At 36.2% G+C, this 72089-nt stretch overlaps 1 protein-coding gene, 1 non-coding gene and 1 pseudogene across 2 annotated transcripts; 1 reads left to right on the top strand and 2 right to left on the bottom strand.

The window, feature by feature from the left end:
• Positions 1–33101: 33101 nt before the first annotated feature.
• Positions 33102–54513, top strand: LOC113751850 (annotated as a pseudogene).
• Positions 36075–36181, bottom strand: LOC113754586. The gene has a single exon (XR_003465268.1). It is a non-coding gene; the product is annotated as a small nucleolar RNA R71 (small nucleolar RNA).
• Positions 54514–58666: 4153 nt separating the features above from the next.
• On the bottom strand, positions 58667–60118 carry LOC113751849 (receptor-like protein EIX2). Its single transcript, XM_027295996.1, has one exon. It carries the CDS (start codon positions 60116–60118, stop codon positions 58667–58669), a length of 1452 nt encoding a protein of 483 aa, XP_027151797.1.
• Between the last annotated feature and the right edge of the window lie 11971 nt (positions 60119–72089).

Below are 72089 nucleotides of genomic sequence, written 5' to 3'. Positions count from 1 at the left end.
AACTCTTTATAGAATGCAAAAATCAACCTACCCTCATGGTCCTGCAGCAAGCCTCCTCCTGACACCTTCCTTTTTGTCACACTGACATCCGTATTTAGCTTGACCACACCCTCCGGTGGCGGCAACCACGAGGTCACCAAGTGCCTTGTCACCTGCGGCCTCCATGTAGCTAAACGATCCCATGGGTCCTCCGAGTCACCCTTGAAATGCACTATGGAAAAGATGTTCGACCTCCCTAATCGCTCCACCATACTGCCCACTACCCAAATTATCCCCTGCGGATCTATCCGAGCCCCCTCAAACCGTGCCTTTATTTCTGGCTTGCCATATATACCATAGGACTAAACATGGCGTAATCGTCCGTATATGATTTGCCGAGCCCACTGATGTTGAAGAAAACCAAGATAAACAGTCCGCCGAGACCGACTGCGAGTTAGTTCGAAGGATACCGAACCGTCCGCGGAAGAAGTCCCAAACCTGCTCCACCACTGGCCCACCCAGAAAAAGATGCTTCGAGGATTCCTCATTCAAAGAGCAATAGTTACACCTAGATGCCATCATGATGCCCCGCCTTTGCAGATTCCCCTCCACCGGGACCAAATTACACAGCACTTTCCAAACTAGGAAGAGGATTTTGAGCGGAAGGATCCTATTCCATACGAACCTATCAACCAGAGATAGGTTCCTTCTTCGGTGCAGAGCCTCCCACCCATACCATCTCATCTTCCTGATCTGGATACAAGGTAATCTCTTGGACCTGGCACACCAAACCCATTGGTAGCCACGCCTGTAGCAATCCAGTGTTCCATCCCCCCTCTCCAAAGAATTCCGCCACTAGCATGTGTGGCGGGTCAATCTTGCCTAGCTCCTCAGCCAAGGGCATCTCTAGCAACCACCTGTTATGCCAAAAGTCAACAAACCTTTTACCCAAGCACCATCGAATCCTCGTCTCCATAAAATCCCAGACCTGCGCTAACCGACGCCAAATCCCCATGGGCCTACTCACTTGCACCATAGACGGGTGCCCGCCTTTAATGTACTTCACATGCATGAACTCCGCCCACCTCGACCTATTCCGACGTAACTGCCACCACAGTTTGCAAGCAAAGGCCGCACTCAAGTCCCCAAATGACCTTACCCCCAAACCCCTTTCTGGCGTTGGGAAGCAAACCCTGTCCCAAGATGTCCAATGAATGCCCTTCGAGCCATCCGCTTTACCCCACAAAAAGGCATTGCATATTCTACCCAACCTCTGGAAAATCGCTTTCGGCGGATGAAGAACCTGCAGCAAGTACATTGGAATGGATGAAAGTACATGCCATAGGAGGACCAACTTGCCCCTTGCCGAGAGCAGCCGAGAGCTCCAATGTGACAGCCGATTCTGCATTTTTGTGATACTGGATCGAAGAGTGTGCACGCCTCCTTGCCCCTGGAGATTGGAGCTCCCAAATATACGAATGGGAGCGTTTGCTATTGAAACCGTAACTTCTCTCGTACCAGAGCAACACTATCCTCCGAGGCCCTGTTAGACAGAATAAACGAGCTCTTACCCCCGTTTATCCACTGCCCAGAATAAGCCTGGTAGCGAGCGAAAAACGCCCCCAGTGAGTCCAGACAATCCTTGGAACAGCGAGTGTTTGTAGTTTCATCATCATTGAAACCAGAATATGTCAAAAAAAGTTGTAGTCTTAAAAATGAATTTGTAATAGATGCACTTGGTTGATATTGATGATGTCGTTGTCATCTAGATGCTCCAATAGAGCAGTGTGTTCTTCGCTACACAGTTGAACTCCGGATAGATTAGTGTATGTATGTATGTATGTATCTCTTTGCAATCATATTTTATGTTGTTATTATAGTATTTGGCTTGATTATATGTTAGAAGTTACTAATCCTAAAATTTAGACAATTTTTATTTTTTTCCTGTAATTAATTATCTCCTTATTTATATCCTACTTTTCCATTCTCCTTTTTCAACAATTAATTATCTTCCTTTTTGACTTTCTTAGTTATAGCAACTTTTAATGAATTATATATGAGCCATTCTATGTATGTAAATTGTGTTCATGAATCATCAATATCCGTCAATATTTCTACAAATTTATTGCACAAAATGTTTACTACAATTTTTTAGATCTTCAAACTAAATTCTTTTGCATCTTCAAAAACAAAATGTTTACTTTAATTTTATTGTTACCAAAAGTAATTTTCAAATTTATAGAATCTTTCAACAAATTATTTGTACTCCGGTTGAAGTAACGGTTAAGAACTAGTACGATTATGTTATTGAAGATCAGACTCTTGTTGGCTTACGTTTAAAGGCCAAGTTTTAATTGATCGAATTAAATTCCCATTGAACATGTTAGTTTCACTAGAACTTCTTGTTTAATTTTCACCACACCTCCACATATAAATTTGAGATGCAGATTGGATGACAAGATAACATCAGCTGAAGTCAATTTTTGAAGCTATGCATGCATCCATCAAAACGGTGTCCATTTACTCGGAAACTTTTGAAAGTCTTATAATTAATTTTGTTGAATTAAATGAATTGTATGCATGATGCAATTGCATAGAATCTCTATTCGATTGGAATTTTGAATTTAACGTCATCGCCCAATAGGGTGGCTTTATCTGTTTTCCTTCTAAAATAACTCATATAAATCAGAGGCATGAACAGTTCATTGCTTGGAAGAGATCCCTTCAACAATTGAAAGTATTGGAACCCTAAACCTATTATCCTAACCCTTTTGAAATGCTACACATGGACTTCCTGATCTTGAAGGCAACATGCTTTGTTTGGATTGCATTTTTGTAGATTTTTTGTAGAAAAATTATTGCAACGATTTGATATATGTGAGATAAAAAGGTGATTGGAAAATATGTTCACGGAAAATGCAGTAATTTTTCTTTGAAAAATTGTTGTCCAAACAAGTTTCTTCGTTTTTCTTGATTTGATATCTTCATTCCAGGTTGCTGATCTATTCTTTTTTCTTGAAGGCAACACTTTATGATGTCACATTAATGTCAAAGAATGCCTTCATTGCAGAGAGAAATTTGGATTAGCTCAAAAAAGTCAAAAAGGAAAAAGGAGTTTCATACGTACATGTCCTTTGAGAGAAACTAATAGAGGTCATCCAATTAACGTGTTTGTCACACTAAATGCAACTCACTTTATGTATAAAATGTTTTTTGAATGCTCAAATATCTTATTCAACGATGTAAACTTTTAAATGATCAAATTTTGACAAGGAACAAGAACAAAAAAAAAAATAAAAAGAAAAATCAAAGTCTGTACAAAGTTTTTTTTTCACAAAGTGTGTACCATTTTTGGTAGCCATCCAACACGCATTGCGGACTATTTTTTTTTTAGGTATTAATTTTGTCCCTCATGCTTTAGAATTTGTTATTCTCATGGAAACCTAATTTACTTGCTTGCTTCTTTAACGTTGACCTATCAACTTTAAGGTATGTGACAAATTTCCAATCTGTTTAATGATTTTATGCCAAACAATTTTAAATTAATTTAGATTACAAAAGAGGGGATCGTAAATCAAAAAATCAATTTCACAACTAATTATTTAGTGATTTTAACAAACAATTTTAAATTAATTTAGATTACAAAAGAGAGGATCGTAAATTGAAAAATCAATTTCACAACTAACTGATAGAGAATCAAAATTTCCATGAATTCAGCACAAATTTTCCACTGTAGGTCATGACTTCCATTGATGGATGGACTTAGACCCAACACGTCGGCGAAATTTCTACCCAACTTGGAGCATTTTATGTGGCAGTTAAGATTTTGAAGGCTCTTTATTTTGGCTTTCTTTGCTTCTCCTAATTTTAAATGCACATTTGAAATTCTTGAGCTGTTTATTCCTCTTTTGGCCTCAATCTTTTTATAGTTTAAAGACCACCCAAACTTTTATGCTTATTAAAAATTTATCAAGTCAAAATAAAAAGAGTTTATCGAGTCTCATTGAATGCGTTAAACAAGGTTTTCACGACATAAAGAAGTATAGATATACACAACTATACATTAATGTTGTATATATTATTACTATAAAGATTTTTTATACTAACAGATCTAAATATATGACATATGAGGAAAAATTGAATTCAAAATTTAAATAGTGATAATATGACATTTATCTTAACCTACTTGTATAAAAAAAATCTCTACGCTTCATACAAACAATGTAAAGAGTTTTCAAGAAACAAAGTTTAAATTTCTTTTTAATGTGTGTACCAGCCCACTTTATTGAAGAACAACCGCAGGCTCATCTACTTAGCAAAGTGTGTGGATCCTATTTTGTAAGTTATCAATTTTTGGTTGGTTTATTCTTGGACATGGACTAATCCAACCACAAGCGTGTGGATCCTATCTTCTAAGTTATCAAGTTTTTGATTGGTTTATTCTTGGACATGGACTAATCCAACCAGCCAGTAACTAAGTGGTCCATGCCGATAAATCTAATGCAAATCCTTTTTTTTAAGCAAATTATCTGGATGGCCACTAAACTTTTGCAATCGTCGAGTTTTTGCCACTCAACTATTAAAAGTCTGGTTTTGGCCACTAAAATATATAAAGTTAAAACTTAAGGCCATTCTGTTAGATTTAGTCGTTAAGTTTGCTGATTTGTCTGCCCATGCGATTTTCAAGACAAAAGAAAGGGTCAATTTAGGGAGTTCAACATGCATCTTCTTCTTCTTATTGTATAAACCTAAAGAAGGCTCTGCTTCTACTGCAACAAGAGAGAAGGAAATGGAAAACCCAGTTTGAATTAGAGGAAGTAGGACCAAGCTCAACGTCACCAAGAGCCGTGCCAGCAAGATCCATGCCACCTACATCGATGCCTCATCTGCCTACTTGTGTTTGTGGGATTAAGATAGTAATGATAACTTCATGTACTGCACAAAATTCGGGAAGAAGAAGATTTGCCAAACGCGCATTGGGGGAGGTTTGTAACATCTTTCTAGATACTTAATTTATTATTGTGTAAGAAACATAATGAATTTGTTTATTTTTGAAGAATGGATGTGGCTATTTGTGATGACCCCACCTCCCCCTAGGGCGTACCCCAGAGTTTATCGGACCGTCTGTCTAACTCTCGTCATTACTCACTCACTCGTAACTCGAGAACCTAAATTACATCCAGAGAAACTAAATAACACAATAAATTCAAATTTGATATATACATTGATGCTCAAACCCAGATACAAAACTTCTACACACCAAGACACTTTCAAGTGTTTACAATTCAAGTACAATCAACCCTAGTCGGGTGCTAGCGCGAGTACAATTACAAAATTTTTAAAAACTAGACTACACTAGCCTGTACCAGTCTCACGTCTCGCTCGTACCCCTTGTAAGGAAAATAAATGGCGTGGAATGAGCTAAAAGCCCAGTAAGGTTCCAAATAACAAGTTGACAATTATTGAAAAGTTCACGTATCAAAGTGGCAAAGTAGCGAGCATAACCAGTCCATAAAAGTGAGCAATAACACTTCAGGTAACAAATCTCAAAATGAGCGAGTGTAAAATTCTTTTCTAAAAGAAACAATAACACTACAAATAACAATCAAAGTATAAGGATACAGATGGCTCTTAGGAGCCAATTTTCCGTTGCTTCACCAGATTTTGATCAAGTATTAGTTGACACTCCGTCAACCTTCAAATAAAGTAACCAATCCAGTAGTGCTTCGCTTAACACCAATTCGTCCACCATTCAACCCCCTTATCGGGCCCGAACACCAACTAAACACTGGTGGTAATACTTGAGCATACCGATTAGTCGAGAAGATAACACTCCACTCGACAACACTAGATATCCATGGTTCGTTATCTAATCGACCAAACCCTTGCCGACTCGACTCGAATAACTAGCCAGTGGGGTTTGGGTCCCAAAAAGTCGATGAGATAACACTCCAATCGACTGAATCAAGATAAAAGTACGGAGACGGGAAGGAGAGTCACCTCCCACTCGGATTCAGTGTGGTACATGCAGCCGCTGAGCACTTACAAGCACAAGTACAAATACAAGTATATCAAATCAATTGCAACAATAAACGAGTACATATCACATTAGGGCAAGTGTGACAAAGTACACCCTTACCCGACCATACCAATCACATATTATTCGATCACATTGGTCAAATATTGGAAACAAGTGTCAAATTCAATCAGGTATTTGGAAGCACTCACCAAAGATGTAGTGCCTTTACGGATCACGTTCAGGTATTACTCTTTGTTGGGAGTCCAAATCTATGATAAAACATCGTTTAAGAGCTTTGAAATCACAAAGGTTCGAGATTTAAACGTTTCGTTTAACGAGAATCAAGTGATTGAAACTGATTTGGAGAATATTCGTAAAACTCATGCTCGCTCTTAAAACTTTAAAACTTTGAAGCGATTAAACTTTGAAATCACCATTTGAGTCGAAGAGACGAGGAAAACGTATTTCTATTAGTCGTCACTTTCATTTTTTCAAGGGTACAAGTTTCGGCTGAATTCTAGTTTAAATACCTCCATGAAAGAGAACTTGAATAACCTAGACAATTCAAGCTCAATTCAACCCCAACTCTTCGTTCAAACTACAAGTGCACACGTCTAGTCCTCGAATGAAAATTTAGGCAACACGCCATTTGTATTTACTTAATTTTCAACCATTTATGGCTTCATTATTTTTCTCAGATCAGCCCCAAAGTCTCACACAAGCAATGTTACCATTATAGCCCTTCAATTAGGCTCCGAAATCATCCAATTACAACACTTGTCTAATAATACAACCGGAAATCAGTTTTGAAGACAAAAGGCTAAACAGCAGATTTGACATCTTATAGCATTTTGGTCACAACTGGAGCTACATTTATCGGATTAGGGTACACTTTATACCGTTTCGAAACTAAGACAAAGGGTTACAACTTTTATGAAGACAAGTCAACCCAGTTCACATATGATCTAGGTCAAATTTGCAGATTACAAAACCAGAATTTAAATGTCAGTCTGGTTATCAGCACTGGATTTGAATGACAATAACTCAAACTACAAATTTCGGATTGAGGCGTTTTCAGATGCGTTGGAAAGCTGAAACATAGGGTTAAAATTTTCATGTTTTGACCAAATGCTGATTTGATACGGATAAAAGTGAAATGAAGCCAAAAATATGAAATCTCAAAACTGCCCGCGGAAAAAAAAACATTTGGCAGTCAGGGGTATTTTGGTCATTTCACATGTTACAGTGCTTCGATTGAGTTAACATTTTACAGACATCTATATAACACCATTTCCTACAACTTTCATGTTTTGACCTAAGCCTAATTCGGCCTTTAACATGGACGAATGAAGTTGGTCAGAAGCAGGGCAGAATTCTCTACTAAAGCTGGAAAATGAAACCCTAGGCTGAAATTCCATCAATCTTCACCAATCTAGGTTATCATCCATAAAACTTCTAAGTTTCAAGTCATTTATCCAATAAAATGCAAGATAAGAGAGAGAAGAAGAGTTTCTTAACCTAATACCTTCAAACCTCAAGGAAAAACACAAAACCAAGGCTGCCTATGCAAAATCATTCCACCTCAAACTTCCTTGTCACCTTGTTGCATCTTTGTTCGGATTAGATTTGTGGTTCTTGTTGATTTCTCTCCAAGTCAATCAAAACCCAAGATGAAATGTGAAGTTTCTCTGCTCTTTTATCTCTCTCTAGTTCGGCCAAGGGACGAAGAAAATGAATAGGCTTTGAGGAGAGTTTACAAGATAAAGACTAGAATGGTCTTTGGTCAAAGTTGACTTGATGACCACCACTTGTTGCTCTATCATTTTTCCTCTTATTTTTGTTCTTTTTCCTCTCTTTTTTTGGTCAAAAATTTTGGCCATCTTAAGATAAAATTAGGGAAAGGAAAAATAAAATAAAAATAAGGAGATTATGGTAAGAAAGTATTGGTCAAGTGCGGTACTCCACCGGTAACAAATGGCTCACGTCGGTTCAAGCCTATTTTCCTTAACTCTGTTGCACTTGTGTTTTAACTTATGATTCACTAATTTATTATTATCACTTCTAATCACACACTTTCTCTTATTTAATACTTCTTCTTATCCACCAAATTTAGTACACATACCTCACCAATTAATCACACTATCAAAAGATGTAAAAATCCTAGTTTACCTTAACGATGAAAGTAAAGGAAAAACCCTTGGTTCTATGATTAATTGTAACTATTGAGGAAGTGAATGAGTAGTAAAACTATTGTAAAATAATGGATTCCAAATAAAAGGAAATTTTTAAGAAAATATAAGGGATTTTACAAGTTCTCACAATCACACTACCAAAATGCACACAAAAACACACACCAAAACCCTAGTATGCACAAAAACCCTAACTTATTCCCTTCCTTTAGAAAACTCATAACTTGAGTTATAAATATCAAAAATTTATACAACTTGGCTTGTTAAAAACTAGACTTCAAATACTAAAAATCTTTAGAAGACACCTCAAAGAGATTTAGTTCATAAGTTGGTCAAAATGAGCCATAAACTACTACAACATTCCTATGTTTACTTTGTGATACCCCGACTTTTAGGATATTACGGTTTCTATATTTTTTTTTTGTTTTAAGATATTGTTTTGTTTTAAAGATTAGATACCCTAAATTCTAATCAAAAGGAAAAAAAAACCCTAGTTTACTTGTGACTACCCGATTTTCCTAAATCCCTTATATTTTAATCGAAACCATAATTGTAACCAATAGAATTGTAAAATCCCTCATATTTTTCTTAAAATTCCTTTTATTTAGCATTTATTCCTTTTTAATAGCTTTACTACTTATGCACACCCTCAGTAATTACAATCCAACATAGAATCAAGGGTTTTCCCTTTAGGTTATTCGTTCGGGTAAATTAAGGCTTTTTGCGTATTTTGACTGTGCGCTCACTTGGTGAGATGTGTGCACTAAATTTGGTGATTAAGAGTGAGTTTTAGATGATATTAAGTGTTTGATTAGAAGTAATAACCATAAGATAGGGAATTATAAATGAAAACCCTAGTACGTGCGAAATAAGGAAAATCGGGTTGAACCGAAGTGTACCGTTCGTTACCGACTGAGTGCACCACTTGACCCATACTTTATTACCTTAATCTCCTTGTTATTAATTGAACAAAATCATACCTAAATATCTCCTTAAGCCAACCGAAATTGTGGACCAAAATAAGAGAGAGAAAAGAAAATTTTAAAAGCTAATCTCATCGCGACAAGTGGCAACCATTCCATGGTTGCTTGACCAACTTAATTCCTACCTTCTTATCTTTCTTCTTAGATGATTTTTCTTCATTTCTTGCTGGTCTTGGTCGTGGCTTTGGAGGGAAAAACAAGAGAAAGAGAGCTTCAATCCATCTTGGGTTTTGCTTGATTGAGTGCAAACAAGAAAAACTAAACCGATTAATCACTAGTTTGGAAGCTTGGGAAGCTTAAGGAACCAAAAATTTCAAGGAGAGGTGGAGGATCATTCTTGCAAGCTCTTGTCTTGTGGTATAATGGCTGATCAACCTTTCTTTCTCCATTAATCATGATTAAGTTGGGTATTAATGGTAGTATTGTGCTTGTGATGCTTGTTTCAAGTGATTTTGATGATTAGATGAAAGACTTTTGAGTTAGGATTTCTTGTGGGTTAGGTGTTATATGATGTGTATATATGGTATATAATCTTGTAAAGGAGAAAGTAGTAGTAGTTTAAGGTAAAAATATGAATTATAGCTTGCATATAACAAAATTCCAGAATTGAGATTTCTTATGGTTCAGTTCTGCTTGTTTCTATTTGAGTATGTTAGAGGCTGAATTAGGCTTAGAATAAAACATGAAAGTTGTATAGAATGATGTTTTATAGTTTCCTACAAAATTTCAGGCCAATCGGAGCAACGTAACCTATGAAAAGACCAAAATACCCTCACTGCCCTAGGATGCATCCAGTGATCAGTTTTAGACAGTTCATTCAATTGACCGTGTCTATTCGCTATGATCTGTGCTGATTTAGCCATTTGTCAAAACATGAAAGTTTTAGTACTTTGTCTTAGCTTTTCAACGCCTTCAAGAACGCCTTAAACGGACTTTGGTAGCTTGAGATATGGCCATTTGGAGGTAGTACGGTTAACTGGCCGGTTAGTTGGAATTTGGTTCTGTGAATTGGGAATTTGACTGGATTACACTGGCAATTAGACTAGGTGGTCTTCACCAAAGTTGTAGCCCTTTGTCTTAGCTTCGAAACGGTATAAGTTTCACCTCAATCTGATAAGTGTAGCCTCAGATGTGTCCAATCCGTAAAAACCCGTCAAATCTGTCTTTTGTTAAACTTCATTTCCGCACATGTCATTAGCTTGATTTTTGTACTTGTATTACCTTGAGCTTATTGAACGGCTATTGAAATGAATTTGTACTGTGTGTAACTTTGGGTTTGATTGAGGAAAAGAATGAAGCCATAAATGGCTGGAAAATAGGTAAATACTAAGGGTGTGCTGCCCAAATTTACGCTCGAGAACTAGGTAGATATGCTTGCAACTTGAGTAAGGTTTGAGAGTGAATACCACTTGAACCATCTAGGATATTTGCACCTTCTTTTATCAAGGTATATAAGTTAGAACTTGGCCGACCTTGTACCCTTGAAAAAAAATGAAATTTATGACTAATAGATATACTTTTCTCCATTTCGTCGACCCAAATGGTATTTCAAAGTATAATTGTTTCCAAGTTTCAAAGTCTTAAGAGCGAGCATGAATTTCTTAGAATTTGATAAGTATCTTGAATACTACTTAAACGAGTTGCATTTACTTGATTTTCTTGAAGCGAAACTCCTATATTTCGAACTCTAGAAAGTTTTACATTCGTAAATGATATTTTATCGCAGATTTGGACTCCAACCAAGGAGTTGGACCTGAACGTGGGTTTTGAGAGGCACTAGACTTTTGGTGAGTGCTTCCAAATATCTGGTTGAATTGGACACTTGTTTTAATACTTGATCCATGAAAATACATGATACGAGATTTGTTGATCGGGCAAGGGTGTACTTTATCGCACTTGCCCTAATATGATATTTACTTGTTTATTGTTGCAATTGATTTGATATACTTGTACTTGAGTTGTAAGTGCGGAGCGGCAGTATGTACCACACTCAATCCGAGTGGGAGGTGCCTCTCATTCCCGTTTTCGTACTTTTATTTTAATTCAGTCTATTGGAGTGTTACCTCATCGACTTTTGGGAACCCCAAACCCCACTGGTTAGTTAATCGAGTCGAGTCGGCAAGGGTTTGGTCGATTAGATAACGAACCATGGGTAGTTAGTAATGTCGAGTGGAGTGATATCTCCTCGACTAATCGGTATACTCGAGTATTACTACCAATATTTATTGAGGATTTTGGGCCCAGTAGGGGGTGTGAATGGTGGACGGAGAGTAGTGTAAGTGGTACTCTACTAGATTGGTTACTTACTTGAAGGTTGACGGAGTGTCAACTATTACTTGATCAAGCTCTGGTGATACAATGGGAATTTGGCTCCTGAGAACCATCCGTATCCTTATACTTTGGAGTGATTATTGTTTATTGGATTATTGTTTCTTTTGAAAAACTTTTACACTCGCTCACTTTGAGATTTGCTACTTGAAGTATTATTGCTCACTTTTATGAACTTTTCATGCTCATTACTTTGCTACATGATACTTGCACTTTTAAATAAGGGTTAACTTGCTATTTGGAACCTCACTGGGCTTTTAACTCATTCCACATCATTTGTTTTCCTTACAGGGGGTACGAGCGAGGCGTGAGACGTACAGGCTAGCGTAGTCTAGTTATTTTGACTTTTGCAATTGTACTCACGCTAGTACCCGACTAGGGTTGATTGTACTCGTATTGTAACCACTTTGAAGTATTTTGGTGTATTGAAACTTTGTATCTGGATTTGAGCATCAAAGTATGTATATATTAAGTTGAAATGGGTATGTTATTTATTTTCTAAGGATGTGCGTTATTTTTTTCCTTGAGCTATGAGTGAGTGAGTCCTGGCGAGAGTTGGGCAGGCGGTCCGCCGAACCCTTTGGTTTGCCTTAGGGTGAGGTGGGGCTGTCACATACTTGTGCAAGGCAGAATTGTCAGTCAAACTTTGCCAATTTCCTAGAATTTATAGAGATTGAATCAAACTTAAATTTTACACCGTAGAAAGCTCTATGAGTCTAGTTTCAAACGCAATAACCGGAACTCAATTCTGACTTTCCTATACGAAGTTATAGCCAATTTTCCAAAACTGTGCAGAGCCTCCTGCGAAAATTTCTAGATTTTCTAACAACTTGAGATTATGAAACTTTTCTTAGTAAAATTCACTCCCTTGGCTCATATTCAACCAGGAATCTAAGGCAAGTAATTTCAAATAAGAGCTATAAAGACAAGTAAAATTTCCGAGTCTTACACTATTGGGGTTGGATAGATGATGAAATGTGCGCTCGATCTATAATGATTATACCGGATCTACTCAGAAAGATCAATATAATAGAGGCAAAAATGGCTGAATTTGAGAAAACTGCAAGAAAGTGGGAAGCAAAAACTATGAAATTGGAGGCCAAAATGAAGCCACTTGAAGCTGAAATTACCAAGTACAAATCAACCAATAAGAGACTCATTCGATGTGCATTGTTGCCTTGGCTAATAGTTGTTTTAGGAATGTTTGTTAGAAGAATAGATAAATCTGGTGGCATGCTACAAATTTGTGGAGTCGTTAAAAATCACTGAAGAATAGGTACTCAGTTGGATGTAATGGTAGCATATTGAAAGGGCAAATGGCTTTATAAAGCCCCTTTTATACCCTCAGTTATAAACAATGATGTATAAAAGTTGACTTGTTCATGTGAAATTAAGTATAATTTGGTGTCAAAAAGGTTTCAAACAACACATTTCAATTCTACTAATTTCATCAATGACAGAGATATAAGAACTAAACAGACAAGTGCTGCATTAACATAGACCAATTTACATCAAAACGGATAAAACAAATTGTTTGTACATGTGGACCATGTTCCTAATAGGTCAGCATATCAAAAGAAAGATTACTTATATTGTTATTTAAACCCAAAACAAACAAGATATTACTCTCTTGTTCACGCAGTTAAGATACCCTCTAGTTCATAATTCCATACCAAAACTCAGGCACCTGGGGGTACGGTTGTATATCAAGGTATCCGCTGGGAAACCAAAGAGACAGGGAGGTATACTCTTAACACTGATGGATGTGCTAAGGGTAATCCAGGAATAGGTGGAGGTGGGGGCATACTCCGGGATTCCACTGGATTACCAATGATTGGTTTCTCGGCATATCTGGGAGAAACTACATGTCTCCGTGCAGAGGCTTGTGCCCTTCTTATTGGTCTTCAGATCTGTATACATAACGGTTTTGGAAACATATGTGTACAATCAGATTCATTGGTTTTAATTGGGATCATTCAACGTCGTACTCAGTGTCCGTGGAAAATTCGAAGATACGTCAACCAGATTTGGCAGTTATTAGATGATCCACCTAGATTCACGCACTGCTATCGGGAGGCTAACACAGTTGTTGATGCTTTATCCAATGTGGGTATATCTCATCCAGATAAACAAATTGAGGTTTACGATACTTTCAGTAAATTCCCAAGGTTGGCTCGTGGGGCAATCCGTTTGGACAGAATAGGGATACCTTCAATTAGAAAAATTGAGGATTATGTAAGAGGAATATTTGGTTATATTTTCCATGAATAAATAAAAAGAATTTCTAAAAAAAAAAAAAAAAAAAAAAAAAAAAAAAAAAAAAGGCTCTTACCTAAAATCCACCGTCCTACACAAGAACCTACATTCTTAACACAATCCTCAAGAAGGATTATATATGAATCATTTATGCTTGCCTCTTGAGGTTCAAACTTCATTCCAAACTCATTATCATATGAGATGAATATTTCTTCATTAAAACACACATTAGATGCATCACTTTGATCAAAATATAATCCATTGTCACATACAGCATTCCTACCATTCATAATTGGGTCATTTTGCATATTATTGACGGGTATTTTACATACGTGCAAGCTAAAAAATACCGAATTACACCCGTTCACTGCAAGTATACAGATCAACTAGTAGTTTAGGGTATATATCGGGTCGATCCCACAGGGAAGAGTGAACAATTACCGGTATTACTAAAGCTTCTCTATTATTTAGACTATCAATGAATAATAAGAAATTTAACCTACTGCACTTATACAAGAAATTAACAAATAAAAGCTCCTTAGGTTGTGGTATCCCTAACTACTCATGCAAGTGTTATATTTGGATCATTGAGTACTACATCTAGGCTAATTATGGTGTAATTTCCTAATGCATTTGAATCCTACTTTCGTAGTGAATCAATTATACTTATAACTAATCCATACCTATTCTCATGGTTATGAAATTAGCTACAAGTTCATTTCTTCAGTGAAATTACATGAAATGAATCACTAAAAACCACATAGGTGCACTTCTACTCTCGTGAGTGTACTCCCTATGTTTAGCACTTCTTGAACTAATGTTAAATCTCAATTTTCATTGCAGAAATAACACCTTAGATAATCACAATTAATGGTACCAGATTAATCATGATTTAAAGAGCTAAAGTGCTAAATAACTTGCTCAAATCATAGCAGTTAAATAGCCAAATGATAAACACTAACAATCATAGAAAGTTCAACCAAACCCAAGGCATAAACTTTAGAGACACATAATAGACATAAATTCCAGAACTTGCATATTAACTATATTTAAGAATCCAATACAAAAGATAAAGAGTTGGAGAAGAGATAACCCATGTCACTTGAGCTTCAACTTCTCTTTCTTCATCTCCATTTTCATCCTAATCTAGTCATTATACAAGAATGGATGAACTACACTTACTACACTATCCTACACTAAGGAAATGGAAGAACTACATTTCTGCACTCTTCAAGCTTCTCCCGTATATTTCCCCCTTCTCAGACCACCCAAAATGTCTCTGCATATAAACTGCTTAAGAGCTCCATTTTTCCAAGTCAAATTCCACATTTTGATTCCCAAATCTCAACTTTGTTAGGATAGTCAATAACAAATGTTTTTGACTTGAAAATAAGCCACCTTGTCTGCCCTTTTGTCTTCTGAAGCATGTGCACCGAATTCTCTTGCAACTTATAGCTGGAAAGTGGTATGAACACAAGAGAATTGACTGAGCAAATTGCAGAATTTCGGCCAGAAAACGCGCCTTTACAAAACGCGTCTACAACTCGCGTTTTGTGAACTCGCGTTTTCACTTTGTCCTTACTTCAACTGCCATTTTCTCCATGATTCAGGCCGAACTGGCTTTTGTGCAAAACACCAAAGTTGTAGATCTTTGAGTTAGCTTTCCAATGCTTCAAGAATCATCCAAATCGGAGCTTTGTAGACTGAGATATGATCAAAATACTAAACACTGGTCGGAACTCTGTTTTCCACTTTGGACAGCTGAGTTGAATTTCGGTATTTCAACTTTTGGACTATGAAAACGGATGAATTGGACTTTGATGTCTTCATACCAAATGTAGATATATCTCTTAGCTTCAAAATGGTACCAAGATCACCTTGATCCGATCATTGTAGCTCCTGATATAGTCAAAATACGAAAATATGTCTGAGTTGTCAAAGCTGACTTTTCTTGATTTTTGTCCTCAAATTGCATTTCTTCCTTTTACACTTCATATTTTATTTTCCTCACTTTAATCCATCTTCAATCATCCAAATATCTTCTCAATGCACTTCATTTGATGATTGAATCATTAAACCTACAAAATATGAAGTTTTTCCCATAAAAATCCATAAAATGCAATATTTAGCCACTTTAACATAAAATGTAGTTTTTTACCAAAACCTTAGTTATTTTAGTTATAAAACTAAATAATCAAACCAAAATTAACTAATAAAACACACTAAAAATACGTAAAATAAACCCTTGTCAATTATTAGAAGAAATAATTTCACACAATACATGTAATTGTTCTTGTATTCTACAAAAGTGATAGGTTAATTCATCTAATCTTTTCTCAACCCTATCAAAACGATCGGAACTCGTATTAGCTAGTTTTTCTATGGCTAAATCAAATTAATTAGAAGAATTTTCTACAGCTAGCACTTTCTAATTCCCAAGGTAGAGGTACATTAGCTAACTTCTCTATTGCCAATTCTAAAGATGGTTTTGATTCACAGTGGACACATTCGGATTGGTAATCATATAAACAAAGAAAAGCACTATTAGCATATTGATTATCCCAACCATAAGCACAAGAATTGCTCCAATTAAGACCATAAAGATTGCAATGCCCAAATTCATCATAATAATCCACATTTTGTGTTTGTCTACATGTATGAGCAGCATGATAACCTCCACACAGATCACAAATCATATGATTAGAATTAAAAGTATTAACATTCCTCTTTTACTCAATCTTATGCATAATAGTGTCCATTTGAACTTTTAACATTATACCATCAAGTTTAGCCTTTAAGCTTTTTAAACCATCTTCAAATGACATACCTTCGATAATTTCTTGGTTACCTCTATTCAAGGAGTTTTGCACGTAGTAACCATCCATTGCCAATCTTTCACTTCTCATGCATTGTCCTCCAAATTGACCTACCCTCCTCATCACTTAAAATTACTTTTAAATAATCTCAAAAGCAAGATTAGTCAAGAAGGATAACTACTAAAACACATACACACATAAAACACAAAAATAAAATAAAATTCAAGACTAACACAACAAACTAGACTCAATTAATACATAAGAAAAACTACTAAAATGCCTAAACTAATAAAGTTGTTCTTTACACCGATATTGTCACAAATCTTCCCTGGCAATGGCGCCAAAAACTTGACGGGTTTTTTTTATATAAGTACAAGTTTAAATCCAATTTATACCCATTTTGACTGCAAGTATACATGTCAACTAATAGTTTAGCGCATATATCGGGTCGATCCCACAAGAAAGATTGAACAATTACCGGCACTACTAAAGTTTCTCTATTATTTAGAAGATCAATGAATTAAAAGAGATAAAACTATGCTAAACTTATGCAAGAAAATAGTAAATAAAGCTCCTTAAGTTATGGTATTCCTAACTACTCATGCAATTGCTACCTTTGGATCATTGAGTACTACTATCTTGGCTAGTTATGGCGTAATTTCCTTATGTATGTAAAACCTACTTTCGTAGTGAATCAACTATACTTATAACTAATCCATATCTACTCTCATGGTTATGAAATTAGTTACAAGTTCATTTCTTCAATGAAATTACATGAAATGAATCACTAAAACCACATAGGTGCACCTATACTCTCGTGACTGTACTCCCTAGGTTTACCACTTCTTGAACTAGTATTAAATCTCAATTTTCATTGAAGAAACAACACCTTTAGATTATCACAATTAATAGTACCAAATTAATCATGATTTAAAGAACTAAAATGCTAAATAACTTGCTCAAAATAATAGCATCAAATAGCCAAATAATAAACACTAACAATCATAGAAAGTTCAACCAAAACCAAGGCATAAACTTTAGAATGTCATAACAAACATAAAATCCAAACTTGTATATTAACCAAACAATAGAATCAAGTACAAAAGATAAAGAGTTTAGGAAGGAATGTAACCCTTGTCACATGAGTTCATCTCCTTGCATTCTTCATTCACCAACCTCTTCTTTATCTAGCTAATAAACAAGAAAGATGAACTAACTAGCTAAACTATCCTATACTATACTAACCTAACACTAAGAAAATGTAAGAACTATATTTTTGGTAGTATTCTTGCACTCCCCAAGCTCTCCTTGATCTTGAAAGTCCATGGCTATATATAGAGGACTCTAGTCAAGAAATGAGGCTTCAAACATCACTTTTACAGTTGCAAAGTTGTTGTCACACGTCCATCAATAACTGTCAATTATTGGAGAAGGAAACAAGCTGTGCAAGTGGAGAGCAACCATTTCTGACCGGAATCCAGCCATAAATCCGGCCGGATTGCTCCCCTGCCATTCTTAGCAATTTCTGTCCAGTGTTCAATGTTGCTCCAATTCTGCTTCAATTTCAACTAAACGTTTCTTGATGATAAAAGCTGAATTAACTCCTGACCAAAACATAGAACTTGTAGCCTTTTGAGTTAGCTTTCCAATGCATCAAGAATCACCTCATTTGGATTTGTGTATGCTGAAAAATGACTGAAATACCCTTAACTACTCATTGCCTTATCTCAGCTTCGACCATAGAAAATTAGCTACTGTCATTTGGCTTTTTGACTAGGAAAACCTTCAAACTGGATTTCGATGTCTTCATAAGATTTGTATATCTATCTCTTATCTTCAAAATGGTTCAAGAATCATCTCAATCCAATCATTGTAACTCAAGTTATAGCCAAAATACGAAGATGTGTCTAAGCTGTCAACTTGCTTTTCATCCAAATGAAGTATATTTCCAACTCCTGTACAAATTATGGACAAAATGCGAGTAAAAAGTGACAAAAATCTCATTTAATCACTTAATAGTATTTTACATCAATTATAGCCAAAATGATCCATTTTCTTCCTATAATATTGTCCAAGTGACTAAAAATAGCATAAAATATCATTCAAATGTAGCTCAAATTAATCACTTATCAATTACCCCACACTTGAATCATTACTTGTTCTCAAACAATTCAAACGTAATCAACTACAATGATTCACGAGGTGAAACAATATATGCATTTTTTTAAAATTTAATTCCTCATAATTTGGCAAACACTAATTATACAATTGTTCAAATTACACTAAATACTTATAATATCAAGTAAAGGAAAGATAATTATATCCTAATTTTAACAAGTTAAACTTAATCTCTTTCCCTAATCTAATTTTACAAGCAAGCAAATCACATAGTCAATTTATAACTTTCCTCCTCTCAAAATCATCTCTTTCTCTAATTTTTTAATTAAGAGAGATTTATTCATACTTGATTTTTACTCAAATAGTGAAAATGCCTTTTGACACGAAAATCGACACTTTTAGATGAAAATCCCCGGTTACTCAATATTTCACGTATTCAAGTTGCTATTTATACTCTTAATTCAAGTACCTTTTTACACGAATGTCGACATTTATAGATGCCAACCCCTGGTTACTCGGTACATGAATCATTGGAGTAGAACAAAAAACTCTTATTCTTCTTTTGTTTTCTTTTATTCTTTTTATTGCTTCTTTTTCAAGAGTAAAAGACAATAAATAAATATTCCCTCTTAACAAATACACAAGAATAATCAAAAGAAGAGTATGGCCTTTATTGACTATATCAATCACTTACTTGCAAAATTAAATAAAGAGGAGAAATCTCATTAAACATGCAAAATTATAGGCACAATTTTCCTCACTTTACCGGATATACTTTCTAAAATGCAAAAATCCTAATTGCATAATAACCATTTCTAAATCAAATGAGGACTACATCTTCCAAAATACATATAAAGTTTCAACAAGTGGAAGAGTTAGACACTTAAAGTTGGAACAATTTGGTCATTTTTAAATAAAAGTGCAAAAATTTGAAGAATTTTGAGGTCATAGTGAAAATATTTGAAAAGATTTTGAAAAATTTTTGACAGAGTTTCCCCTTATAAATGGACGAAACTCCCTGCCAATAAACCCAATTTCAAGAAAATTATCCACATGGCAAGTAATTCAAACACAATTCCAACATTTCTAGAGTATTTAAATCCATAAAATGTCATCACATGGCATTAGAATGCAAGTTCAAATATTTTCCTCCCCCACACTTAAACGTCACATTGTCCTCAATGTGAGAAAAGAAAATAAATAAAGAGTAAAAGAAAATACTGGCCATATGAACTTGCGCTATCCAAATCCATGGGCCAAATGATGAATTTCCAACCTTAAGAAGTCTGAAAGCACTAAAACCACAACATAAATGAAGATCACTTGGATGAGTTTATACAAAAGAAATAAGAAAAACCACTAAAAATAAACATGAAAAGCACTAGGAAAAACAAAAGAAAAATAGTAGCAATGTCAAGTGGAGATGAGCACTCCCTCAATTAGCCGCTTGATCAGGTGAAGAGGGTAGAGTCGGAGGAGTTTCGATGCCAAGTTTGGCCTCAATGCGACGAAGACGCTCGGAATTCCGTTTGTTCTCTTGTCTACTCTTCTTCACCTCGGTCTCGACACAAAGCAATTTATCCATGATCTTCTTGAGAAATGACCGAGTGTCTTGAGGTGAAGATGTGCAACGTGAGAAGGACGGATCAGCTGAGACCGGGGGGGTAATTGTCTCGACCCCTTGAGTTTCTTCAATACGTGCAATTTCAGTTTCTTCCTCTTGCCGAATGTCACTTTGAGCATCTCCTTGAGTTGAAAGACCACTATGTCTTTGCTCCTCAAAAGAAACCTGCAAAAATCCAATGTGAAGATGTCCTTCTTCTTGAGGTCTGTAGGGATAGCATTAGAGAAATCAACTCCAGCTCTTTGAAACACCAAGGTCAAGAAGCGAGCATATGAAAAAGCATGTTTGACATCGTTATTTCGAACCACAGCCCACATGTGGTTGGTGATAATGCTTCCCAGTGGAATGCCTTGGATGTTGCCTAGACTATGCTCCATTTTATCCAAGAAATAGATGTCGCTTGTGCGCGCCTCATTGGTACTGCTTGCTCTTAGAATTATATTGGAGGCAAACAAATAGATGAGAAGACGATGCGACTCCGGAAATGAGGAAGTCAACACGGAATATCGCTTAGTCTTACGAGTAGACTTGTACTCAACTCCCAAGCGTACAAGTGCCTCTAGCATGTTCCAAGAGTCCAAATCACGCGGTTTGAATGCTTTTTTCAAATCAACCTTATACCCAACGTCAGAAACTTGAAGATAGCTTTCCAAATGAGCTCTATGGATTCGAACTCTGGTTCCTCGCGCTGTACTTGTAATCACTTCGGACTGTACTTGTAATCACTTCCGTGTCGAAGTGAAAAGCCTGTTTGCCCTCCACATTGGCATAAAATTCTCGGACAAGCTCGTCATAATAAATGTTCGGAATGTTGAAGAAATTCTCCCATCCCAATTTGGCAAAGTAGGCCTTGAGATGGTAGACCTCCTCAACATCCGGAGTGACATCCTTCTCAACCAACACCTTAGCTCCCCTCCTAAAATTATACCATACTTCATTTTTGGCGGAGGTGAAGTGCGACCTATCATAAGCAGCTTGTTCCTCTTGTTCCTCTTCTTGCTCCACTTGCGGTTGAGTTTCCTCTTCGGATGATGGTTCGTCTTCAAGTACAAGTCGTCTACTTGCTTTTCTTTTCATCTGCGGTGGTCTAGAAGTAGACGTAGAGGCTTCTCCTTTTCTCTTGGGAGGAGGAGATTCACCCCGACTTTCTTGGTGCGAGCCATTGTACCTAAATAAAATTATTAAACATTAATTTCATTTAATAGGTACATTGTCAAATAAGGATAACAAAACTCGTTCACGTTTACCTTTTATCTTTAAAGAGACAAACTCATAGCAATTAACACCACAAGTAAGTATCAAAATCGATTATCAACAACAAGTGCTCTTATAATTTCTCCAAATAAAACATTTAAGCATATAATGTCCAAATAATTAGAGGAAGCAATTAAGCAAACACACACTGACTCCCATCTTAATGATCCAAACAATTATAATTAAATGCTAAATAGCACATTAACCATAAGTTTTACGCTTTAAAAAGTCATTAATTCACCTTTCACCAAAAATTCTAGAATAAACATGCCAAAAATCAAGAGATAAGCAAATTAAGCCTAAAATTAGCATGTAAATATTCTAGAGCAATCCATCTATCTCATACAATTTTCTTCAATTCAATTAACTCAAGAAATTAGCTAATAATTATTAAGTCACATTAATCTTCAAAATTAGCTAAAAATTTGCTAAATTCACCAATAATCACAAACCCATGAGTTAAACATCACCAATAATCATTAATTACCTCAATAAGCACAATGAAAAGCACCAAACTTCATAAAATGAAGAAATTAGAAATTGCCCAAAAATTAGAAAAAAAGTGAAAAATGGCAAAATTGAAATGACAACATTTGGTGAAGATTTGTTACCTCAAACTTGTTGTTTGATGATTATAGATGCAAATGGTGAAGAAACCCCTGAAAATCTCACTCCAATTCGGCTTCAAATGGAGAGGCTTGTTTTTGAAGAAGTTTAAGCTATGAAATAATCTCTAGAAGTTAAGGGGAGTATTTTGGTGAAGTTAGTTTGAAGATTGGATAGTGAAAAGAGTGATCTTAGTGAGTAGTGTGTGTTTTAGGTGTGAGTGTGTGTAGGTTGAAGGAGGGAAAGAAGCTTTAATCCGGCCACTAATCCGGCCACTTTATAGTCGGATATACGGCCAGATTGTTGGCCGGGTTCTAGCCAGAAGCTGGAAATTTTTTTTTTCAAAGTCCCTTGTTAATCCGGCCTAAAATTGGCCAGATTTGTGACCGAATTTACTGCAGAAATTTCTGATATCTGCAGTTTTTCCTCCAGTTTTCTGCTTGATCAAGTTTACGCACTCACTCGATTTTCAACTGTTTTCATGTTCTTCAAGAAAAATTCACTTTAAACCATAAAAATGTGCTTTTCTCAACCAAATACACTTAAAAATACATGATCATGCATTAATATAACACAAATATAAAGCACTTTAAATGCATGAAATGCATCAAATGAACATGAAAACTCCCTTTTTGTTTCAATATAGACACTTTTGCAATTGAGATCATTTGCATGAATCATTGCCTTTGCCACCTACAAAACACACAAAAATACTAATCAAACAACTAAAACATACTAAAAACAAGAAATCGTTGGGTTGCCTCCCAACAAGCGCTTCTTTATAGTCATTAGTTTGACTATAGCACCTCATTATCAAGGAGATTTAGTTAATGAATAATTCACTATTAAAGGATGTGATGGATCATTAAAAGGTGGCTTAACAACTAGAGCCACGTGTTCTAATGATATGAGAGGTGGAAATGGCTTACCCATCTCAAGCAATTCATAGATATTACCTTGTACACGTGTCACTTGAGTACTCACCAAAGGAACGTCCATATGACTTTCTTGAGCTATAATGACTTTTGAACCTACATTCTTAACACAATCCTCAAGAAGGATTATATATGAATCATTCATGCTTGTCTCTTGAGGTTCAAACTTCATTCCAAACTCATTATCATATGAAATGGATATTTCTTCATTAAAACACACATTAGATGCATCACTTTGATCAAAATATAATCCATTGTCACATACAACATTCTTACCATTCATAATAGGGTCATTTTTCATATTATTAAAAGAAATAACTTCACACAATACATGGAATTGTTCTTGTATTCTATAAAAGTGAGAGGTTAATTCATCTAATCTTTCTTCAACCCTATCAAAACGATCAGAAGTCACATTAGCTAGTTCTTCCATGGCTAAATCAAATTGATTAGAAGAATTTTCTACAGCTGGCTCCCAAGATGTATTTGAATCAATAACTAATGGTTCACTTTCTAATTCCCAAGGGAGAGGTGCATTAGCTAACTTCTCTATTGCCAGTTCCAAAGATGGTTTTGATTCATAGTAGACACATTCGGATTGGTAATCATATAAACAAGGAGAAGCACTATTAGCACATTGATTATCCCAACCATAAGCACAAGAATTGCCCCAATTATGACCATAAGGATTGCAATGCCCAAATTCATCATAATAATTCACATTTTGTGCTTGTCTACATGTATGAGTAGCATGATAACTTCCACACAAATCACAAATCATATGATTACAATTAAAAGCATTAACATTCCTCTTTTGCTCAATCTCATGCATAAAGGTGTCCATTTGAACTTTTAACATTATAATATCAAGTTTAGCCTTTAAGCATTTCAAACCATCTTTAAATAACATAATTTCGGTAATTTCTTGGTTACCTCTATTCAAGGAGTTTTGCATGTAGTAACCATCCATTATCAATCTTCCACTTCTCATGCATTGTCCTCCAAATTGACCTACCCTCCTCATCACCTAAAATTACATAAAACACAAATAAAATAAAATTCAAGACTAACACGACAAACTAGACTCAATTAAAACACAAGAAAAACTACTAAAATGTCTAAACTAATAAAGTTGCTCTTCACGCCGATATTGTCACAAATCTTCCTCGACAACGGTGCCAAAAACTTGACAGATTTTTTATATAAGTACAAGTTTAAATCTAATTTATACCCGTTTTAATTGCAAGTATACAGGTCAACTAGTAGTTTAGCACATATATAGGGTCGATCCCACAAGGAAGATTGGATAATTACTAACACTACTAAAGCTTCTCTATTATTTAGACGATCAATGAATTAAAAGAGATAAAACTATGCTAAACTTATGCAAGAAAATAGTAAATAAAAGCGCCTTAGGCTATGGTATTCCTAACTACTCATGCAAGTGCTACCTTTGGATCATTGAGTGCTACTATCTTGGCTAGTTATGGCGTAATTTCCTTACGCATGTGAAACCTACTTTCGTAGTGAATCAACTATATTTATAACTAATCCATACCTACTCTCGTGATTATGAAATTAGTTACAAGTTCATTTCTTTAATGAAATTACATGAAATGAATCACTAAAACCACATAGGTGCACCTCTACTCTCGTGACTGTACTCCCTAGGTTTACCACTTCTTGAACTAGTATTAAATCTCAATTTTCATTGAAGAAACAACACCTTTAGATTATCACAATTAATAGTACCAAATTAATCATGATTTAAAGAACTACAGTGCTAAATAACTTATTCAAAATAATAGCATCAAATAGCCAAATAATAAATACTAACAATCATAGAAAGTTTAACCAAAGCCATGGTATAAACTTTAGAAAGTCATAACAAACATAAAATCCAAACTTGTATATTAACCAAACAATAGAATCAAGTACAAAAGATAAAGAATTTGGGAAGGAATGTAACCCTTATCACATGTGTTCATCTCCTTGCCATCTTCATCCTCCAACCTCTTCTTTATCTAGCTAATAAATAAGAAGGATGAACTAACTAGCTAAACTATCCTATACTATACCAACCTAACACTAAGAAAATGTAAGAACTACATTTTTTGGTAGTATTCTTGCACTCCCTAAGCTCTCCTTGATCTTGAAAGTCCATGGCTATATATGGAGGACTCTAGTCAAAAAATGAGGCTTCAAACATCACTTTTACAGCTGCAAAGTTGTTGTCACATGTCCATCAATAGCTGTGAATTATTGGAGGAGGAAACAAGCTGTGCAAGTGGAGAGCAATCATTTCTGACCAGAATTCGGCCACAAATCCGGCCGGATTGCTCCCCTGCCATTCTTAGCAATTTCTGTCCAGTGTTCAATGTTGCTTCAATTCTGCCTCAATTTCAACTGAACTTTTCTTGATGATAGAAGCTGAATTAACTCCTGATCAAAACATAGAACTTGTAGCCCTTTGAGTTACTTTCCAATGCATCAAGAATCATCTCATTTGGATTTGTGTAGGCTAAGAAATGACTGAAATACCCTTGACTGCTCACTGGCTTGTCTCAGCTTCGACCATAGAAAATTAACTACTGTAATTCGGCTTTTTGACCTAGAAAACGTTCAAACTGGATTTCAATGTCTACAAAAGATTTGTATATCTATCTTTTATCTTCAAAATGGTTTAAGAATCATCTTAATCCGATCATTGTAACTCAAGTTATAGGCTAAATACCAAGATGTATTTAAGCTGTCAACTTGCTTTTCATCCAAATGAAGTATATTTCCAACTCCTATACAAATTATGGAGAAAATACGAGTAAAAAGTGACAAAAATCTCATTTAATCACTTAATAACATTTTATATCAATTATAGACAAAATGATCCATTTTCTTCCTATAATATTATCCAAATGACTAAAAATAGCATAAAATATCATTCATATATAGCTCAAATTAATCACTTATCATTAGGTTTTGTTGAATTATTGCTTGAATTTTGACTATGAAATAGTAGTGAATGCAGAAACGTGGTGCTTGTAAATTTTTTTTTTGTGGTATGATCCACCCATACCCCAAAAAATGAAGAATACGCTGGCTACAATTTTAAGGGAACTGAGAAGTGCCGAAAGGGAGAATGTAGCACTGAACATTGAAATCAGTAAATTGAAGGCAAAAGTGAAAATATTGCTCTTGGCTTGTACTTGTTGCTGCATTTTAGTTATTGCTATACTCGGGGGCACTCAAAGGCAAAAAGGTAGCTTGTTAAAATTGAAGATGTTGCAGTAGTTCTGGACATCATATGAAAGTTTATTATTCATATATTTTGGACCATGTAATGCTGCCCTCTTCGAATGAAGTAATTCCCGAGGTTTCATGTAATAGTTTTGGATATCGATTATTATGGATTTGTAATAGTTTTGAGTTCCCAGTTGTATGTTTACAAATTCAATGTTGAATATCAAAGACAGCAGCTTCATTAAGTGAGTTTTTGGTGATGTATATATGTTATTTGGTCATTGTTGGTTAGAGTGGAAGAATTGCTCATCAGATATTAGAGGGGCAAGAAGAAGGCAGTCAACCCAACATGTGTTGATACCACAGCGCAAGGGAAATGGTGCAAGTAAAAGATTGACAGCTAGAATTTCATCCAAAATTACAAATACACTGTATCATGTAGCCACTACGTAATAATCCTCACTTTCTATGCCTTTGACCTGTACCCTAAACCCAAATCTCTTTTACTCAGAAGGAGTTTTGATTACATCCAACATTTCTATGTAACTTTTCCCCAATGGAAAGGCTCCCTACAAAAATCATGTCATGCAGTATTTTGAAAGTACACCTCTATAGAGTAAAAACAAATCCTTGGTAAAATCCCCTTACTTCTTTTTAAGCCATCTTTACCATGTCCAATCGAGTCCTTGACTCTAGCCCAAGTTAAATACGCAAACACAAAGCAGGAATGTTCAATTTAGAGCTCTCAACTAAAAGTTTCTGGTCAGCTGATACCTTTGGGATGGCTTTCAGTAAACGAACTTCGTTGTGTTGTAAAGCCACAAGAATCTGTGCAGCATCGAAAAATCTGAGGTCAATTTCCCCTAGCAACTATATGATGCCATCTCCAAGCAGCATCCATAACCTAGGAAATCTAACAGATCCAGAACTCAGTCACAACACATAGAAAAAATTTCAGAATCCAAAATTCATTAGATTCGAAGTCTTAGTAGCAAAAAACAATAAGTTCCAGGATTCATTACAAAAACAAGTGAATCTCATGATATAAAGTTCCACATACATCAACTTGCAGTTGTTACTACCAAAAAAGACAAAAGACAAAAAATAACAAACTTGATCAACTACAACTATTTCAGCCACTCGACAGTTTTAGCAGCCCAAAAACAGTCAAAACAACTTCATCAGCAACTTCATCATCCAGTTGCATTCATTTTCACTAATCATCCGGCTCGTCGAGTATCTTATGAGACTGCAAATTCATATGTAGTGAGAACCTCCAAGCGTAAATAACAATTAATAATTTATATACAATTTCGTGGCTGCAAAAAAGTTACCCTTTGTTTTCTCCTTTTCACAGTAGCCATCCTGTTTCTCCACACTTGTGCTTGGCAACAAGTGCAAGTTCTTTTTGTCTGGCCCGAGGCATGACAAAAAAAACAACACATGGTCCTACACAGCCTCTGAGAGCTTTCAGTTGGAGCAGTAGGTTGAACATCAATTTCTTCAAGCACTTGATCAACTTGCATTATAAAAACATGACAAATTTCAGATGTATTCATCAAAATGACCAAACAAACAAAAAATAAGGAGCTGTAACACAGGTGGAAAAATAAAGAGCTGCAACACCTTCCAATAATAAGGAGTCGCAACAACAGCCAACAACAATAACAATAGTACTAAAAAAACTTAAAAGCAAAGAATACATGTTGCCGATTCTTGCAATATAGCAGAGTATTGAAATGTCTCATTGTCACGTGGTAAGCTAGTATTCCCAATCACAAAAGGAGCTACAACAACATTCGAGATTAGTAGCTGCTAACTAAAACAGTGCAATATGAAAGAAGATAGGAGTTCAACCATACCAGTTTCACCGTGAGTTCCGTCTTTTCCCTTGGCATCCAATGGATAAGTTCTTGCATTATGTCCAAGTTTCTTGTATTTTCCACACCTATTACTATTCACATGTGGTATTCTTTCATTGCTATCCACTCCTTCCATGCTGAGGTGCCATCTTCTTTTAGTGTGGCCCTTTTGATGACAAAAAGAGCAAGTCATATGTGTAATACCGTTTCTAAACAGTCTTGTGCACCCTTTGGAATCACTTCATGGCGCATCCGACTCTCTCCTCCTTGCCTTCTTAAGCCTACCGGGAAGTTTTAGTCTCTTAGATTCATACATAGGGACCTTCTTAGATCTTTTCCAGTTATTAGATCCATTAATTGGACCAATAGCTAGCTCGTAAGCCTTTAGATATGCATCCCTTGAGTAATATGGATGCACTAGACTTTCAAGTTCAGCTCCGATCAAAGCAATGCAGCCTATAGCATGAGAGCACGGTAAACCAGTGAGTTCCCATTTTCTACATGTACATGTCTTCACCTTTAAGTCAACAACAAACTTGGTTCTGTACATGTGTCACCTCAAACCTGTCATTATTAGACCACCTGGCTATATTTGATCTAGCATCATCCTTTGCCTTGTCAAGTTTTTTTTTGAACTTTTGGACAAATAATATCATTTATTTTTCTCATCCACTCCTTTTTTGTCCTAAGTCTTTCCATTAGGTATATCCTAATGTTTTCAAGCATACCAAGGATGGGCTTTTCTCTTGCATCTAATATGACAGAATTAAAGCTCTCACACAGATTATTAAGAAGAATATCACACTTCGCTGTGGTTATAAAATGTGATCTGGACCAATGGTATGGTGATGTGTTGTCCATTAGCCAATTGTGTGCTTTCTCATCATACTGCCTTAACACATCAATTTCAGCTTCAAATTTATTGACATACGAGAATCTTGCACAAGCCCAAAACATACACTTAAGTGTTTCCCCGGGATGGACCTTTTTGAAATTGTTGTGTAAATGCCTAACACAGTGTCTATGCTCCACTCCAGGAAGAATATCTTGGATGGCAGAACCCAAACCCTATTAGATAAAAATATGAAAATATTCACTAATTAGTCATTATAAAGTAGTTTTTGAACAAAAAAATTTTGAATTAATTACTATACCTTTTGCCTATCAGTGATAAATGTCCATTGTTTTTTATCCTGGATCGTGAGATCAAACTTTAAGAACTCAATGAGCCATGTCAAAGATCTCTTGTTCTCGGTCTCAACCACTGCATATGCAACAGGATAGTTGCAATCATTAGCATCTATCCCAACAGTTGTCAAAAGTACTCCCGGATATGGTCTTCTTAGGTGGCACCCATCCACACCAAGTACAGGCCAACAACCTTCTTTAAAACCTTTTTTCAAGGCTGCAAAACAAATGTATAGTCTTTTGAATCTCTCTTTTCCGCTAAATTCATCAGCTTCCGTCTCCATATGCACTGTGGAACCAGGATTTGAGCTCAACAATTCCTCACAATAGTCCCAAATTCTTGTGTATTGCTGCTTATATTTTCCTTAGATCAGAATTTTGGCATTCCCAAAGGTCTTATAAGCCTGATCTTCTGTGATGTTCACGTTCAGTTCTTCATGCACCTTGTCCTTAAATGCACCAACCGTAACCTTCCTATTTGTCCGCAGGAACTCCATGTAATGCCTAGCCAAAAAACCTGAATTTGCATGTTTGTGATAGAAAGTTCTACCACATTGATGTTCTGGTCCCATCGTTCTTATCACAAATGCATCGCAATCTGGTTCTTTTGCAGCATAAACAAACCAGTTGCATTTCTCTTTCTTGCATTTTGCTCTGATCCTATTCTTATCATTATTTTGCCAACCATGCTTCTTGCCCCACTGCACAGAATAAAATTCAACAGCTCTTTTAAACACCTTCTTAGTGTCAAACAGTAAACCAACAAATAATTTGGGGCCCTTTATATCAATTTCTAGCTTGAACCTTACATATTTCAGCTTCTTTCTTGAGGTATTTTCATCCAAGCTACTAGAGCAACTATTAAAATCCTCTGTGTTGATGGAATCAAATTCCTCTTGGATAGGAATCTGGTCACCATCATAAATATCACAGTCATGGTCAGTAGCAAGAGTTCCTTTTGCTTTTACTTTTGCTTTTTGTGGTTGCTCTGATCCTTTCTTCTCTTCACCAGCTAGTATGGCATTTTCCCCTCCATAACTAGCATCATCTACACTCCTCTGACCATCAATTACCATATCAACAGTAGTTGCACAATTCTTGTATATTATGTCATCTTCGTCTTCCCTAAAATCATAGTCACTATCATGAAAGTTTTTACCACTATCCGTTGACTCTAATTCTGGTTCATTTTCATCATCTACACCATCATCTTTTTCATTCATAGTAGCACCTCTCCGTTTACCTTTTTTTATTTCCCCCCAATCTACTTTAGTTACATCAACTGCAAGTTCTTCATTCCCAAGGAATTCATCAAATGTGATGTCCACATACAGTAGATCTTTTTTTTCATTCTCACCGTCTCTCTCAAAAACTTACATGATCTTGCTAGGTTCCATGGATCTAATATGAAACTCATGGACAATGTAAAGTTCAACTTTCCCAATTTGTTTACCTATAGCAGCTATGTCCATGACATCCTGTTCACTGTCTATTTGTCTAAGTCTCAGTCTCCCATCTATGGTAGGGATTCTATATTTGTAACTGGCGTTTTCATCACATCCAAGTAAATGACCAAAGCTTAACACAGAAGTTATGTTAATCTTGGAGGCTAAAACCCCATCAAAATTCTCCATGGTACCCCCCACGTATTTTGGTTCTGGTTCTTCAATGTATGCCCCACCATAGTAGATATACAGAGTGAATATATCCGAGTCATCACCTATTTTATTTTCCAAACAAATAAAAAAAATTACTACCATAATTTGTAATTTACAGTCATTGTCTGCCTTTTAAGAAACATGAAAACAACATGACAAATTAGTTTTATAGTCATGGACCACATGAACCCCTTTTCAGAAAAAAAAAGGAAAAACAGAAAACAAAGCCCTTTTTCCCACGACATTTCAATCAATCTTGCTATTAAAGCTCTTATGAGTGAAGTGTTTGAATTACCGGAGCACTCTTGATAGATTTCACCTATATGAGTGTTATGGGTGGGGCCGCCCTAAAGAGAATTAGACTTATTCTCTAATACACTCATGAAATTGGGATTGAGCACAGGGCCGAAAAGTGCCAGTTTTGAGAGCTCATGAGAACACCTAGACTATTATATGTGTAAGGTAATATCTAATATCCCATAAGCAGCCATAGTTCAAGACTGTAGTTCACTACTGGCTATGGTATTAGAAATTACTGCAACACTAAATATAGGTTCAGGGCATTACTACCTATATTAAGTATGATAGTCTTTTCTTGCCATTTAAATTTTATACTATTTTATTAAAATAAGTGGGGGATTGTTGTAGTATTTTAATAAAATAATAAATTTTCAATTAAATGTGCATGTTACAAGGGAAATAAATTTTCTAAAATTTATAGGTGTTTGAATGGTTTTTACTAAATATTTATTGTATAAAGTTATGGCTTTTCAATTACATTGAAGTTTTGTAACTTACAATTCAAATTTGGATTTGAATGGGTATTGTCCAAAGAATCATTATGTGAAATTATGATTTTTTAATTACAATAAGTTTTTGTAACCTACAACTTTGAATGTGTTTTGAATGGTCAATAATTTCAACATTTACTTGGTGTCTTATTAGTAACATAAGTTATATTTGTCTAACTTTTCTTCACCTATATATATGCATAGTTGAGATAGAAAAGTTTCACTACAACAACTTATGTTTTTTTAGTACAAATTCACTATTTTCTATCTCATAGTAAGGCAAGAAACAGAAGGTGTTTATAGAGCTTTACTCTCCTGGTTGTGCAATCTAGCGAGAGTGTCAGCAAGTGTGGTTGGACTATTGTATCCTGGGGGTGACAAGCTAGAGAACTTGTTGCACCGGAATTAATTCTTCCGCAGAGGCTTGAATCACCTTAAAGAGAGCGAGATACCCGTGCCTCAACCCTCCACACTTGAGTACTAATATATTGTTATTATCTAATCTTTCTTTTTTTTTTGCATATCTATTTTTATTTTTTGTTCCAGGTGAACAACAAATGGGATCATTCCAACTGACATATTTTGCAGTTACTTTTGAGGTGGAAGTATTGAACTTTGCATTTCTACTATTATTGATACATCCAACTAGCAAGGGCTTGTTCTGCAAGTTACCTGATTTTTAAAGTTACAGAGTGATCGTAAAAAGTGGACAATAGTATAGTTGCCCCAACCATTATTGCACATTGAAAGGCGCTTATTTCACTTTATTGTACCATAGTTGAAGGATTTCGTAGACTATTTGAACACGCTTTTCACTTCAAGAATGTTCATAGAAATTTTACAATTCAAACAAAACTCCTAGTTTGCTGGCTGATTGATCCAGGGTTCAAACTTTGCCTTCCAATAATTATCATTTGATATTCAACTTCTTCTAAAATTTAGTTGATGTTTAGAACATCCGTCTAATTTAATAGTGATTCAGTTCTCGTTGGTTTCAAATGTTCGTTTTTACCTATTCCCCTTCCCCCATAGCTGCCATGTAATGTCCAAAAAAATTCAAAAAAAATAATCTTTCTTCATCCAGTTGCGAATGAGGTTAGGCGAGTACAACGGTAGTCTCCTGCAAAATTAAAAACACAAAAATAATATGATTGACCTTTTTGAGCACGGAAATGAGAAATCATGCCATTCACGTTTTCTTGTACGCATGTTTGGATTTTCTAGATGCTGAACATCCACTTGAGATAAACTCATCTATATAATGGTCAGTCATTATGCAAGTGAACTCACCAAAGCAAAGCTGCAAAAATCACTGAAAAGAAAGAAAAAAAAATTGGTTGCCTCTTTGCAACCACAGTTCTCAGCAATAACATTCCTGTTGATTGCTTCTCTGATTGGGTCCTCCGAAACTGCTGGAATTGTTCGATACTGGGGCCGAGGCCATTCAGAACCATCAAGTTTGGCTGAGTTCTACAGGCAAGAATTCGCTACCGACGTCAATATTGTCTGTCTGGAAGATTTTGGCAGTGGCCATATGCCTCAATTGCACATAATTCATCCTTGGCCGAGCGCAGCAGACATAGAATCTTGCCAGAAAAATCAGACCAAAGTGTTTATTACTCTTGCAGGACAACCAATGCTTTCTTCCGTCGAAAATGCAAAAGAAGTGGTAGCCTATATCTGGAACACTTACTTAGGCGGTGATTCAAGCGACCGTCCATTCGGCAAAGCTGTTGTAGATGGCGTAGAGCTTCACATCCATAGCGGAAACGCGACTTACTTGGATGATCTTGCCCGGGTACTTAAGGGATACCCAAATGTGATCTTAGCTGTAGCAACAGAATGTCCTATTCCTGACCCTACTCTTGAGGCAACTATCAGAACTGGACTCGTCGATCTTAATGCAACTATTAGCTGTGCGGGTGGAATTTTTCGACAACCCATGATAGAGCCATTATTGGGCACATTTTGTACTGTTATTTTGTCCTAATTTTAGCTACTTACTGTGCTAAATATTGAGATTTTGCTCATATTTCATATTTTGTATAAATTATAGGTGGTTGGTGTTAAAAGTGATATCGTGAGGCAAATTTTCAGAAGACTCTTTATTTCATGGCGTGCCCACGCCAGAAACTGAAGAGATACACCTCAAAGATGGACCCTGCGGGATTGGTAAAAGGAGTGGGCAATTAGGAAATCAGATTCACGTGGGCTGCGGAGTTGCAAAGGATTAAAACTCCTAGAGAAAGTTTTGCCCTTGGACATTTTTCCTTCTGCTGGCGGCGCTACTTGGAAGATACAAAAAGAGGAAAGCCAGATTCACGTGATAAGAAGAGATTAGCTTTTGCTTTTGTTCTGGAGACGTTTTCTTTCTTTTCGGCGGCCAATAGAAACAAAGCCAGAATCACGTGTGATATATAGCTTAGCTTTTAGTTTTCCTTGTCAGACGATTTTATCTCGGCTTTCTTTTAGACTTTGTACAATTTTGGCTAGACTTTTGCTTTTCCCTTCGTGGCTCCAGTACGAACACGAAACCCACAAAGAAAAGCAGGACTTTTTGTCTGTTCTGTTGTTAATTCATCTTTCCCAATTCTTTGGCAATTGTGTGGATGGAATTAATTAAACCACGCGAGATCATTATGATGAGGAACAGCTAGATTTGTCCTCTACACAAGGGTTAACGCGAAGGCGCGGTCCATAACATTTGTGAGATCTAATCGAACTTTCACTATTTCTTCCAATTTGTTACTATTCATGCGTTTCCTGTATTAATTGTTCATAATTATTTTATTAATTGAGTATCAATGGCCGAATATTTAATTTAATTTAATAGCCTATTGTCACGTTAGCTAAATTGAATCCGTAATTATTCGTTTAGTTGACAACTAATGACAACCATCATAATTGACTTTGTATTGGGGAAACGTAAGATCTAATTTAAATAAACTCTCTTAGCTTGTTTATTGGTTAGGGTTGGGTTCTTCTAGTTTTAATACAACTGGATAATTAAATTCCTATGATCGTACCTAGAATTATTTTCTGGTCAGAGAAGCAGTCAAAGGTCGTACCTTGGCTGTCGAAAAAGTAAGGAAGAATTGGCTGTCAGAACTTGTTGGTAGCTATAACCAACCTAGTGACGAATGAATGAAACATCTTTGCATCGATAATCAGTTAATTGGACCATGCCTGAAGAGTTGATCCTTTGGGTAGAATTTTATTAATTGCTATTTTTAGTAAATTGCACTTGTTGAGTTAGCTTTTGAATTTTGTTTATTTTATTGTCATCTTTATTCCCTTAGATATCTCCCAATTTTGTTCTATTGACTTGGAAAGAAACAACCTCCTATCCGTTCCGTGTAGAATTGACTCTACTTGCCATTGTATGCAAATTTAATACTTTTATAGACAATTCTGGTATATCGGATCAAGCAAACTCTTCGAGAACAGGGTAAATCAAGTAACCCATTGCACATCTAGGGTCCCTGCTCCAGTACTTGGATTTGTTCTATAATTAATTGAGGTGGTAATTAGGACTTTTTAGTATTATTATTGCACAGACTCGACACCTGTCAATTTTTGGTGCCGTTGCCTGGGAACGGTGTTTTGGTTAATTTTATTTTTTTCTAAGTTGTTCTCTTTGGATTTGTCTGGCATTTTTCTAGTTTATACCTCGTTCTCTCGTATAAGCGAATTGATTTTCAACCCGGAAGTAGAGAAGACTGAACGCCAAATTAGGAAAGAGACTAGACAACTCAGAGAGGAGCAATCTAGCACTGCATCTCAGAGACTGGATCTTGAGGTTGAATCAACAGATTTGAGTGGTGATAATTCAAGTGACCCAAGTCAAAAGGACATCCCTATGGCGAATGCAAGAACACTAAGGGAGTTAACTGCTCCAGAATTGCCCCAACAGCCGTTGTGCATCACATTTCCAACTCTAGCTGAGAATACCTCCTTCAAACTGAAGTCGGGATTAATTCACCTCTTACCCACATTCCATGGCCTCTCGGGTGAGGAACCCCATAAATACATCCAGGAGTTTGATGTGGTATGCTCCAGTATGAAGCTTTTAGGAATTACTAAGGAGCAGATCAAACTTAGAGCCTTCCCTTTCTCCCTCAAGGATACAGCAAAGGATTGGTTGTACTACCTACCTGTAGGTAGTATCACAACATGGGCCCCACTGAAAATGAAATTTTTGAAAAAATTCTTCCCTATATCCCGCGCTGCAAGTCTAAGAAAAGAGATATGCAGCATTAAGCAGTATCTTGGAGAATCCCTATATGACTATTGGGAAAAGTTCAATAAGTTGTGCACTAGATGCCCACAATATCAAATTAGCGAGCAACTATTGATCCAATACTTCTATGAGTGACTTTAGTCATCTGACAGAAGTATCATTAATACTTTAAGTGGGAGAGCACTGGCAAATAAGACGCCGAGAGAAGCATGGCTGCTCATTGAAGTTATGGCAGAAAATTCTCAACAGTTTGGCTTTCACGAGAGTAACCCTATCCGTAGGGTCAATGAAGTAGAGACGTCGTCCATTCAACAGCATATATCAGAGTTAACATCTTTTGTGCGCAAATTAGCTATGGGGAACGTACATCAAACAAAGGTTTGTGAAATTTGCACAAACGTGGGCCATCCCACTGACTCATGCCCTATTTTACAAGAGGATGGGGTTGAATAAGTAAACATGACTGGAGGCGTACCCACGCCTCGTAAGCAGTACGATCCATACTCTAATACGTGCAATCCGGGGTGGAGAGATCACCCCAACTTCAGTTATAGGAACAGGCCACAGAATTTATTCTCAAATCGCCCACCAGGATTTCAGCAACCATGGCAACAAAAGTCTCAACTTTTGTCCTCTAATTCAGGAAGCTCTCTGGAATATATTGTCAAGAGTCTGGTCACGAGCACCACTCAGCTCCAGCAAGAAACGAGGCCATTGGTCACGAGCACTGCTCAATTCCAATAGGACACTAGATCGGGTATGAAAAATCTGAAGACTCAAATGAGTCACATGGCGACTGCTATTAATCGCTTAGAGTCCCAGATTTTTGAAAAATTGCCATCGCAACTCGAGGCAAACCCTAAGAATGTAAGTGCCATGACATTGAGGAATGATAAAGAAGTAGAAGGGCCTAAGGCCACGAACCTAAAGAGCAAAAGTGAAGAAGAGATCGAGAAGAAGATGGAAGAGGAAGGACGCATCCGTGGAGACCCTGAGGTAACTCTTACTCCATCGGTACCCATTAAATCTAATTTACCTCTTTTTCCATGCAGGTTGGAGAAGACAAAGAAAGCGAAGAAAGAGAAAGAGATCCTGGACGTATTTCGCAGAGTAGAGATCAACATCCCCTTGTTAGATGCAATTAAGCAAGTATCGAAGTACGCAAAATTTTTCAAGAATTTATGCACCCATAAGAGGAAGTTGAGAAGCGACGAAAGAGTAGTTGTGGGAGAAAACGTATCGGCCATACTCCAAAGAAACCTCCAACCCAAGTGTGGGGATCCACGTGTGTTCACGATCTCTTGTAAAATAAGAAATATATCGATCAGGAAAGCTATATTAGATTTAGGGGCGTCAATCAATGTGATGCCAAAAACCATTTATGTGTCCCTAAATCTCGGGCCATTAAAAGAAACGACCATCATAATCCAACTAACTGACTGCACCAATGTTTATCCAGAGGGGCTAGTTGAGGATGTCTTGGTTCAGGTAAATGAGTTAGTTTTTCAAGCAGATTTTTATATCTTAGATATGGGGGATGAGAAGTCGATAAATCTGTCACTTATTTTGTTAGGTAGACCGTTTCTTAGCACTGTTAGAATTAAAATAGATGTAAATGAGGGTACTTTATCAATGGAGTTTGATGGTGAAACTGTAAATTCAATATTTTTGAGGCGATGAAATATCCAGAGAAATCTAACTCAGTCTTTGTTTTGAATGTCATTGAGCTCCTTGTACAGGAAACTTTCGAATTGGATGGTGAAAATACATTGGAAGTGGCCTTGATCAAACATCTTGGGTTGGGTGTAACCCTTAATGTGGATATGAGAGATGAGTTGCACCACGCATTTGAAGCATTACATTTACTTCCAACCATTCATCCAAGGTATGAACTTACTTCTCTTTTTGTGCCAGAATCTCATACAAAATTGTTGCCGTCAGTTGTGCAGACACCGGAACTAGAACTTAAATCTCTCCCGAAACATCTAAAGTACGCATTCCTGAGAAATCGAGAGACACTTTCAGTAATCATGTCTGCACACTTATCTCCAAGCCAAGAGGACAAACTGGTGCGCATCCTTAGGGATCATAAGGAGGCGATTGGTTGGAGTATAACATATATCAAAAGGATAAGTTCGTCCTTATGCATGTATCGGATAAGGCTCGAAAATGATGCGAAACCGGTAAGACAGACACAGCGGAGGTTGAATCCTCTAATGATGGAAGTTGTGAAAAAGGAGATACTTAAACTCCTAGATGTGGGGATTATCTTTACTATCTCGAACATTCCTTGGGTGAGCCCCGTTCAAGTGGTCCCGAAGAAGGCGGGAGTGACTGTAGAGGAGAACAAGGAAGGTGAGATGGTCCCAGTCAGGAAAGCTATAGGCTGCCGCCAATGCATTGACTACCGAAGACTAAATTTTGTGGCAAAAAAAGACCATTTTTCTCTCCCTTTTATTGATCAGATGATAGAAAGGTTAACTGGTCGTGTTTACTATTGCTTTTTGGATGATTTTTTAGGGTACTTTCAGATCACGATAGCGCCGGAGGACCAGGAAAAGACTATATTCACCTGCCCATTTGGTACATTCGTTTACCGTCAGATGCTTTTTGGTCTCTGCAATGTTCCAACAACTTTCCAAAGGTGTATGGTAAGTATTTTTTCTGAATATGTAGAAAAGATTATTGAGATGTTCATGAATGATTTTAGTGTATACGAGAACAACTTTGATGAATGTCTTGATAATCTAGCTCTAATTTTGAAAAAATGCATAGAAACAAACTTGGTTCTTAACTAGAAAAAATGTCATTTTATGGTACAACATGGTATTGTCTTAGGGCACGTTGTGTCGACTACGGGAATAGAGGTAGATAAAACTAAAATAGATCTTATTTCTGCTCTATCTTACCCGGTATATGTACGAAAAGTACGTTTCTTTTTGGGTCATACAAGATTTTACAGGAAGTTCATCAAGAATTTCTCAAAGATAGGAGTACCCCTGTTCAAGTTGCTGTAAAAGGACGTGGCATTTGATTTCACCGGTGAATGCAAGATGGTTTTTAATAAATTAAAGGAGTCATTGACGTCGCCGCCCGTCATTCAACCCCTAGATTGGAGCCTGCCGTTTGAAATCATATGCGACGCGAGTGATTATGCCGTAGGAGTCGTGTTGGGGCAAAGGATAGGCAAGGCGGCGCACGCGATCTACTATGCGTTGAGAGTATTGAGTGGAGCCCAACTTAACTGCTCCACGATGGAGAAAGAATTACTAGCCGCTGTTTTTGCACAAGAAAAATTTAGGTCATATTTATTGGGTGAAAAAGTAATTGTTTTCTCTGATCATGCAGTCTTGAGGTACCTGCTGGCGAAGAAGGATGCAAAATCGAGACTCATAAGGTGGATCTTACTCCTGCAGGAGTTCGACTTAGAAATTAAAGATCAGAGCGAGGCCGAGAACTTAGTAGCTGATCATTTGAGCCGACTGCTTACGAATAAGGAGGATCCGCCGTTGAGAGAATCGTTTCCCGAGAAGCAATTACTAGCCATTGATTCGTCAGTACCTTGGTATGCGAATATTGTCAATTTTTGGATAACGAATCAATTATTTGCAGGTTGGCCAAAAGTTAAGAGAGATAAATTGAAAAGTGAAGCCAAACACTATATGTAAGGCCCAAAGACAACCTAAGAGGGGGGTGAATTAGGTTGATTAAAATCTTAATCAAATTTATGCAATTTTTGCTTCATAAAAATTTACCTTCTTTTCTAGTAATGATCAATCAAATAGATTAGAAGAAGAAAGCAATATTGATTCGAAAAACAAGTATAGATAAGCAATGAGAATTTTATTAAACAAAAAGGAATAAGATAGAATATCAAACCGATTGTCTACCAAGCTTTCCTCAAACTTGAAGACCAATCACTAGGTTGAGCAACTTCTCTTTGATGAAAGATGATCAACTAGATGTACAATGGAGGGAGCACTTCCTCCTTGCCCTAAGCCACACTTAGTCAAGCTAAGAGGTTTTACAATCATTCAGATAACCCTTAACAAAGCTACACTAATGAAACTTTCAACCACAAGAGAAATGCTCACAAGAAATTCACACCACTTGGAGAACAAATCTAGCTTTGGAGACTATTTTCTGGCTAAAATATCTCTTGAGATCTTGTATACAAAGTGTGCAAAAGTCTTTTTCTGATTCAGAATCGTTTGTATTTAAAGGGAACCAAAAATGGGTTTCATTAATACTTCCAACGGATAGAAGGCAGATGAAGAGTCAGCTAGCCGTTGGAGCTGTCGGACGTCTGACGGCTTAGTCATCGTCCGATCCCATCGTCCGAAAACCAGTCAAGTTGTTGTTCGGACGTCCGATGGGATTTTATCGTCCGAGCTTCTGTGTCCGAACGTCGTCCAGAGAGTTATCAAATCTTCGTAGAATTTTTAGGACGTCCAATGAGATTGATGTGCGTCTGAAGCATGCGTCCGATCCTTCAGGACGTCCGATGCTTTCTTACGAGCGTCCGACAGAGTCTTGGCAGAGACTCATCAACACTTTGTGGAATTTTTAGGACGTCCGACACGATCGATGTGCGTCCGAAGAGTACGTCCGATCCATCCGGACGTCCGATGTTTCCTCACGAGCGTCCAATAGAATTTCCTTCTTGATGTTATTCATCCTTTCGGACGTCCGACCGATTCCTTCGGACGTCCGACATGAGTGTCCTGTTTTTGCTTCTTCTTTTGGTTGATTTTCATTTCTTGACATATTCGTACCTGATTCTTTGATAGGTAAAAAGCACTTATATTTGAAGAGAGTTAGATAAACATTTCAAAGTCCTTTGTGATCATCAAAACCAAGAATAACATTCTCCCCCTTTTTGATGATGACAAAACAAAGGTTTGAAATGAGATTTGATGATTGCAATAAAAACTCCCCCTTTCTCAATAGACAAGAACTCCCCCTTACTTAGTGAAAAATTTTGAAAAACTCCCCCTCACTTAAACAATTATCCAAAATATGACAATTAAGCAGCCAACATCCAACATTTTACCATTTTCAATTCAATCCATCAGCCAATCCAAATTTAATCAAATCATCAATCAATCAATCAATCCAACATCATCAATCATCAATCAATCCAGTCCTCTCCCCCTTTTTGTCATCACAAAAGGGCAATCAATCACATCCATCTCATCCACAAACACATTCATCAATGCAAACCAAAAAAAAATTCATTACATCCATACAATCATCATTCAAAATACTTAAACATCTATCAAACAGTACCAAAAGAAACATAAACATAATCATAACCAAATGTTGAATTCATCTACATATCCATTGTTGAACACCACAAACACATGAAATAGACAAACAAAATGCAAATGTCCTAAATGGTGAACTATGTGGATCCAGGTGTTCTTCGAGAGAGCTGATATTGGGAGAGGTCCTCCTCTTCAGTTTCTTCATCAGCTTCAGCAGCCTCTTCAACTGGTGCCTTGCCTTTATCTGATGTGGAAGGGCCATGAGGAGTCACAGGAGTTGATGAACCAGGGTCTGGAATTGATGAGTTTGGATCAGTGGGGTGTGGCTCTTTGTTATGAGAAACTTCCTCAACCACAGGTGGGGGAAAAAGAAGGTTCTTTTTGTCTAGGAAGGCTGTTTGTTGCTCAGAGGACATGGTGAGCATTAGACCATGTTCTAGAAGAAGAACATGCTGTTTGAGTTCACGAAAGAGCTCAATCACTTCATCATTGAAGAAGGAAGCTGCTTTATTGGCAGACTTCCTGGGATGAATGTGAGTGACTGAAACAGATGAAGGATCATGTGCAGTCTTAGACCTCTGTTCACTAGATGATGCCCCCTTATAAGCCCACAGATTATCTTTAAAAACAAGATTTTTCCTTTCAAAATATCCTTTGGTAAAGGCATAAGAAGATGCTTCTTTGGGACAAACACCTAGAATTGGAACTTTGTAAAACTCAAAAATCTTTTGAAGAAACTTTCCATAAGATAATTTTCTGCGAGAATCAGTGGCATAGCGAAGTAAAAACTTGCACATGACAAAACCAAAATCAATACGAATTTTTTCTCGAAAACAGTAAAAGAGATACAACTCCATTTTGTTTGCATCAGTTCTATGGCCATCAGTGGGTACAAGCAGGATTTGAAATGATTGAAAAGGCAATTAGATTCACAGGAGCAAGATCATTCAGTTTAGCATCAGCAGGGGAGGAAAAACTTCTTTTAAAATAAGTCAACATTTTAGCCCCATCAAAATGATTATCAGCAGTAGGGTGCTCTTCATAGGAAAAGAAATTTGCAATTTTATCCTTGCATCCAGGTTCAATAGTAGTTTTTAAAATATCATTCACAATTTCAGAATCAAACACTAAGTCAACCCCATTAACCCTGGACATAATCTCAGTCTGATCAGTGCCTTTCCTAAGATTAGCAAAGAATTGATATAGCATTTCAGGGTAATAAACATTGGGCATAGAAACGAGATGTGACCATTTCTGGAAAGCAAATAGACTCAGAATGGATTCTAAACCTATGTGGCGAAATTCAGAAGAGTTTACAGTTCGTTGAGGGATGACACCTTTCTGGGATATCCAGGAGTGTCTGTCTTTTGCAGCATCATCAAAGAATGTAGGGAGTGTGGCTGATTTTGGAGGCGGTTGAGAAGAGGTTCCCTGTCCAGATTCAGGCTGAGAGGTGGGTTGTGGAGTAGGCCGTGACATTTGACCTTTTACGGCTCCTCTCTTGAAGCGTTTGGATGAACGTTTGACCGTAGGAAGATCCTCCTCCTCATCCCTGAGTGGATGCTTGCGTCCGGCAGTAACCTTTCCTCCTCTTAGATTCACCATTGTGCGAAATGTGTGGAATGAAGGATGCAAATGATGCACACAGTAGTAGGGAAGTGAATCGCACAGAAATTTTGGGACAAAAAGGCCTTGAACAAGATTTGACAGAGCGGTTATGAGAAAGTAGGGTTTTGAGGAAAATTTGGGAATTTACGAATTGTTAAGCGATTCGATGAAATGATCAGGAAAAATGAATCGCAATCAACCAGGAAAAGTTTTGTTTGAGTCAATTTGGGAATGAGAGCTTCAGAATGGTATGAATTTGAGAGTGAGAAATGAGAGAGTTTTCGTCCGAGAGGAAATAAAAAAAAAAAAACTTTGAAGCAAATGAGGGAGAAAGTTATTTTAAAAAGTGAGCCGTTGCACTGTCGGACGGCCGAACGAAGTCGTGTGTCCGACAGCTTCGTCCGAACAGGTGTTTTCTGGAAAAAAATAGCAGAAGAACATTATCGGACGTCCGTTCATCTTCTTTCGGACGTCCGAAGACTTTGAGAAATTTTAAGATGATTTTTCGATTATTCCTAATTTTGATCTTAGATGAATGAACTGATCTAATGGCAAAGCTTTGGTAAAAATATCAGCAAATTGATCTTTAGAACAAACATAATTTACACAAATTTCACCTTTTTGAACAAGATCTCGAATAAAGTGGTGCTTTATATCTATATGCTTTGTCCTAGAATGTTGAATTGGATTTTTTGGTCAAATTAATAGCACTAGTATTATCACAGAATATAGGCATGCAGTCATATAACAATCCAAAATCATTCAAGGTATGCTTCATCCATAAAAGTTGAGCATAACATGCACTAGCGGCAATATATTCCGCTTCGGTTGTAGACAGAGATATTGCATTTTGCTTTTTGCTAAACCAAGAAACTAAGCAATTACCAAGAAAGTGACAAGTTCCACTAGTACTTTTTCTGTCCACACGACAACCACCAAAATTCGCATCCGAATATCCATATAAAGCAAATTCACAAGATCTAGCATACCAAAGACCATAGTCTAATGTACCTTTCAAATACCTAAAAATTCTTTTAACAGCATTTAAATGTGATTCTTTTGGACAAGATTGAAATCTAGCACACAAGCAAACAGCAAACATAATATCAGGTCTGCTTGCGGTTAAATAGAGTAAGCTTCCGATCATACCTCTATAGTGCTTTTCATCCACATGATTACCTTCTTCATCTTTGTCAAGTTTTGTAGAAGTGCACATAGGAGTTCCAACTTGCTTTAAGTCCTCCATGCCAAACTTTTTCAGCAATTCCTTGGTATATTTTGCTTGATTTATAAAAATTCCCTCAAGGGCTTGATGTATTTGAAGTCCAAGGAAGAAATTTAATTCTCCCATCATACTCATTTCAAATTCACTTTGCATAGTGGTGGAAAAATCCTTGCATAGATACTCATTAGTAGCACCAAAAATAATATCATCAACATATATTTGCACAATAAGAAGGTCATTTAACACTTGCTTAGTAAAAAGTGTGGTGTCCACAATACCTCTTTTGAAACCATTTTCAATCAAGAAACCACTTAACCTTTCATACCAAGCTCTTGGAGCCTGTTTTAAACCATATAATGCTTTAGATAGTTTAAACACATGACCTGGAAATTTTGTATTTTCAAAACCGGGGGGTTGATCCACATATACTTCTTGATCAATAAAACCATTTAAAAAAGGCACTTTTAACATCTATTTGAAACAATTTGAAACCTTTGAAACAAGCAAAAGCAAGTAGCATTCTAATAGATTCTAATCTCGCTACGGGAGCAAATGTTTCATCAAAATCAATTCCTTCTTCTTGTGCATATCCTTTAGCAACTAATCTGGCTTTATTTCTTACAACAACACCTTTATCATCCAATTTATTTCTGAATATCCACTTTGTGCCAATGATAGGTTGATTTTGAGGTCTATCAACAAGTGTCCAAACCTTATTTCTCTCAAATTGATTAAGTTCCTCTTGCATAGCCAAAATCCAGTTATCATCCTTTAAAGCATCATTGATATTTTTGGGTTCAAAAGAGAAACTAAAGCAAAATTGTCTATCAATTTTCTAGATGACGAACGAGTCTTTACCTTTTCGGATGGATCACCAATTATAAGCTCTCTTGGATGATTTTGGCTAAATTTCCAAGCATTGGGAAGGTCTTTGACTGAATCATCATTCTCATCTTCATCACCCTTTTCTTGATCATTATGAGCTTCATCCATCATTTCCATTGCTGCTGGTTTAGAAATTCCTTCATCACCAATTTTTAGCTTTTCCATTCCTTCACGAACACCTACATCATCATCCTCACACGACCTTTTGGAATTATCATCATTAGTTTCATCAAATGTTATGTGAATGGCTTCTTCTATCACAAGAGTCCTTCTATTAAAGACTCTATATCCTCTTTTGTTCTCACAATAATCCAAAAATATTCCTTCATCAGATTTTTTCTCAAACTTACCAAGATGTTTCTTTAAATTTAAAATAAAACATTTACAACCAAAGACTTTGAAATATCCAACCGTAGGTTTTTTATCAAAAATCAGTTCATAAGATGTCTTATTCAAAATGGGTCTCAAAATGATTCTGTTCATCACATAACATGCAGTGTTTACCGCTTCAGCCCAAAGGTATTTTGACAAGCTACATTCACTTAACATAGTTCTAGCAGCCTCTTGTAGTGTCCTATTTTTCCTTTCTACAACACCATTTTGTTGTGGAGTTCTTGCAATTGAAAATTCATGTGTTATGCCATTATGATCACAGAAATCTGGAAAACCACAATACTTGAATTCCGTTCCATTATCACTTCTAAGCCTAACAATTTTTAAGCCAAGCAGATTTTGCACTTTAGCAAACAATGAAGTGAAATTCTTGAAGGCATCATCCTTATGAGCAAGAAATATCACCCAAGTATATCTAGAATAATCATCCACAATCACAAAGCAGTATTTCTTACCTCCCAAGCTAGTGATTTGAGTAGGACCAAATAAGTCAAGATGCAAGAGTTCTAAAGGTTTAGAAGTTGAAACACACTTTTTTGGTTTAAAAGAAACTTTTGTTTGCTTTCCAAATTGACATGCATCACAAATTTTATCCTTTTCAAAACAGATTTTTGGCAAGCCTCTAACCAACTCCTTTTTCAAAATTTTCTTTAGTAAATCCATGTTAAAATGACAAAGTCTCCTATGCCACAACCAAGGATCTTCATTTGAAGCTTTAAGACATTTGAGGCTAGAAGAATCAATTTTATCAAGAACCACAATATATATGTCGTTAAACCTCTTACCTTTGAACACAACATTATATTCGTTAAACCTCTAAATGGGTAAATGTGATTTTTCTCAACCTGTGACACCAAAGTGGTGTTAATTGCTTATATGACTCTAGAACTTGGTTATTGAAATATTTGACGAATTTAGCAAGTTTTTGGTTTTAAAGAAACCTCAAAATTTAATTTCACTCGAAATTTGTGGATTTCACTTTGAGAAAACGATTAATACTAGTTTGGGATTTTTGAGTGAAATTAAATGCTAGTTGACTCGAGTTAAATTCGCCAACTCAAAAGTGGAAATTTATGTGAAATATTTGTATGATTTTAGGAGTTGGTGAAGAGCACAATCTCGATCAAAGTTTGGAATTCTAGACTCTTCACTTGAGGTGAGTGTCTCTTGCATGAATCGTGTTTAACTGCTAGTTGAACTACTTGTTAAAAGTACTTGCTAGAGATATCATGAAATGTTATATGCTATGTGATTGCGTGAAATATCATAAGTACAAGTGTTGCAATGTCGATTGGAGCGTGGTCTCGTCGACTAAATAAACCAAACGGATGCACGTACCACGCTCTATTAGAGTGGGAGGTACCTCTCTGCCGTCTTGGTAAAAGTGCTTGCAAAATTCGTGTTGGAGTCGGGCCCGAAAATAAGGGGGAAGTCGTTGCTAGGAGACAAGTAGAGTAGGAAATATTCTACATGGAGGTTAGGTAGTGAAAGTTGACGGAGTGTCAACTACTAAAAATTTCCTGATCAAGCGCGTGGACTTTGGCTCCTGAGAGCCCCGTATCCTTTTCTTGTCATGTTACTTCGATTTCCTAAATTGTTAATTGCTTACTTGTCCATTTGTACTTGTTAAATTGCCCTATGTGAATTGCATGTTTCGAGGCACCACTGAGCTATTGGCTCATCCCTTCCAATTTGTTTTCCTTGACAGGTTCTGAGTTGCATGAAGTCTTGGAGAACTAGAAAAGAAATGTTATATTTTGAATGCCCACTTTTGTATATGTACTTAAGGAAAACTTTAGTATCTTTTGGATGACTTTTGTGTCTTTGGGAAAATGTGAATCCTGTGGTGCTTCTGTGCCCTGGATTAGGAATTTTAAATTGTAAATTAAGTTGAATTTAAGTATTTTAAGTTAGACATTTTCTTTGATGCTTGAAATTGTACTTTTGGACATAGTAAGTTGAATGGTACGGTTTGTTTAAGTACTTGGCTTATGCGAGAAGTAAAGTTTATTTATGAATTATATTTGATGATGTTAGATGATTGAATGAGTGAGTCCCGGCGAGAGCTGGGCAGGCGACTCGCCGAACCCTCTGGTTCGTCTTAGGGGGAGGTGGAGTCGCCACAGGTGGTATCAGATCATTAGGTTAGAACGTATTTGGGAGAATTGTTAGGTATTTTATTCCTAGAAATAGGAATGAGATACTTAGATATATTTTAAGTGATAATTGATCAAATTAATGGTGCTAAGGTTTAACTTTGAAAGTTTTGGCTGTTTTGTAGGTATGGAGAACCCTAACGGGAATGGACATGCTGCTAATGGTAACGGGCATGCGAATGGTCACGCGCCGCCTCTTAGGCCTATTTTTTATCAAGTTCAAGGTGGTGGAGCTCGTGTTCAGTACTCGCCCGCCACCAGGGTTCCTAGGTGTGACTGTAGGTTGACCTTCTCTTACCCCAACTGCGTGGTTCTGGCTATAGACGATGAGCGTCGCCAGTTGGTGAATTCCAACCTGGCCCTGATTCAGGACGTGGATGAGTTAGGTGCCATGGTGACTCATCTGCAGAATAGGGTAACAGAGCTGACTGGACGGGTGATAGAGGTGAGAGATAGGGCTGAGGCAGACCGTGAGAAGCTGCAGAGAGCGAGGGACAGTTTGACTAGGATGAGAGACATGGTTCGTGAGCGAGCCTCTGGGATACTAGCGGATGCTACCATGCTAGTGGATGAGGTGATGGACGAGATCTTAGAGGTAGCTCCTAGTACTGAGGAGGATCCAGAGGAGGACCCGGAGGAGGATCCAGAAGAGGATCCTGATGAGGGGAATCCATTTGATGGTCCCGCTGAGGACTAGGCTTAGTTAAACTCTCTTTTGACTTGTAACCGGTAAACATTGGTTGGAATGGTGCTAACCTTGGGCCATTGTATTTTTGTAACTGTATGGCTTGCTTTTGTGGTGTTGCACTTCTTTTGATTATGAATGACTGGTTGCACCTTGTAGCACCTTTGTGCTATATTTTTGTAAAATCCCAACGAAATGCTAATTGTAGGAATTTCGAATGTTAATATATGTGTTAGTGGTGGTTATTTTTATCGCCCTCAAGTTGATCTTCATTTGGCATAATTTTCTGCTTTATTTCTCAATTTTACGTAATTTTCCTGCGTTGCTCTTTAGACTTTCTTAAATTTCTGCATACTTACTTCTTGTCTTGCATTAGGCATAACTAGGTATGGATCCCCGTGGTAGAGGCCGAGGCCGAAATCGAGGCCGAGGTCGAGGGAGACGGGCTGAACCCCTTCGTGATCAAGGGGGCGATAGAGCATCGGAAGTGAACCAAAATCGGGGACCCGAGGGCGGGGGCGGAGATCAAATGGCCACCGCTATTAATAGGATAACCGAAGTGCTAGAACGTTTGACGGACCGTCAAGGTCCTGGACCAGTGCATCAACAACCTGGTGGGCAGTTAGATACTGAAGATAGGGCCTTGGAGAGGTTCCTAAAGTCTGGGCTGCCTAAGTTTCAAGGTGGGGCAGAGCCTGAAATAGCTGAGGGATGGTGAGAGAGAATATCTGATATTTTTGCCACATTGGATTACACTGAGACGCGGAAGGTGACTTTTGCGTCATTTCAATTTGAGGGAGCTGCACAGTCTTGGTGGAATTTGATTAAGGATAAGTGGAATAGAGACCGTACCCCTAGTACTTGGGCAAACTTCACCCGTGAGTTTAATGCCAAATTCCTTCCACCTCTAGTCCAAGAGAAAAGGGAGGACGACTTTATTAAGTGCAAACAAGGGGCCATGAGTGTAGCAGAGTATGAGACCCACTTCACTAAATTAGCCCGATATGCCCCTGACCTGATAGCCACTGAGCAGAGACGCATTAGGAGATTTGTGCAAGGGCACAATGTGGAGATTCAAGAGGGGCTAGCAACTGCTCAAATTAACACGTATAGTGATGCCGTAGAGAAAGCTCAGAGGTTTGAGACGGCTAGAGCCCAATCTAAGTCATTCTTTGCTAGGAAAAGGAATGCCCCTAGTGGTAGCAGGGACCCAATTTCTACAAGTGCCCCACCGCCTAAGATGGGTAGAGGAACTGGGGTAGTGAATATCCCTAGTGCATCAAGAGGTGCTTTAGCAAGGGGTGCTGGAACTAGAGGCTCTGTGGCGAGAGGATCTGGAGTGAGAGGAGGTCAAAGTGGAAGGGGACCCCCTAGGAGTGCTCCACAAGGTGTACAAGTGTCAACCCCTCAGATAACCTGTGGTTACTGTGGAAAAGTCAATCATACCGCAAATGAGTGCTGGAGAATGGAGGGCAAGTGCCTCAGGTGTGGGAGTGCTGAGTACCAAATTGCTAATTGTCCTAAGATTTCCGAGAATGGGGGAAGCCAAGGAGGTGCCACAAGTTCTAGGCAAACTGCTTCTGGAGGGAGTCGGCCAAAGGTCCCGGCCAGGGTTTATGCCCTAGATAGTCAACCTGTACCTGACCCTTCGGAGGTAGTCGAAGGTACACTTCCAATCTTTCATCGATTAGCTAAGGTTTTAATTGATCCTGGTGCAACTCATTCGTTTGTTAATCCTGCTTTTATGTGTGAAATTGATGTAAAGCCTGTACGATTACCCTATGATTTGGAAGTTAGGACTCCTACGGGTAATAAAAGCATACTCACTAGTTTGGTGTATAAGGAGTGTGAATTTTGGGTTGGGGAGCGAAAAATGCTAGTTGACTTGGTGAGTTTGGACCTTTAGGGATATGATGTGATTATAGGAATGGACTTTTTGTCTTACCACCATGCTAAACTAGATTGTAGGGCTAAAGTGATGGAATTTTGCATCCCAAGTGAGGCAACTCTCAAGCTAGATGTAAAGGGTAGATTAGCTTCGTCTGCTTTGATTTCAGGGATTCGAGCTAGGAAAATGCTTCACAAGGGAGCCCAGGGTTTCTTAGCTTTCTTAATTAACGCCCCTAGTGATCAAGTGAAATTAGAAGATGTGCCAATCGTGCGAGATTTTCTCGATGTCTTCCCGGAAGAATTAACATCTTTGCCACCTGAAAGGGAGATAGAGTTTAAGATTGATTTGGTTCCAGGAGTAGCCCCAATTTCAAAAACTCCTTATAGAATGGCTCCTGCGGAGTTGAAAGAACTAAAGATCCAGTTGCAGGACCTACTAGAAAGAGGTTTTATTAAGGAAAGTGACTTACCGTGGGGAGCTCCAGTTTTATTTGTAAAGAAAAAGGACGGGAGTTTGAGATTATGCATTAACTATCGAGGTTTGAATGAGGTGACTATTAAGAATAAGTACCCTTTGCCCTTGATTGATGGATTATTTGAAATTTTAAATTGTAAATTAAGTTGAATTTAAGTATTTTAAGTTAGACATTTTCTTTGATGCTTGAAATTGTACTTTTGGACAGAGTAAGTTGAATGGTACGGTTTGTTTAAGTACTTGGCTTATGCGAGAAGTAAAGTTTATTTACGAATTATATTTGATGATGTTAGATGATTGAGTGAGTGAGTCCCGGCGAGAGTTGGGCAGGCGACTCGCCGAACCCTCTGGTTCGCCTTAGGGGGAGGTGGGGCCGCCACATTCACCGCCCTACACTGATCAGGCAGGTCCATCCTTCTATCATACTCCCCCTGCTTGGGATGCCCAATACCGTTCGCTCCAAGATTCTGTCCATCAGCTAGGAGAGCGAGTTGAGGGCCTCGATGACTGTCTTGCAGCGTTGCAGGTTTTTGCCCGTATTCAGGCGGAAAATCAGGCAGCTTTTTTTGCTCATATTGGATTCTAGCAATCTCATCCTCCTCCCCTTTAGTGTCTAGCTACACCCTCTCGACAGTCAGGGAAGTTCGCCCCTTTAACCTTACAGTTTATTTTGTCTTTACTACATTGAGGACAATGTAGATTTTAGGTGTGAGAGGGTGATTTCTATTATTTCTTTTTGCTTCTATTATTTCTTTTCGTTCGTAAAAAACAAAAAAAAGGGCAAAAAAAGAGGAAAAATGAAACAATCAGAAAACGAAAAAGTAAAGAAAAAATGTGTAGTTGGTTCACTTTTTGCTAGAGCATTTTACTATGATGGATTATACAATCAAGGTGCACGTGTATGTGGTCATATATGCTAGCTGTGCATTTTGCTTTTCCTTGGCAATATCGCTAAATGTGGATATGCTGGACTTGACCCATTCTTGAAACTTTTGGGAGTTTTTGAGCCATGCACGAGCACATTATTTTTGTTTGCTTCGTTTGTGTTGTTGAGTGGGTATCACACATGGTGTTGGTATTCTAGAACTTACTATTTCATACATGTCGAGACCACATTTTGTTGAACTAAATGCATTTGAAATGATAAGGGCATTTAGGATTTAACCTTCTTTAGCTTTCTACAAACCATGCCTTCATCTTGTTTCCCAATAGTGAACCAATTTGAGCTTTTAGCCTTCTCTTTTGATTGTTGCCTTGTTTGATAACCCAGAATCTTTTTAAACTTTCTTGTTCAATCTTGTGTCGTTAAGAGATGTCTGAATTTCATTGTTTGTGCAAGAAAAATAAATCTAGAGTCCAAGTGTTGTCAGAATAGATGCTGTATGGTGCTGTTTCTGTGCATCTAAGATCGCAAGAAGAAAAAAAATGGGAGAAATTGTCAATAAGATGGTGAACAGAACACTCTGGCTTACAGGGCGTGCCCACGCCTTGCAATACGTTTCCCCTTTTTCAAAAAAAAAAAAAAATTCGACACTTGCACAATGGGTATAGCAAATGGAAATGCCTTGTTCGTGGAATTGCTCCAGTAAAGTGTTGAGGTTATGTAGTGGATATCGGACATTCTCTTGACACATTACGCCTTATTTTTTACCTTCTTATCCCGCTTTTTACCTAAGCCCCATTACAACCCTATTAAAGTCCCTTTGACTTTTGTATTGAGTTCACTGTTGAGTGGTGGAGATGTGATAAATGTGCAAACCTATGGTAATGTCATTCCGTGGTGTTGATTTGAGCGTCCCTAATATCTATACATTTTCTTGGAAGTGACGAGTACTACTGCTCATATTCTTTGGATTACTACTCGTCCGGTGTATTCTAATTTTGGCGACATTGTCAGGAATGCGAGATGTTTGTGTTAGTGTAGGTGACTATGAAACCGCTGCTATCTTGATTGTGCTTCTGAGTTTCGAAATGCTTGAGGGCAAGTATTGCCTAGGTGTGGGGGGATTTGATAGAGCAATTATTGGGCACATTTTACACTGTTATTATGTCCTAATTTTGGCTACTTACTGCTCTAAGTATTGAGATTTTGCTCGTATTTCATATTTTGTATAAATTGTAGATGGTTGGTGTTAAAAATGATATCTTGAGGCAAATTTCCAGAAGACTATTTATTTCATGGTGTGCCCACGCCAAAAACTGAAGAGATACACCCCAAAGACGAACCCCGCAGGATTGATAAAAGGAGTTGGCAATTAGGAAATCAGATTCACATGGGCCGCGGAGTTGCAAAGGATTAGAACTCCTAGAGAAAGCTTTGCCCTTGGACATTTTTCCTTCTGCTGGCGGTGCTACTTGGAAGATATAAAAAGAGGAAAGCCAGATTCACGTGATAAAAAGAGATTAGTTTTTACTTTTGGTTTTGGAGACGTTTTCTTTCTTTTCGGCGGCCAATAGAAACAAAGCCAGAATCATGTGTGATATATAGTTTAGCTTTTAGTTTTCCTTGTCAGACGATTTTATCTCGGCTTTCTTTTAGATTTTGTATGATTTTGGCTAGACTTTTGCTTTTCCCTTCGTGGCTCCAGAACGAACACGAAACCCACAAATAAAAGCAGGACTTTTCATTTGTTCTGTTGTTAATTCATCTTTCTCAATTCTTTGACAATTGTGTGGATTGAATTAATTAAACCACGCAAGATCGTTATGATGAGGAACGGCTAAATTTCTCCTCTATCCAAGGGTTAACGCGAAGGCGCGGTCAATAACATTTGTGAGATATAATCGAACTTTCACTATTTCTTCCAATTTGTTACTATTCGTGCGTTTCCTGGATTAATTGTTCATGGTTATTTTATTAATTGAGTATCAACGGCCGGATATTTAATTTAATTTAATAGTCTACTGTCACGTTAGCTAAATTGAATCCGTAATTGTTCGTTTAGTTGACAACTAGTGACAACCATCATAATTGGCTTTGTGTTGGGGAAACGTAAGATTTAGTTTAAATAAACCCTCTTAGCGTGTTTATTGGTTAGGGTTGGGTTCTTCTAACTTTAATGCAACTGGATAATTAAATTCCTACGGTCGTACCTAATGTTATTTTCTGGTTAGAGAAGCAGTAAACAGTCGTACCTTGGCTGTCGAAAAAGTAAGGAAGAATTGACTGTCAAAACTTGTTGGTGGCTATAACCAACCTAGTGACGAATGAATGAAATATCTTTGCATCGATGATCAGTTAATTGGACCGTGTCTGAAGAGTTGATCCTTTGGATAGAATTTTATTAATTGTTATTTTTAGTAAATTGTACTTGTTGAGTTAGTTTTTGAATTTTGTTTATTTTATTTCCATCTTTATTCCCTTAGATATCCCCCAATTTTGTTCTATTGATTTGGAAAGAAACAACCTCTTATCCGTTCCCTGTGGAATCGACCCTACTTGCCATTGTATGCAAATTTAATACTTTTATAGACAATTCTGGTGTATCGGATCAAACAAACTCTTTAGGAGTAGGGTGAATCAAGTAACCTATTGCACATCTAGGGTCCCTGCTCCAGTACTTGGATTTGTTCTATAATTAATTGTGGTGGTAATTAGGACTTTTTAGTAATTATTATTACACACGCTCAACACCTGTCAACCCATCTTGTCAGTTTCTGCATACAAATGATACCAGTTTCCTCTTCCGGAGCTGGGACAATTGGTTTGATTATCCAGGCGTTCATAAATTGTACCTGGGAATACCCTTTGTGTCATTAAAGTTCACAAACATAATCGACACATCATCGAAAACAAAGTCTAAACAGGTTGCCTTATTTATGAAACTTTTATGCATCTTCAATTAACTTAATACCTAGCCAAATTCAACATAAATAATCCAAATTCAATAATAAATTACTATAATTTGAATAATAACTTGAATTTATGAATAAAAATCAATCAAAAAAGAGCAAAAAAATTTTCTCAATTACCATTATTGAATAACATGACCTTAGATATGAATGGATAACAAGATTTCACTATCCCTCTAACAAGGATTTTCAAAGCATTCCTAGAACTAATGGCCTGTTTGGCAAACAAATTTTTGGTTAAGTTTGTTTCCTACCAATTTTTTAACAACTTTAACTATAGTAATCTCACAAAACTCTTCAAAATTTTTAAACTACATACTTCAAAATATCCAAAACACACAAAAAATTTTCTTCTTCCTTTCTCTTTCCACCTAAACCCACCACCACCTCGCCGCCGGCCAAGATCGACCGGCACCAAAGGCCACATCTTTTTTTTCTCTCTCTTCTTCCTTTCCCTCTCCACTGCCCCTCTCCTCACCTCTTCCCCGCCACCTCTCACCCCCTTCTCCCTCCCCCACCACCCTTCCCTTACCCCTTTGCTCGATCTGGTCACACGACTAGAAAACACCCGGGAAAGGAGGGAGAGGGGAGGGGAGATAGAAAAGAGCAAAAAAAATTCTTGTTCCAACGAGAAGAGAGAGGTGGTAGGGACGGGGAAAGGAGATGAAGAAGAAAGGAAAGAAAAGAACAAAGAAAGAAAGAAAGAAAAAGAAAAAGAAAAAGAAATAAAAAGAAAAAAAAAATTTCATTTTAAAAATTTTTCCTACAATTTTTACAGTAAGTTACAGTAAAATTTTAGACAAACACCCAAAAAACTCATTCACCAAACGAGGCCTAAGTTTTACCCAGATATTTATTGGGAGTTATTTGCCAAATAGGACCTAAGTAATATCTCATTCTCTTATCAACTTTTATCAAACTTTATTGGAATTGCTCAGTTTTTTAGAGTTTCTCTCTTTTTTCGCGAATCTTTAATTCGTGATTGGGATCCGTTGATATAACATTCCTCATTAGGAGGATGTTCATGAAACCCTTCTACTCTTACATGTTTGTTTAGAAGATCAGGAGGCCTAGGACACATTTTTATAGCATGTCTACGAATTATTGATTGCAAGAATTAGTTTCTAATAGGACCATTTATGGCAATCGATGAGTTAGAAATTTAATTTATGTTCATTAGTTTTTCTCACATGGCTTTATGATCACTTGATTTGAATCTTAAAACTACAGGTAATTCTAGATTGAAAATCATGAGTGGGTGATGTTATTGAAAAGGATTATATCTTGAAGAAATTTCTAGGTGGTTATGTTATAATATTTCTAGATCCACTGTGATGGCATGTAGTATGAAATAAATTCGGGGTGCAACTGAGAATCTGGCAAATCAGAAAATGAGAGCACGGAATTTACTAGTGGAGTTTTAATTGATAGTAGATTACTTTAATGAACAGTAAGACATGATTATCACTTTAGAAATAACTAAAGTTCAAATGAAAATAAGGTTAATTAAGTCGAATTACTCGTTGATGTTTGGATTTATGTTAGCGCAAGGGAAACGTAATGGGCATCAGGTGTTTGAAATTTCTATGGCCTTGTAAAAAGAATAGCGGATTTGAACATGAAGCAACCCTTCTTTGGTCTAGTGAACCTCTTTGATATACAGGTGAGATCTTCTTCCTCCAGCCCCATTGGTCCAGTTGGATCATTCCCTAATATTTGTTAGAGTATGAGTAGTAATAGGAGTTGACGATTGACCAAAAAGGCGAGAAAGGAAAGGCGAGGAGGGGGGGACATGAATTGTCCTTGAGTAAATAATATCTATGCTCTATGTAAAGGTAGAGAAAGCTTTTGTTGTAAATATATAAAGGGGGAGAGGGCTTTTGGTATAAATAAAATTTTGTCATTTTATATTATTTTTTAACTACCCTTGCTAGCTACCCAATGTAATCAACTATCGATTATGGTTATGGATTACTGCTAAATAACTATCTATTTGTACACTTATTTTCATGAATTTTCCAATACCCATTGTCAAAAATATAAAACCAATTCCTTTAAAAATGATTTCAACAAATTTACTCAAAATTTTAATAATATGTTTTTTATTAGGTGTACACACATTGGTGTGTGCCCTAAATATTAGTAGTTTAATTAATACTTGTTCGTGTAAAGTGATATAATTGGAAGGGCAGTTTGTTTTTATGCTAATCTGGTCAAATTAAGTTTCGAGAGTGAAACTTAGGTGGGTAGAATTAATGTAATACCTGAAAATCATTAGTGGGTAATTCATAAGAGTTGTTGGCAGAAAAGCTAGAATGTATATTAGAAATTAAACAACTAAATCAATTATTAGCATAAACAAGTATAGAATTCTTCTAAAGTGTTTAAATCTATTGACGCAAAAATTAGATCAGTAAGCAAGATAAACAACCTATAAATTGCTCGATATAAAATATTTAATGCATTCTAATGCAAACAGAAAAATAATTATTTCACATCCTATCATCCTTATAATCGGTTGTAAATAAAAATCAATAAGATTCTCATAGTATGGAATGCAAAGAAACATAGGAAAATGCAATGTAAATATGAAGAATAGAGGAGAATTATTAGAAATCAAACTTTTGAGAGAGTAAAAATAATTGCCAATAGAAAGAGAGAATCTAGAGAAAGCAACTAAGGTTTTGATACCTAGTTTTTAAGATAAAAAGTTTCAAAAGTTAAGGAATGGAAATTTCTGGTCTTCAATCACGTAATAGTTTATTGGGAAAATTTCCTTTGCGAGATACTGATTTGATGCTAGAATCATCTACTGCTTTTGGTGCGTTATTCCTTTGTTGATATAACTTATTGAGCTTCTTTGTCTTGAAAAAAAAAAAGAAAGAAAACTAGTAAGCTATCATTTTCTTATTGAATAAGAATCGGTCAAGTTGGGACGCATAAAACAAATCTTTATTACAAATTACCATAGTTTTGCAAATTCTCAAGGAGAGTATGCTACTGTGTGATATGAAAAACAGAATAAATGTGCTTTTACAGGGTATTACTTAATGGAAATTCCTCCTCAGCTGATTAGCCTTCAATGCAATCATTACGCAAATTTTGTCATAGACATTTTCCAGAAACCTGAAGTATGCATAGCGCCATGACTTGTTGAACTGAAGTATTCCCAAAACTCCCAATAGCCCGACAGCATAACCCGGTTCTATACCAGCATAAAACCAAGACCAATTAGACTCGCGTGGCCTATATCATCATGAATATGCCCATTTTCCATAGGCAATTTATGTTCCAGGCAGTCATTTGGGAGTGGCTTGCCACAGAGTCCAATGTTTCCTTCATAGATAGATGGATCGGTTCAGGTCTGAATTTGATTCACTGATGGTATTGGCCCTGATAGCTTATTGTGTGACAAATTCAGGAAGTTCAACTAGTTTAAAGCAGATAAGCTTTCAGGGATTGCACCGAAGAGTTCATTCATTGATAGGTCAGTTCCTGGTTCACTTGATACCATCATTGAGAAGTTGATAAAACAATGAGGAATAGATCCTGTTAAATTATTATGCGCTAGGTTCAGCATGAAGACTTGAGAGTAGGCAGAGCTCATCAGAAATGACTCCATGGAAGTTATTTGACTGAAATCTTAGAAACTTTAAATTTGATAACCTTTCCCCAATCCATGTTGGTATAATATCTGTTAGTCCATTGTCACCGAGATCAAGAATTTGTAAATTTATCAGGCGCTGCATTGAGGATGAGAGCTTCCCAACGAATTTATTTCGATTCAAATGCAGAATCCAAAGTTGCCCCAAGTTGCCCAGTGAACTCGGAATTTGACCGCATAGACTATTATTTGCCAAGTTTAGGGCCCGCAGGTCTGGCAAATTTCCCAAACACAGAGGAACTCTTCCGGATAGAAAATTGTTGGACAGATCCAAATAATTTAAATTTTCCAACTTGCACAAGTCTTCCGAGATACTACTTGTGAAATGATTATCACAGAGTAAGAGAAAACGAGTAGATGCAACAGTTTGACCAACATCAGGCAATGGAATATGTCCGGTAAGAAAATTTTGTGAAAGATATAATTCATAAATATAAGACGGAAACGATTTGAGAGATCCATCCAATTTGTTGGACTTTAGAACTATGCTTGGAGAATTACCATCGGAGGACTCTTCTTCATTTGTTTGAACTCCAACGGATTCCAAGTTAGGTTGTTGTTGGAGAAATCTACAATATAAATTTCATAACAAAGCACTCCAAACCAGTTGGGTATGCTATCAGAAATGCCTGCATTCTGCATCTCTAAACTTTGAACCTCCTTTTGCGTTCGAAGCCAAACTGGAAATAGGGGGCCTACTTTGATGGATGACATCATAATTTCTCGGAGTTGAAAAGGAGGAACCCACCAGGAGCTCACATTCAGAGTGAATAAGTTTTCAGATAGGTTCAATGACTTTAGCTCTCCGAGTTTTGCAAAATGCTCTTCAGATAATACACCAGTTAATGAGTTGGAAGAAATATCCAATACTTGCAACTTCGAAAGTTGGCCTATTTCACTCGGTATCGACCCTTGCATATCATTAAAACTCAGATCCAAATAATTAAGACTGCTCACATTGCAAAGTGACATCAACGTTGATGCATCAAAGCGGTTTTCCCCTAGATCGAGATAAACTAGAGAGGTCATTTGTTCGGATAGGCCATGAATTGGATCGGAAAGATGATTAGAGCTAAGACCAAGATTATGGAGACCAGTAAGATTATGGAGCCAAGGAGGGATCGTGTAGTTGTTGAAATTACTTTCACCGAGTTCATGGGAAGAAAGAGATGTGAAATTGACCTGTGAAAGATGAGGATTGATGAAAAGTCCACAACCAGACAATTCGAAGCTTGTTAGTGAAGGAAACATGTTAATTGTCTGTAAACCATCTTTAGCGGCACCGAGATTCACCTCAGACAGGATTAGGCCTTCTAAAGAAGAAAGCCCAACAATCCAGTCGAGATCCTTCGTTGTCAATCGATTCCATGTTAAGGAGGGAGTTACACCTCCAAGTTCTAAATGCCGTAAACATGAGAGATTTCCTAGATGGCGGGGAATTTCACCGTCAAACACTGCATTTGCAAGATTTAAGTATCTCAAATTTTTCAACAATCCAAGGAATGTGGGAACTTGGATTCCTGAAAAATTATTCTTGCTCAAGTCCAGGTATCGCAAATTGGTCAAATTGACCAAAAATGGACTTAATTGGCCTCCCAAGCAATATTTGCAATAAGTAAATACATTATTTGAGTGTAACGGCTTCGCATTTTGTAGATCAAGTTTCACCACATGACCAGTGTTTTTGTGACAACCAATACCTTCCCATGAACAGCAGTCCTCTCCTATCCAAGATGACAGATGATTCGATTCATCTATCAACCCATTTCTGAATTGAAGAAAAGCTTGTCGTTCACTCTCGATACAGGAGACATTTGAATGAGTATAAGCTTGTTTGCTGCGGCCAAACGGAAAATGGCTGGTGACGAGAATAGAACTGAATAAGAACATTACTAGTAGTAAAGACAAAGAAGTGCCAAGAAGATGATGCTCCATTGGATTGCTTTTGATAGTGAACTATATGATAAAGTATGCTCAAAGAAGCAGTTCATTTATACAAGTTTAAAAGCATCACTTTCACCGTTCTGTGTTTGAAGAAACTATGTGATGACCGGAAGTCTTGGTGGAAAAGTTGAGCCAGTAAATGATCAAGTATTTAACTATCTACAATACGTGTTTGGATTGTAAAAAATTACACTTTATTTATACCTTATTTACACACACTGATTTGTTTGTATCATCAACATATTTTTCAATCACCTTTTTATCTCACATACATCATATCAAAAAAGTGTTACAGTACTTTTTCCACAAAATTATCTTTCAACAGCGCAAAGAAACACACGCACACAGAATCTAAGGTAATTCCACCAGTTTACCCAAAAAGCAATTGTTAACTTCTGGGTAAACTCACGGACCTTAAATCCTACACACACACACCTCTCATAACTGATGTGGGAACAAGGAGTTGGGGGAAAGGGACCGCAGGAAGCTTAAGAGCCTTGACTAAGAACCCATACTCACACTGACATTCCTCTCCTGTTTTCCTTTTTCTTTCAACAGCGCAAAGAAACACACGCACACAGAATCTAAGGTAATTCCACCAGTTTACCTCAATAAGATGCAAAAGAACCTTTTTACTTTTCTTGTGATTAAACAACCTCAAGAGGCTAGCTAACGATCTTTTTAGGGTTTAGGGTTTAGGGTTTAGGGTCACGCACACAAAATTATCTCAATAAGATGCAAAAGAACCTTTTAACTTTTCTTGTGATTAAACAACCTCAAGAGGCTAGCTAACGATATTCTTTTTTAATGGGTATGGACCATGGAGTTGGTGAGGCATTATTTGATTGGGACCCACAAACGATCGAAAAAAGATTGAATTGGAAATATAATCACAGATGGGTGATAGGAGCTGGAAAGATAGATTATGGGAGTCCGAAGACTAGCATGAAATTAAAAATGGAGTAGGCTAGATAGACAAGCTAATCTTGACTTGAGCTGATAAGACAATGCTTTAGTAACAATAGTTATGGTAACGAAATAGTTTTTACCTAATATAACATATTGTTGCACTTTTAGCGACCATTTAATTATTTATTGGACCTATCCACCTAAATAGGATATCACCTAAAAATATGGAAGTAAGTTTCCCATCTAAAATAGTAAGTTAACATTAATAGATTAGTAATTTTTATACCTCAAAAGGTAAATTGGAATAAATATTAAACTTACTTTTTAAATAAATAAATTATTACTTTATATCCCAAACTTACTTTTTAGAGAGTAAGTTTAGTTCAACTAACAATAAGTTTTTATACATAATAGTAATTTTTACTAATAACATGGTAAATTTGATTAATGATCAAAACTTACTGATTTTTGGAATACATGTACAATTTTACATTAAAAACTTATCTCAAACTAGTATTAGGAAGTTTATTTGAAATAATGATAAAATGTTTTATTAATGATTAAAACTTAGTACCTTAGTTATTAAGTACTCGTAATATACTTGTATAATAAATGATTATATGTATAATTTAAAATTTTTTTGTATTTATATATTTTAAAATACTATGAAAAGTAGTTTCATTTTTTAGATAACCTTGTAAAATATATAATAAAATTTTGTCATATTATAAGTTTTTAATCATTTTCAATTTTCGATTTTTGAAAAGTTTAAAAGTTTGGATAACAATAACAACAAATCTTCCTAGTTAAATATAGAATATCACTTGTTTGTATGTCACAATTTTTATAATTTAACACCTATGAATATAATAAGATGATAAAGTTTTAAAAAATTTACATCTGGGACACAAGAATTAATAAGAGTTAAAGCCCAAACAAAATGTGGGCTTTCGGAGGATGTATTGCGTGCCTTTGGGTGCAAGATGTGGTGGAAACTGCGGTCCGGATCTTCCCTCTGGGCCCGTTTCATGCTTGCCAAATACGCACCAGGTACCCGTCACATCACTGAGGCTCCACTGAGACCCACAAGCTCGCGAATATAGAGACGGCTGGTCGCCTGTCGAGACCTCATGGAGGACAACATGCAATTGCTTCTCCGAGAGGGTACCGCGTCATTCTGGTTTGACAACTGGTTAGAGACAGGCCCCATCACAGAAGGGAAGGGACCCATCCCGTTGCCTAACGTCAAAGTTGGGGACCTTTTCGATGGAACAACATGGCACCTAGCCCAGGTGCGCGAAGCGCTGATAGGTGACGAGCAAACTCGAATTCTTGGATCACAAATTCAGCTCTCTGAGGGGCGAGACAAGTGGGTCTGGACACCTACCACAGATGGTAGGTTCGGGGTGCACTCGGCTCTGAAAATGCTTCGAACGCCTTCCAACAATTTGATCTCGCGAAAATTAATCTGGGATCGACGTATCCCCCTCAAGGTCTCGGTCTTCATGTGGAGACTCCTCAACGGCTGGCTTCCCTTTCCGGATAAACTACAGCAATTTGGTCTTCATCTGCCTTCCAAATGCTTCTTTTGCTTAAATTCAGAGACCCTACAACACTGTTTTGTCCACTGCCGCACCGCTAAACAGGTTTGGGATCATTTTGAGTGCGCACTAGGACTCAGGAGTGTGGCGGACTCACTTCTGGAAAAGTTGCAAGGGTGGTGGATCCATGCTTCGGGGACCTCACTGAGGGCAGTCCTATCCCATCTCCTACCAATCCTGATTTGTTGGGAACTCTGGAAGGCCAGGAATCAGGCGATTTTCAACAGTATAACAGTACGGCCGACCCATATTTGCCGCCAAGTTGTCTGCCTCCTCAGCGGTATTAGAGAGGCCCACCCCCTGGCCTTGCCAAATTCAGAGGACGATGCCTGGAGCCGGTTGGGGTTACTTCCGTCTCCTGTACGGCCGCCGCCGCTAAAATGGATTTCCTTGGTTTGGTCCTTACCCTCATTCCCCTACAGCAAATTGAATGTTGACGGATCATCTCTTGGAAACCCTGGGCACTCGGGTGGGGGTGGCATAGTCAGAGATCATCATGGCCAGGTACAGGGCGCATTCTCCACCTACTACGGTTACTGCACGAATATGGAAGTGGAAACCAGGGCCCTCCTGGAAGGACTCCAATTTTACCTCTCCCTCGGCCTGGTTAGAGTGATTGTGCACATGGATGCGGAACAGCTTCTTAAGGTGGTGCTGCGAGGTGCCTCTACGCCTTGGAAGCTAGATACTCACATTTGCCGTATACACCACCTATTGGCCCAAGCGGATTTCATACTAGAGCACAGCTACAGGGAGACAAACTCAGTAGCAGATGCACTTGCTAAGCGGGCAGCAACCACACGCCAGTCGGAGACCTACGGTTCCGCCACCCTCCCAACGCACGTTCGGGGGCTCACCAAGTTGGATGCATGCCAATACCCTTATCTTCGTCGGGTGCCCAGAGTTAGCCGCCTAGTCTGCTAGGATAAGAATCGTGCAAACACATGTGTAAGCGCAAGCGCCTTTCATGTACTTCTACCGCTTTACATCAATAAAACCAGGGGTTTAAAAAAAAAAAAAAAAGCACAAACAAAATGAGAAATAGTATAACAATAAAAATGACAAAATTAGTATAACAGTTAATATAAGAAAATCAGTATGATCTGGACTTTTTTCCTTGGGAGATTGTTCATAAAAAAAAAGATCCAACAATTAAATGAAAATCACTTGCACATATAATCTATTGTATAATTTAAATTAAATTCAGTTCACGTATAAAACGGTTCTAAAATAATTAGCGCACTATAATATTAATCCGTTTCAATTAACTGTTTTTAGAGGTGTTTTTGAAAAATTTTACTGTAGCAGTGTATATGAAAAACTTTTACTATAAAAATTTTTTGAAAATTTTGATATGTTGTATGGATAAGATGTTTTTTGAGTTATTGTATATTACCATAACATTGTATTTGAAAAAATTGTTTTTAAAAAAATAGCCAATCCAAACGGAACAACAAAAAATTTTTTTACTCAAAGTCTCAAATATCCATGACATACATATGAGGGATATTTTACCATATTTGTATCTAACTGTAAGCACAAATTTCGTTGCTGAAAATAAAAGGACATGAAAACTTGCACAAATATCAAATTTATTAAATCAAATAATAAGAGAGTTACAATCTCTAAAAATTCTTTTTCTTTTGATAATTACAATCTCTAAAAATTCTTAAATCAGAGAAATTAATCCCCTAATTCTTTTCTTCAAAAGCACTCCTAATTAAAGCATAATAAAATCAAGTTTTTTTTAACTTTTTAATGCAGTAGTTATGTTTACTAAAAAATTAGTAAACCATTCCTACAATGCATTGTTTCTACTAAAAGTACTAATATTTTGTAAATAAATTGAAATAATTTTGTAAAACATTTTATGCATTTTCACTAATATAATCAAGAGAATTTTGCACTTTTAAAATATAAATAGGAAGAAAAGAAAATGGTATGAGTATAAAGGTGACCAAATGCAATATACATCACATCATGTGTTTAGATATAATTTGTTAAGTAATCAGTAATTTAGTCCTGGTCAATATATGATGCATATTGATTCCTTGTAAATAAAATTATAAATTAGCAATTATTCATTAACAGAATTCATAGTTTGAATGCAATCAATTGAGCACCTATTTCCTTTTTTTAAGTAGCTATTGTTTATTTTATTACTTAGGTTATATATTTACATGTAAAATAACAACAATAGCATGCTAATCCTCGGACCAACAGAACTTCAATTATTGTTAACTAAACTAATTTTACATTGATAAAAATTAGTCTAGAAAATGAAATGTTAATGGCAACAATTTGTAAAAAATAGCAATCTTTTAATTTTGGGAAAACAAAAAATAAGTTCCCAAAATATTTCACTTTTATTTTTAAAAAAATCTCAACTTGTTAATTAAATTCAAAATGATTTTATTATACAAAATATTCTTCCTCAAATTAACATCAATGATTAGACATGAGATACAAATATGGGGAAAAAAAGATATAAAAATATGGTAAAATATCTCTCATACATATGTCATGGATATTGGAGACTTTTGGCAAAAAAAAAAAAAATTTTTTGTTAAAAGTAATATGGTATTGTAGTGTGCTAATTATTTTAGGATCATTTTGTACATGAACTAAATTTAATTTAAATTATACAATAGATTATATATGCATATGATTTTTGTTTAGTGGTTGGATCTTATATTCGTGAACAATCTCCAGAGAAAAAAATTCCAGATTATACTAATTTTGTTATACTAATTCTGTTATTTTTATTGTTCTGTTAATTGTTACACTATTTCTCTCATTTTGTTAGGTCTATATTAATACAAGTTTAATTCTTATTATTTCTTGTGTCCCAGACAATAAATATATTAAAACTTTGTCATCTTATTATATTAATAGGTTTTAAATTATAGAAATTACATAGATAAGTGATATTCCATATATAACTAGGAAGATGTGTTGTTATTATTATCCAAACTTTTAAACTTTTCAAAAATTATTTAAAATTATAATACGACAAAATTTTATTATTTTATAAGGTTATGTGAAAGGTCCAAATATTTTTCATAGTATTTTAAAATATATAAATACAAAAAAAATTAAATTATACATATAATCATGTATTATACAAGTATATTATGAGTACTTACTAACTAAGGTACTAAGATTTAATCATTAATAAAACATTTTATTGTTATTTCAAATAAACTTCCTAGTATTGGTTTGTTACAAGTTTTTTAAGCCAAATAGTACATTTGTGCCATAAATTAGTAAGTTTTGGTCATTAATCAAATTTAATATGTTATAAGTAAGAATTACTATTTATGTATAAAAACTTACTATTACTTGAACTAAACTTACTCTCTCAAAAGTATGTTTGGGATATAAAATAGTAAGTTTTATATTTATTCCAATTTACTTTTTGAGACACAAAAGTTACTAATTATTACGGTTAACTTACTATTTTGGATGAGAAACTTACTTCCTTATTTTCAGGCATTATCCTATTTAGGTGGATAGGTCCAACAGGTAATCAAATGGTCACTAAAAGTATAATACCCTGTTATATCAGGTAAAAACTATTTAGTTACCATAACGATAGTTACTACAACATTTTCCTATCTTTAAGAGTCTAGTCATTCAATCTGCTGATATAGATTTAGATGAAATGAAATTTAAATAAGAAGACTAGTAAACAAACATGATTAATTTGCGTAGAAAACTTGACAGTCTGTTGCATCTGACGACTGCAAGTCCACTGGCCAATGGAAGTCCCGATCCGCCGTGGAAAATCAAGATATTCTTCTGGAAAAAAATCTCCTTGGAGATTTATTCTGCACTCAACTAATGGAAATGTTCATTCCTCAGCAGCTGGTTGTAAAATTCATTTGCTGATTCACATTATCACACGAATTCAACGCTGTCATTTGTAATTTAAATTAATTACGATTAATCTTTTATAAACTGATAATATAGAGGATAATGGAGTTTAATGATTGTTGCATTTGCAAAACTTAGATTTTAAATTTAAATTCTTATCGGTTATCATGCATCCAATCTTGATAGTATCCATTATTAATGTGCAAAAGATTCTTTACTATAAAAATGCTTGACAAAAAATCACAAAACCAATTGAAAAATATAGTTATTCACTATATTTTTAATTTTTAACTATTTCAATACCATGAATGACAAATCAATTAATTTGGAAGGGAAAAAAAAGTTTTGCAAGTAGTTCATTTAGTAGTTTAACTTTTTTTTTTAATCTAAAGTATCCTTAATCTCCAATCTTTGATTTCATCCATTTAGCCCTTTTATTTTTTTCTCTTACCAAAGCTGCTCTTGTCTTACTTCCTTCAGTGGCATTAAAGGGCGTGAACAAAATTTTAACTGTTCTTGTTAAAACAGAAACTGACCTTTACTTTCTTCCAATTTATGTTTATTTGTTAGATATGTTTACTCTTTTCCCTTTTTTTCTAACTTTCTTAAACACTCCCTCCCCCCCCCACCCAACACCCCTCCCCACCAAAACAACTTCTACTGTTTCATTTTTTTTATGTATATAAGTGCTAGCTTTTCTGTTTCGTGGATTATATTGTTAATTTCCCTCATCAGACAGTCAACCAACCTTGGATGAATGATAAGTAATGTAAATTTTAATTTAAAATTTTAATTTTTATTATATATCATGCATCCAACGACGATGATATATACACTATCAATTTTACTCTTAACGATTTAATTGACTATGATATGGTAAAAGGCATTTGCTTAAGATGTACAAAGCAACAGTGGTAAGCTATGATTAAACAAAGCTGAAGGGGCTAATTAACGATATTGCTAATCTTGACTTCAACGGGAATGGATTATGGTGACTTCAACTTTGTATGGATGGGAATGATAGAGTTTATCCAATGGGATTCTGAAAAATAGGACGAAACTAATCAGAATTTGAGACGAGGGGCTTATAATTGCAATGACAAGTTAATTCTGATTTATGAATTAATTGGACATTTATGCTGTAGGTTTTCCCCGTTGGAAAGAGACTTGTAACAGGAAGGCGACAAGTATCGCATTGGCAATCATAATATTGATGACTTATTTACTGATTTACGTTGCTACATAAATAAGTTTTGATCCTCTCTTTTGCAGTTTAATTAACATGGGAGTTTCCTGCAAGAAATCACCAAATAAATTGAATATTTTACGGATTTTCTAAGCTCTATTTTTTTTTTAAATTAAGAATGGAGTTACACCTCCAAGTTCTAAATGCTGTAAACATGAGAGATTTCCTGGATGGCCTAGAATTTCACCATCAAACACTGCATTTGCGAGATTTAAGTATCTCAAGTTTTTCAACAATCCAAGGAACGTGGGAACTTGGATTCCTGAAAAATTATTCCAGCTTCAATTCAGGTGTCGCAAATTGGTTAAATTGACCAAAAATGGACTTAATTGGCCTCCCAAGCAATTTTTGCAGTAAATAAATATATTATTTGAACGTAACGGGCTCGCATTGTGTAGATCAAGTTTCACCAGACGGTTAGTGGTTTGATGGTAACCAATGCCTTCCCATGAACAACAGTTCTCTCCTATCCAAGATGGCAGACGATTTGATTCATCTGTCAACCCATCTCTGAATTGAAGAAGAGCTTGTCGTTCACTCTCAATACAAGAGAAATTTGAATAATTATAAGCTTGTTTGCTGCTCCCAAACGAGAACTGGCTGGTGACAAGAATAGAACTGAATAACAACAGTATTAGCACAGACGAAGGAGTACAAAGAAGATGATGCTCCATTGGATTTCTTTTGATATTGGTTTATTTGACAAAGTATGGTTAGATTAGCGGTTTCATTTATACACCTTTAAAAGCATCATTTCACCATTCTGCGTTTGAAGAACTACATGAAAGTGATAAAATGCCGACGACCGGAAAGTCTTCATGGAAAAGTCGAGCCAGTGAAGATTAAGTGTTTAACTGACTACGATACAGGAATTAAGATGCAAAATTAACAATATTCTTCTACTTTTCTTATCTTCAGCTCTTTTAATAGTTGGCGAGGCATTTACATTTTAATCTGACGGCTTAATCCGGTGCATTATTTGATTGGGACCCATAAACGATCCAAAAGGGATTGAATTGGAAATATACTCACAGATTGGTGATATGAACTGGAAAAAATAGATAATGGGATTCCGAAGACTAGCATGAAATCAATAATTTGAGGTGAGTAGCTTTTGTTTTACAAGTTAATTCTGGTTTATGTTTGCATTCGCATATTCGTTTCCGATTTGTCATCGAACGCGCAACAAAATACACTATGCTTAGGAGAAAAAATGATAAAGGGTTATTGGAAGACAGAATTAACTCTGACAAAAATTTTTTTTCTAACTGGATAATATCTTGATTCTGGTCATTCAATCTGCCGATCTAGATTAAGATGATGCAGAAACTTGACAACGTGTTGTGTGCGACAACTGCAAGTCCACTATGATGGCATATTAAATCAAGGTTCAAAAATAGAAATTTTCATATTATTATTTAGCAATATTTTACGTTAGGGTTTTAGCAATTCTATTTGATTTAAATTATAGTAGTTTTATTATTTAGAAATTAGTATTTTATTAGAAAATTTCTTGTGATTGTAAGACTTGTTTACCAAATTACCTAGTCTAGTCTTATTATTATTACTATTAGTTGAGAAGAATGAAATTTGAGAACCATATTATTATGTGTAATTAATAATATATTATTGATTTATTCCTCTTCCCCTATGCATATTTGTGTGTGTGAAATTTGCCACCCCATCTACATTGGTTCTATGAAATTTGTCACCTATAACTTTCCATTGGAATTTTTTTGGGTCCTACGCACTGGACAATGACCCGCCGTGGAAAATCAAGATATTCTTGTGGAGACATATTCTGCATTCAACTAATGGAAATGTTCATTTCTTAGCAGCAGCTGGTCGTAAAATTGATTTGCTGATTCACGTTATCCTACAACTTCAACCTTCCCGTTTGCAATTTCAATTAGGATTAATCTTTTGTACCCTAATAGTGTATATGTTAACGGAGTTTGATGCATACTATATATGCAAAATATTTATATTTCGAACTCAAATTCATATCAGTGGTCATGTATCCGACCTTGATGGTATGTATTGTCAGTATATAGAAAAATAAATTAATGTAAAAATATTTGACAGAAAATCAGCAAACCAATTGAAAATTTCACAAATGGAAAAGATGACACTTTATACCTCTAACTTATGGGGTTACACCATTTTCGCCTTTAAAGTTTTATGAAAATACATTTAGTTCCAATAATTTTAATTTTTAACTATTTCAATACTATTAACGACAAATCATTTAATCTGGAAGGACAAAAAAATTATTCATTCCGATTGACTTGTGATATTCCCTGGAATTATTTGATTTTGAGGCCCACAAATGATCCAAAATTGCAGGGAGATGCAGCCTCAATTATAAGATTTATTCATGATAAAGAAGACAGGACAAAGAAGACATCGTATCTGATTCAGGTCCAATTATTGAGGCTGTGCATTTAGCTTTATTAGATTAGCTTTATATTGATATTCAATGAATCAATGGATTCCAGGAGAAGCAAATTAAGGCAGCTCATACTTTAACCCATCATGCTAAGAGTGCTAATCTTTTTTAAGCTCTTTGAAATTCCCTTCCAAATTTTGTCAAGCAACTCATGAACGATTTCCTGTAACATCATTAATAAAATGTGTCCATCTTTTTCATCAAAAAAAGCACATGCTCAAAAAAAAAAAGATTTACATCAGAATTATTGGCATGGACCGCTTAGTTAATGGCTGGTTGGACTGGTCCATGTCCAAGAATAAAACCAACCAAAAATTGATGACTTGCAAAATAGGATCCACACACTTAAGGCACATGCTATAAAAAAAAAAAAAAAAAAAGGATTTGCATTAGAATTTTTGGCATCTACCACTTAGTCACTGGCTGGTTGGATTTGTCCATGTCCAAGAATAAACCAATCAAACTTGATGATAACTTAGAAGATAGGATCCACAGACTTATGGTTGGATTAATCAATGTCCAAGAATAAACCAACCAAAAATTGATAACTTACAAAATAGGATCCACACACTTTGCTAAGTAGATGAGCTTGCGATTGTTCTTCAATAAAGTAGACTGGTACACATATTAAAAATTTTTTTGACTTTGTTTCATGAAAACTCTTTACATTGTTTATATGGAGCGTATAAATTTTTTTTTATACAAGTAGGTTTAGATAAATGTCATATTATCACTGTTCAAATTTTGAATTCAATTTTTGCTCATATGTCATATAGTTACACCTGCTAGTATAAAAAATCTTTACAGTAATAATGTATACAGCATGAATTTATAGTTGTGTATATATGTACTTCTTTATGTCGTGAAAACCTTGTTCAACACATTCAATGAGACTCGATAAACCCTTTATTCTGACTTGATAAATTTTTAATAAGCAAAAAAGTTTGGGTGGTTTTTAAACTATAAAAAGATTGAGGCTAAAAGAAGAATAAACAAATCAAGAATTTCAAATATGCATTTAAAATTAGGAGAAGCAAAGAAAGCCAAAATAAATAGCCTTCAAAGTCTCGACGGCCACATATAATGCTCCAAGTTGGGTAGAAATTTCGCCGATGTGTTGGGTCTAAGTCCATCCATCAATGGAAGTCGTGACCTACTGTGGAAAATTTGTGCTGAATTCATAGAAATTTTGATTCTCTATCAATTAGTTGTGAAATTGATTTTTCAATTTACGATCCTCTCTTTTGTAATCTAAATTAATTTAAAATTGTTTGACGTAAAATCACTAAACAATTAGTTGTGAAATTGATTTTTTGATTTACAATCCTCTCTTTTGTAATCTAAATTAATTTAAAGTTGTTTGGCAAAAAATCATTAAACAGATTGGAAATTTGTCACATACCTTAAAGTTGATAGGTCAACATTAAAGAAGTAAGCAACATTAAAATCTAAGTCCTTGTTTGAACAACAATTTTTCTAAGGCCTTGTTTGGACAGCAATTTTTTCAAAGAAAAATTGCTACGTTTTTCGTATACACATTTTCAATCACCTTTTTATCTCACATATATCAAATCGTTACAGTAATTTTTCTACAAAAAAATCTAGAAAAATACAATTCAAACAAGAGTTTTCCATGAGAATAACAAATTATAAAGCATGCGGGACAAAATTAATAAGTAAATAAAAAATAGTCCGCAATGCGTGTTGGATGGTTACCAAAAATGGTGCACACTTTGTGAAAAAAAAAGGGTTTTGTACAGACTTTGATTTTTCTTTTTTTTTATGTAGTTGTTCCTTATTAAAATTTGATCATTTAAAAGTTTACATCGTTGAATAAGATATTTGAGCATTCAAAAAGCATTTATACATAAAATGAGTTAC

This window comes from Coffea eugenioides, chromosome 11, assembly GCF_003713205.1.
Source record: "Coffea eugenioides isolate CCC68of chromosome 11, Ceug_1.0, whole genome shotgun sequence".
Taxonomy (NCBI): Eukaryota; Viridiplantae; Streptophyta; class Magnoliopsida; order Gentianales; family Rubiaceae; genus Coffea; species Coffea eugenioides.
Note: the sequence above shows the minus strand (reverse complement) of the source record. Positions and strands in the feature narration are given on the sequence as shown.

What these genes read in the sequence shown, in the direction of transcription:
- LOC113751849 (XM_027295996.1), bottom strand. Translation starts at nt 60,118, where the DNA reads ATGGAGCATCATCTTCTTGGCACTTCTTTGTCTTTACTACTAGTAATG.